Source organism: Amblyomma maculatum, chromosome 11, assembly GCF_055883805.1.
Source record: "Amblyomma maculatum isolate TAMU_Amacu chromosome 11, ASM5588380v1, whole genome shotgun sequence".
Taxonomy (NCBI): Eukaryota; Metazoa; Arthropoda; class Arachnida; order Ixodida; family Ixodidae; genus Amblyomma; species Amblyomma maculatum.
This window is the reverse complement of record NC_139354.1, coordinates 36,686,615-36,758,703: the sequence shown is the minus strand read 5'-3', so window position 1 is coordinate 36,758,703 and position 72,089 is coordinate 36,686,615. Positions and strand designations below refer to the sequence as shown.

At 44.9% G+C, this 72,089-nt stretch overlaps 2 protein-coding genes and 1 non-coding gene across 3 annotated transcripts; all 3 read right to left on the bottom strand.

Moving 5' to 3' along the window:
• Nucleotides 1-1,254: 1,254 nt before the first annotated feature.
• Nucleotides 1,255-16,974, bottom strand: LOC146173512 (uncharacterized). The gene is made up of 5 exons (XM_084585211.1): nucleotides 16,906-16,974; nucleotides 13,074-13,148; nucleotides 10,267-10,344; nucleotides 3,917-4,204; nucleotides 1,255-3,241 (listed from the first exon to the last, which is right to left on the bottom strand). Exons 1-5 carry the CDS (start codon nucleotides 16,972-16,974, stop codon nucleotides 1,658-1,660), a joined length of 2,094 nt encoding a protein of 697 aa, XP_084441337.1. The 3' UTR covers nucleotides 1,255-1,657.
• Nucleotides 16,975-35,385: 18,411 nt separating this feature from the next.
• LOC146173511 (uncharacterized) lies at nucleotides 35,386-56,890 on the bottom strand. Its single transcript, XM_084585210.1, has 6 exons — nucleotides 56,755-56,890; nucleotides 48,827-49,037; nucleotides 45,538-46,375; nucleotides 42,144-42,411; nucleotides 38,593-38,841; nucleotides 35,386-35,912 (listed from the first exon to the last, which is right to left on the bottom strand). The coding sequence occupies exons 1-6, from the start codon at nucleotides 56,888-56,890 to the stop codon at nucleotides 35,386-35,388; spliced, it is 2,229 nt and encodes a 742-aa protein (XP_084441336.1).
• A 4,169-nt stretch (nucleotides 56,891-61,059) lies between these two features.
• TRNAL-CAG (transfer RNA leucine (anticodon CAG)) lies at nucleotides 61,060-61,143 on the bottom strand. Its single transcript has one exon. It is a non-coding gene; the product is annotated as a tRNA-Leu (tRNA).
• Nucleotides 61,144-72,089: the final 10,946 nt, after the last annotated feature.

Here is a 72,089-nt window from a genome sequence, read left to right as displayed (position 1 = left end):
GCACGCAGAGCAAGAGTACTGTCTTCTACATGGAAAGTTCGTTACAAGAGTGTGAAGCAAGAATCTAAACGTTGAAAAACTGGGTCTGAAATTAGTTGCACTTTACCAATGAACAGCTTGAACAATAATTATCAAGGATGAGTTATTGAAACTTAATCCACATTGCCACTATTTTCAAGCCCAACATCTACAACATCACCGGTTACACAATATATTTTATTACAATTGCTACCTATCTATGAGTCTACACAAACAATATTACTACAGGTAAATAATGTCAGCGAATACATTTGTAAAATGTGTTTCCGGATAATTAGTCTCGTTCGATTTCCTAGCTTCTATACCCTGCCCTTGTCATCTTGTTTTCAAATGTTTTACCTGTACATTCTTTGATTGTAGGAGTACGTGGATATTAAACAGATGCATCAATGATTCCGTATGTATCGCAAAAATTGCTTCACAATGTGTTTCATTTATTTGTCCTTAAAAGACGCGATGACACCAGGTAAGGATTGAGGAAATAGGCTTATGTCAGTAAATACATGAAACATCAAAACAAAAGAGCGCGTAAAATTGGAAGCAAGAAACATTTCCAAATACCCAGTACCTGCAGAGAGTGCGTTGTTGGACGAGTCGGTCAATTATGGTAAATAAAGGCAGGTATTACGCACAAGGAGACACGGAAGAGTTCCCTTCTCGTCCACATCATTTTGTGCGCGGTACCCGCTTTTATTTACCCAGTAGCTGAAAATTGTTGCGTGAAACAAAGATGACATAAATACGCGTATAATCGACACAAAATATAGAGAGAACGCAGTTTTGATACATGACTAAGCCTGCAGAAACCATGACATAAAAACAAAACTTAATACAAATATCAAATACAAAATACAAATACAAATATCAACAACCATAGTTGCAGGTCAAGACCATGCTTTAACAGAATTCTTTTTCTGGCAGCAGCTCTTCGTATTTTTCTACAAATGAATCAACTTTGTATACGTTTTTTTTCTTCTGGCTATTGCTTGCAGCCGCAATACTGTCTTATTCGTATTACAAAAACATTGCGTAACAAATGGAATATATTAATGCAGACAATGATGCTATATCCTTGCAAGTGTGCAAGGAGAATACGCAGGTTTTGATAAAGACTTCATGCAAACAGTCTTGGTTTTCAGTTATCATTACTGTTAGTGACAATGCTTTTTTCGAAACCGAAAGTTCATCTCCAACAGTACGTAAAGTGGAGCATGTAATGCATTTAGTCACTCGTACAAGTTTTAATGTTACACGGATCTCTCATAGAGGCTAAGTTTGCCAAAACAATGATGCGAAAAATGAGCTCAACTTCAACAGGAGAGGTCATGGAGATAAAAAATGTACATTATTCAGATAATGCGTTGGCATGCAATATCAATTACAGTTCTTTATTTATTAAATATTCTTTTGAACGTTCCGAGAAATAATGTGCGCTAGACAATTAAAACAGCAAAAATGCGTGACGCACAATTCTTACGCGATATTTTGCATGGATTGAGCGAGTTTCGTATAAGCCAACGGAGCACTTTCTCTAATACACTTGACAAATGACGATATTCAAAGAGAAAATATGAGTAGCGTTAAAAAGTAGGAGTTTAGCAAAAGCCTTAAATGACGTTCACCTAAAGCACTCTATAATGGGCGACATTCGATGACCGCTGGTGCAGGAGAAAGCCCGGTGGAACTCGGGCAACTTAGCGACGCCAAAGTTGCAGCCCGCGTGTGCCGCGGAGTGGCTCAAGTCGTTGGGGCCTGGTGTCGCATTCACAGATCCGCAGAGGGGCAAGCACGCCCGCCTAAAGAATAGTGCGTCAGTCGCCCGAACACGCCCGGCGTCCTCTTTCCCAGCATTCGCTTCGAAATCTGTCTTGGTGTCTCTAGCGGCCTCTATCGCGTCCATCACGGAGAACGCGTCGTCGAGCTCTTCATCACTCAATCGACTGCCAGATATCTTGTAGCGGTCAGCGAGGCAGTGTGCGATATCCTGGTACGCGCGGACGGTCCTCTCGCTCCATGAATAATGTAGGTCATTTTGGTCAGGGATATTTTCGTACCGGGCGTTGGCCATCCGCGCTACTCTTCGCAAAACCATAGTGGTCACCGTTGCAATATTGATGTAGTCCTCGGTGACTGACGTGTAGTAGATTGGTTCAGTGCCCAAAAATTGCGGAAGCAGAATGTCTTTCCTGCTCTTGTCAACCAACACCACGGTGCCCATGAAGTTCTTGTATTTCTGCATGAATGACTCAGAAGATCTGGGGAAGCAGGCAGGGTGGCTTTCCAGCTGATAAACTTGCACATAGTTCTCGATGAAACTATTAGTCTCCAGTAGTCGCCTACGGCCGAAGCGACTGCACTCGAGTTCCAGCAAGCTCATAGCACTGCTAGGGAAGATGTCGATTGTGAAATTCTCGATCTTGCGGTGGCTTGCTTCCCTGTCCGTGAACCCCATCCAGCTATGAGACTTGAAAACGCGTCGCAGCATGGTCTTAAAACTGGTATAGTTCTTGAACCTCTCTATGACAGGCTTTTTGATGGAAAAGATCATAGACAGTGCGTGCAGCCACATCTCTTTGAATACCATGACCGCGGAGTTCAGACATGAAGTTTGAAGATTTGCATTGGTTCTAGACGCTGTTAGCTTGAAGTCGTAGGACAAGACGTGGGCAACCAAGAGAGCGACCAGGTACACTGACCTCGCAACGGACGTAGCATTAATGAGCGCTGACTCCAAGTCTGCGCAAACCAAGCCGAATTCTGGTGCCTTCACCACAGTGTTACTGCTGCCGCCATGCTCACCGAAGTGTGTAATCCAAATATGTGGAGTGAAGTGGCCACAGGAAAGGTCTTGGATTGTGTTTGGTGTGATGGGCACCCCGTTCGGGACCTTGCGCCCTTTCCACGCGTTGTCGATTTCTATAACTTCATAGATGACTGTGTCGTTTGGTGCACGCTCGCCAATGCTATAAATGACTCGCCGAAGGTACTCTGTCGTCTCCGTAGACGGGTCTTCTTTACCCATTTGTTTATAGAAGCTACGGCCTCTTTCGATGACGAAGTGTATTCCCTCAGAAACTGTCACGTAACGATTAATCTTCAAGAAGTTGTGGAAGTGGTTGACGAAAGACAAGTTGAAGCCCTGCGTGAACAGCTCCAACCAAGAGTTTTCTTCCAACCACTTCTCGAGTGGCACTTCCAGCTCCTGCATTAATAATGTAGTATGAGGACACACCGCTCTACTTCTGTTAAAGACTGCCCATATTCAAAATTTTGTAATTAGATTCACGGTGCAAATAGTCTGCAGAAAAAAAAACGTCAAAATATTTGAACTTGAAATACTAGTATGCTGACCATCTCATGCAGCTGAACCCTATTTCTGGTCACTTCCGACGTGATATTATCACTTACCAGAGTTCAGTGAAAAGTGGTTATTCAGCTCATTGCGCTATAACCAGATTATGTAAACTGTTAACACGATGTTTTTTTTTCATCACCTCCTCCACACTTCAACGACCTCTGTTTCTCTACCTCTAATTGTTTTCTAAACTATTGGCATCAAGGTATAATGGAGGTTACAAAGCAGTGAAATGCTAGCCTATCAGGTTCGCTTATACGTTCATACAATATTGCAGCGCGAAACGGAGAGAGGACGAAACACAAATAGAAAATGCACAAACAATAATCTGCCTCTTGTGCGTAATGGTCTGCTTCGCCTTTTATAGTGCGTGTTCGTTTCTTTGTGTTTAGTATCCTCCCTGCTATTTTCTGTAATCCTACATGACATTTATCAACTAAAGTGCAATTATGCTCTAGACACAGTACATGCATGACGTATGACAACTCCCATATGAGTAATCATAAAACAGCATGTACTCACAGTGACAACTTCGTGCACTGTCTTCTTGATGTCAACCGAATTTTCAAAGAACTTCAGGCAGGATACGTAGTACGCTCGCGCCGTCTCAAGTAAATGGTTGTTTGGGTCGCTTGACTTGACTCCAACCGACAGGAGGTGGTGCCGCTTCTCCACGAACATGCTGGCAGCGTCTAGCATAAAGGTTGAAGGATGGTCATCTCGGCGGAGCCAGTGTCCGCAAACGTGCGAGTAGAAGTCGTCGCATGGGTGCACCGTGTTGTCCGCATAGTCCAGGAGTCGCCGGTTTACCTGTACAGACATTAGCGGAAATAAAACGCTTCTAGAGCTCAATTAACGCGCAGAGATATATCGCATGGGACGGCAAAGACCATAAGACTCGTTACGTTCGCGTACGGTGTTTTCGACGAGCTAGGCGCTTAACGCGAACCATGTGGATGTGACAGTCACTCACGCCCGCATCCCAGCGCATGGAACGTGGCCGTACAGTCACCTTGTGACCTTGGTTAAGCGGCGTGAGCGGATAGAAGGGTCTCGAGGGTTCGAGGGGATTCCAGCCGATACCTAAGTGGATTGATTATTTGAAAGCACGTTTGTTCTAAATTTCTGTGTTTAGAGACGCTGCGGTGAGGGAACGAGTGATGACAGTAGAGTGAGTCAGGATGATGAAGGATGAAGGGGCGTGGTATGAAACCCCTGGGAGAGAGACGCTTGCTTGACCGACCAGCTGGGCCTCAGGACCTGGCGCTATTCTGCAACTTTTGAAGTTAGGTTCTGTATTTAAGCGAGCGTCGCGTTTTAAAAGACGTTTTTTGCTCAGCTTCAAGAAAGGGAGCAGGCAGGCCCAGGCAGAGGAGACGCCGTGATGTATATTGAAATGCAGGATGTGTGTGGAATCGCTATTATTGTTCTTTTTATTCCTCTATCTTCGGTCGACGTTATTAAAACAGCGAACTCAGCGCCGTATCAAGGTGAAAGCAAACCTCCCTGGTTCGAGAGCTGCACCAGGTCACACTGATTTCTCCCTTCAAGACTCTAAAGCATAAATAACACTAGAAAACATGTCTGAATTGCTCTGTAATGTATAGGTATGCAGATGATTACGTAATTTTCATGGGTCCAACATCCTTCTTAAAATTTATGGGACTGATGGTGCAAAGGTATATCACGGCAACAGCTCAGGCTGTATCGTAGCGATGAAACTGTTCTCTGTTACAACTTTCAGAACTGTAAGATGTCAAAGCGAACACACTAGCTGCATCGTCAAGGCTGATAGACTTGCCGGCCCCGATCCGCTAACAGCTTTTTATCGCTAAGCTCCCGGTTGCCTCACATGGTAAGGAAAAAAAAATCCCACAGTATAGTGCCGCCTTGATGTTGTTGTTACGCCATAGCTGTCATTATTTTGTAGACGTTTTATTTAATTATTGCCGTGACTAAGAAAAGTTGGTAGTCATTCATAGTAAACAGCGAAAAACGATCCGTATGTACGATTTTAAATGCCTTCTGTATTGGCCATACGACGCAGACCATTGCATAAGTGACACGTCTGCAACGCCAGATGACAAAGAAACCGAATATTTATGCGGAAGTGATGTTAATTTACCTAACTACGCGACTGTACCACGTCGAGGCGGTTGGCGGTTTTTCATCATCGTTCAGTATAAGGAGTTGCACTTTTGGTTTTATTTTACTTTTGTTGTTTTTCCCAGCAAGGAAGTATAAGATGAACATTTCTGTGCATAAAAATCTAGTTGTCAGTAAAGCTTTGTCATGCGTTTTCTTCTTGTGTCCGGTCGTTTTCAGCTGGTTATTGTCAGTCTCACTTTGAAACCTGCACTTATGAAAGATTATTTTATATATAGCTGCCGACACTAGAGGTGCAAAAGCAAGATATAGGCTTTGAAGATATCAAATTCAATAGGGGAGGCCGTTCAATGTCAAGGCCCAAGCATTATTACAGTAGCAGTTCACTAATCTTGACATTAAAGGGCGAATAAAAATATGTTTTAAATTTCAGCTGCCAACAACAAACGTTCCTAGTCACTATGTCGACATATGTTTGGCAGAAAAATAGAATGAAATTTTGCCCATTAATTTTCGTTACACATTTCAAAGCAACTATGCGAATGACGAAAATAATCGCGTCCCATTGCTGTCTCCGACAAGAATCATGTTGCCATCATAGTTAACTGTTGAGAGAAAGGCGATTGGAAGATATAACAGCAGTTTTTCGTCGGTGTTTCTTGCGCTACAAGATATCTTGTCAATGCTTATTGTAGTATTATATTTTAAAATATATTTAATACTTATTTTAAATATTTTAAACGCCAGCAAGCAGGCTAGAGCTAAGAATTATGGACGCGCTTACCTCTTCACAAGCAGCAGTTGAGCAAGCGTAGTCTGCATGGACCGCATGGAATGTGTGCCACAGGGTGAACACGACCAACGCCCCTGCCACAGAGCACACGGCAGCTACAACCAGCGCCGCCTTCCACCAAAAGGGGCTGCGGCTGGATGCAACTGCGGATTCGGGGCATTTCTGTTGCATGCTAATCTCATCGACATGCTGCAGGCTCGCGCATATTACTCTTCTAAAGACAAAAGAAGGCGGTGGTTCTGTTTTCTTTGTGTTTTTCATTTTTTTCTCGCCGCTGTGTGCTGAGTGCGCAACACGAATCCTCGAGACCTTGCTGACCTGTACTGCTTGAGCACAAGAACCGCTGCCTACACTCGACCGTAGCCGCTTCACAATAGGATGCAAATTAATGAAAAATAAAACGGTAGCCACTGTGGACAATGGTATGCAGCGTATGTGTTGCTCCAATGAACAGTACACTAAATTCATTTTTGATATGTAGCTACATCAGACAAGAGAGAGGCATTAGAATGTTTTAGTTCATATTTTGGCCTCGTGGTTAGTTTTTTATTGAGTCAGACAGAAAACATAAAGTAGTCCAGAAAACAGAGGACTACTTTTTGTAGCGGAAGAATTGTTTGTGGCATTTACTGGAGACGTAAGTTGTATATGACTAAATGGTAACCGTAAGCTGTTACGTTTATGCATGCGGATGAAAAGCCGTCTGCACTTTTTCATCATCATCATCATTAGCAACAGCAGCAGCCAGATTATACCCACTGCAGGGGGAAGGCATCTTTCATATTACTCCGACTAACCCGGTCCTGAGCTAGCTGCATCCGCTTGACTCCTGCCAACTTAGCCTCATTCGCCCACCTAACTTTCTGCCTCCCCCTGTTACGCTTTCCTTCACTTGGAATCTAATTTAATTGTTATACTTCGCGACCATCGGTTATCCTCTCCTCGCGCTACATGACCTGCCAAAGCCCATTTCTCGTTTTCCGCAATAAGGTACGTGATCAATTCGAATTATTTCTCTGATCCACTCTGAGCGCTTCCTACCTCAGACATCCTTCCGGATCTGCGGTTACAACCTATCCTAAGTATACACATTCGCCTACCAGTTGTAGTGTTCCGCTACCTATTCTAAACTGCTGTTCTTTCCGTAGACGGTTGACCTTAGTTGACCTTTGTTTTCTGTATATGAATTGTGTGTCTACCTTTCTGCTTTTCCTGTCTAGGTCATCAATCATTCTTCCTAAATCACCTCGAATCACATAGCAAGGGAATGTCATCAGCTAACTGCAGATTACTGGTGTATTCTGCATCACCACTTATCACTAACTGCTCCCATTATAAGTCCCTGAATAATTCAACTAAACAAGCTGTGAACAGTAATGAGAAGATCGTGTCTTTTTGTCTAACGCCTTTTCTTATGAAAATTTTATTGCTTCTTTTATGCAGAATTATGTGTGTTGTACAGGCAATGTAGATATCATCCAGTACTTTCGGATATGGCTCACCTACGCCCTGATTTCGCAATGTCTTCGTGACTGCTGAAATTTCGACTGAGTCAAATGCTATTTCGTAGTCAATGAATGCCATTTATAGGACTTGGTTATTTTCCGAGCATTTTTATGTCATTTCAATGATGGTACGGATCTGAAGAGACTATAGCATCCTTTCAAAAACCGGCTTCATTATTTGGTCGACAGTAGTTTGAGGTTCCCTGATTTTATTAGCGATTACCTCGATAATACTTTGTACATTACTGATAGTAAGCTAACTGATCTATAATTTTTAAAGTCGTCCTTTGCGTTACCTTTCTTATGAATTCAAATAATATTTGCGTTCTTCCATGATCGCGGTACCGTCGATGTCACCAGGCATTGCGTATACAGGGTGGCCATTTTTTTTTTTAGGATGATATCCACCCGTCCGTCAATAAATCTATAGTTAGCGAGCTGCTTTCCCCTTTTTATAGCTCCCAAAGTTGCTTATCCTCGTCTTTAGTTAGTACTGGAGCGGCTGATTGTTCTTCACAACTGCTAATCTCATTATTCTCTTGACTACTTTGGCTACTGTACAAGTCAGTTTAGAACGTCGGCTAGTACTTTTACTATCTTGTTCATATTAGTGATGACATTGCCCGCGTTGTCCCTTAGCGCATACATCTGATTTTTGCCTATAGATAATTTACTCTTCACCGTCGCTTTAAGGCAGTCACGGTTCTTAAGAGGAAGCTCGTTTTTGTTTTTCATTTTATGCTTTCTTATGTCGGACATTTTGCACCTAGTCATTAACTTTGGTAGCTCTGCCAGTTCTAACCTCTCTGCTGGGTTCGAGACTTTCATGCATTGGCGTCTCTGAATGAAATGTTTCGTCTGCTTGGATTATTTACCGATATTCTCTCTAACTACCCTACTGAATACTTCTGCCGCGCACTCATTGAGGATATCTCTGAAGGTATTGTGCATTGCTTTTGCACTGAGGTCGTCTTCCTTGATTAAGGAAGACGACCTCAGTGCAGCGAGATCCTCAATTATTCTATCTTTCCCCTCACTGCTAATTCGCTGATGAGTCCCGGCAGATGTCGAAGACTAGGCAAGTCAATTTCGCGAGAGCTCGGCTGGTGTCATTGGGAAGGCGAACCCTAGCTGCGATGAGGAAACTGCAAGCCATACTGCTCGCCGTTACTGCTCGTACAGAGACGTTGACACTCATAGAGAATTGGCATGGTCCTCAAACATAACTCACACACTCAGCGATCTGACTGCGATATCTGACGGACCGTGCGCACATGCAGGTGGGCGGGAACGTTCTAGATTGTTGAGATGATTTTGCGGCTGCAAGCTGAAAGACTCTCGGTAGGGCCGAATCGGCGAACCCATGCCAAGAGCACGTTTCCAAGAAATGGGCTGTGGAAGCGGAAACTGCATCCGCTGACGGCGCGGAGGCTAGCAATACAAAGAGGTCTCTACGGGCATCACTGCAATACCCGAAGCCAGCGCACTCGCTGCGACAAAGGGAAAATGTCGCGCACCGGAGGTAATGCAAATAACGGCTCTGTAGCACCCACAGCCAGCGAAATCGTTGAAGTATTGTTTAAAGTCGCGCATGTGAGATCATACATACAGCTGCTATGTCCGAATCGCCTTAGAATGCCTTAGCCTGTGAGATCGCTGAAAGGGGAGGCGTTCTCCGAGCGTAAGACCATGCACACAGCTCGCCGGCAGCGTCGGCTGCCTATGTAGCTCGAGCTGATGACAGAAAAACGGTAGAAGCGTGAGTTCGCTCATAGGCGGTTCTAACGCGATGAGGTCTTCGTAACCGGAGGCACAACATTCCAAATCGGCGAGCTCGCCGGATGTCAACACTGCCGACAGCCAAGCCGAATCTTGCGAGAGGTGTCGTGCAAATAACCCGGCCCGTCTAAATACGCCAGCCCGCGTGATTCCTGTACACGGAGCTCCTCAAAACGCCTGGTGCAAAAAGGGGCGAAGCCTGCTACGCTGATTTACGACCTACAGGGCAGCGGCGCAGCCCTCGGAGAGCAGCGCTCTGTGGTGGCGGACTGGTGGTGGCCAGCGGACTTCGCCCCATCATCCTTCCCGTGACAGCAGTGGCGGGGATTTCTGCAGCACGAGGATGTTACATCATCCATCTTCGCTGTGACAGTGCGCCAAAGGCAGAGCCTACCAGCCCCTGGTCCTGAATCCTGTCCTGCGCCATGGACCTGCTTGAGAGGCCAGCCGTGCGACTCCAAAGGGGAAATGGCGTGCGGGTGAAGGTCGCGATTGAGGGAGGGTTCGGGAAATCAACACCGTAATATGATCTAAAGGCGCTTCTAAGCTCTGAAGAGCTCAACCTCTCTGATGAAGGCAAGGCGTTTGTGGCAGCTACAAAATGGACCTCAGCAGACTCTCCCAACAGATATCGTTTTCTACCAAGCCTCTTAAGCGCTATAAGATTCCGGCTCTGTAAGGTGTCGTACCCCCAACAAGAGGTGTTTCCGCATCACATGCTCGATGATGTTGACTGACGTGCTGTCCTGGAACCAGTACACGGTCTTCTGGGCCAAATGGAGATGCATGAAGATCAGAGGATGATCAACTTGACGCATCCCATGCTGCGACCTCGAATACCAAGGGACATACTATTCGTGATCGGCGGCTGGAGCATTCCCCTTCCCGGAGGGGAGCATTCAACATTTCCCTCTGCCGCACGACGCGGCAAACATCCCCTCTCTCTATCACAGGGAGCTCTCACCCTTCGCCACTTGGCGTCCTTCCCCTGGAGCTGGTGTGGAGATGACGGGGTAAGAAGAAATGGCATAGTACGCTGGGTAGCCCCTCCTCCCCCTCCCATCGCGACGGGCAGCGCAGAGACTACGACGCCACGCCAGATCGCACGGATGCTGCTGCCTGATCCTGCGCCGTCTTGGCCCGAGCTAGAGGCGAGGCGTTTGGCTCTGAGAGCAGACCTCGATCCCCGTTGAACGCACACAGTTACACGCAAGCTTATATCCTCATAGCGCTCCTCCTTGATTTGAGTACGCTGATACTTGTGGAAAGAGGTGCTGTTACTTTCGAAAATGCCTTGCCGTGGTGACAAATGTGACTCAGGGGACCCCGAGTGCTTCGGCGCTCGTTCTGGTGGTGGCACTGAGAGGGGCGAACCATTTGGCACTGCAGGCAGAGAGCGACATGTCAGAGACGATATATTCTTACAGTGTAAGGTGGAAAATGTCAAAACACTTAAGCCACTTGCTACATACATTCCTATTTTTACTTTATAATCTTGGTTGTTTGCTTGTAGGGCTTAACGTCCCAAAGCGACTCAAGCTATGAGAGACGCCGTAGTGGAGGACTCCGGAAGTTGCGACAACCTAGGGTTCTTTAACGTGCACTGACATCACAGTCATGCTCTTCGCCTCCATCGAATAGCGGCCGCCGAGGCCGGGATTCGATCCCGCATAACGGTAGTCGAGCGCCGTAACTACTGCGCTACACCAGAGGATTTTTCTTTCCTATTGTTACAATATTATGAGGCGAATCTACAGTCTTTGCCGAAAGTATACAGCCATGGCGTTCTGTTCTAAGCACAGTAGCGAGGCTCGTAAAGCAACTCTAGCGCTCGAAATCTTGTACTTGAGAAATCTCGCCCTCTTTCTCCTCTAGCTCACATTCATATTCCAGTATTGCTGCCAGCAGCCGCGTTACAGTGCTTAGAAGTGAACCTCTTGGGCCGTATACTTCTGACAAAGACTGTACATATATGCTTTAAAGGGGCAAGAATTACACTGCATTAATTCCATGCTGCCATGGGCTGTTCATTCTTTCTCATTATAGGCGATCAGCTTGTCGGACTTGATTTCTCAGCACTATCGTAAAGACAATGCAAAAATTTCCCCTTTTTGGCACCATGTATAACGTTAAACTGATAGATAACATTTTCTTGTTTGAATATTACGGTTGACATGCAGAACAATGCATATCAAATTCAGTTAAAGTATGGCAGCTGGAGGTGTACCGGCCTATTTAAAGGCGAGAACTTAAAGTGTCAATCAGCGGAAAATCCAGCATTGCCACATCGGCGTCCTGCTTTCTGTCGCGAAAATCCCGAGTAGACGACATGGTGATGACGCCAAAGCCACATTACATGGAACGGTACTTTCCAACACCGGAGATGGTTCGTGAAACGAAAGGGATTCAAACATAATATATGGTCAAAAAAAAAATAAAAAGTACTGCAGAATCTGCATTGGAGTAATGCGAAAGCACGGATGCTGCTATTGGTTGCTTCTGGTTGCTTCTAGGTGCTTTTATTTACATCTATTTACTTTTCATTGCTTCTATTTGCTCCTAATTGCTTCTTTGGTACATTCATAATGCGCGTAAGTCTCTTCCTATGCCCTTTTTATCTCTACTTCCGGTTGCGTGACGTCACATTCTTGACGTCATTTTCGCCTTTACTTGTACATTTTTTTCTAATGAATTACATAATTATCGTATTCACCTAAGAACACATTACGTCACCTTCTATTGATTGACACCACTCATTAACCTCTATCACTTCTCAATTACTCACAACTGCTGCGGACATGATTTTGCGGACATGCTCTGCGGACGCGGTCTGCGGACACAAATCTGTGAGCATAGCGAAGTAATGCCTTCGCATTAATAAACGTGCCTGCATGTTTCACAGTATTACGTTTCCTGCTCCTCTCCCTCGATTGCCTCTAACCCTCACACCCGCCGCTCTTCAGCCCACTCCCTTGTTGCAATGAAAGTGAACATTCCTGCCAACCAAATTCACTTTGATCTTGGCTATTTAAACATAGGTTTCGGCTGGCCACTCTAATTGGAACTTATGCAATATATGATTCCCATACCTCACATAGGAAGCATTTAGTATAACTGCAACAACAGGCTGAAGCATGTACTGTACCTCTTGGCTGGTAACAGACATAGGTAATCGCATGGCGCGTGAAGGGTATGGAAATTTTAACAAACAGCGCTTTTATTAACCAGTTCGAGGTATTGATCGGGCTGCCAGGCTGTTGGAAATATCTTTTAGGGCAGACTTCCACCCGACTCATTTGTTACCTCCAAATACTATTATTCAGAACACTGCCTGTGCATCTTGGGAGTTATCCTGACTGGTCAACACATGTTCAACGACACAATCGCAGTGTCTAGGATATTTTATTCTACAGCCGCACTCAAGAGATACTGCACAGTTGCTAAGGCTAAGTTCATGAAAGGTTCATGCTTCTGAAAATTTGTGACAGCAGCTTACCATCGATATGTTGGCCGGCTTGTCCGTCACAAGACTCGTGGCAAACTTCCCTTGCCTGCCCGGTGTCTTCGATCTCTGCAGTAGAAGCGTACAAAAAGTAATAGAGTGAATTTATGCACGATATGTTGCGGGGCTAGTTGGTAGTTATCAAGCATTGTGAAAAGTTGAAAGCTGAGCGCTGTTGTGTGTGTATGTCTCGTCCTTTTGTCCTCGTCTGCCAGTGCTGCGACGCCATAATGTAATAGCGAATGTTTGAGTACTTTCTCGCGCTAACAATTTACCGAATACGACAGTGTAAGGCACACTTTATATCGCTGGCCAATGTTTGACATGAAGAGCGAAGTTTCATGAACTGAGTAGCCGCTTTCCAAGACTCCTCTGTTTTGGCTAATGCGAATCAAGATATATTGCGACGGTCCACTGTCTGTTGCCTGTTACCGAAAGATTCACGCGGCGTCAGGAAATAATTTAGAAAACCATTTCAGCCAAGGCAATGACAGCCAACGTATTTAAATAAGGATATTAATTTTGTAGTGACTACCACCCTACAGAAGGTCCGGAATTCGTTCCGAAAAAGCATAAAGGCGCTCCTTGAACTGCAAATACCAAGCTTTCATTCAGTTATCCAGCTGAGTAATGAAAACGACTCATTCTTTTCTAGGCATCTTTGACACCTGGTATCATTTCCTTTCAAAGCTCATTATCATACACCAGAAACACGCTTTATAAATTTCAATTCTTAGGTTCCTGTGGTCCTAAGAATCCTGTGGTCGCATCCATGTATGACACTAGCTTCGACGCGCAGATGACCGCTTTTTTGCTCACGGAGCTTGCTACATAATGCATTCAAATATGTAAGATGTCTGTCAGATACTCTAAAAGCTTAAAAAGAAAAACCTTTCCTCTGCATCTGTTTCCAGGGTTACATAAGAACACTCTGATTGGTATGGATGCTGTTAAACGTGGGCGAGAGGTAGGCTAGAGATAGTGACAAATGACTGGCAGCCAATAATGACTAAGTGACCTCCGCCCACGAAATGTTTCTTGGCATAAATCCATTAAAATCCCAGTCTAAGAGTATCGGCGTGGAGTTTCGGCATGGGAGTTGTGAGCGAAAACTCCCGGGTTTGGACCTGGCGGGTGGTAGAAGGTGGCATACAGCGATGCACTGATTGGCCATCGGATTACGTGACGTCACGAGACCATATGAAATCATCGAGATGGCGGGAACTGCGAACTCAGGCGTCACCTTTGAGCGGATAGGGTTAGATCAGAACTCAACCTTCCAGGACCTTTTGATGAGGAGTTATCACACCCTGTCTGAACGCCAAGTATCTATCTTCGAACGGCGTGGGTAAAGAAATACATTATATAATTATGGTGGGTGGCCTTTCACCTAACATTGTATCTTGGTAATCTATGCTGGTGGGCATATTTGGCTAAAGTGAATCAATAATTAAGATAAGCCAATAGCAAAGCGCATATACGCGATTTAGCGACTCTGCCAAAGCAAGCGGCAAGCGGCTGAGATTACGCCTGCGGCAATATTTAAGCTGTTATTGGTTTACGTAGTCAGAATTCTGAAGGAAACCGGGAGCGACCCACGGTTTAGATGGTGAGAAAGTGAAAACATTTTAGAATCTACTCGTAGCAGCACCGGACGGCGACATGGGAATAGACAGTGGCGGCAAGTGTAAGGACAGTGCTGGTCCTCTTACCATCAGGCCTTGCTGTGCTCTTTTTAATGGAACTCGGCAGCCTGTTTCCATTTCGGAGAAGGCGTACGGGCGTTGTCTGAGTCGAGGCACGGTTCATGATAGTGTCGTGTAAAGACCTGTAAACAGGCGAAACCTTCTTCTTCTATCAGGGCACAGGGATGGTTGGTCACATCAAATATTTATTGATGATGACTGTAACTGCGGAAATGACGCAGGCAACAAAACATTTAGACGGGTGGTATCTTAAATTCGAAATGGTGAAATGAGCAACGGCGAAGGTATTCGCAATAAATATTGTGACAGTGATGAAGAAAAGGAAACAATTACATCAAGGAGCTAGAATACTGGTTTCACGTGTGGCCAATCCCCCCTCCCTCCCCCCCCCCCCCCCCCCCCATGTGGGTATGTGCCATTATCTTAGGGCACAACAACAATAACAATTATGGCCGAGAGTTTTTGTCAGACACACGTAGGCATCTACCGACATGCTATCTTTTAGTGTGTGCATGCGCGAAAATGCGCTAATTACTAGAAGCTAGAATAGGGAGGGGTGAAGAGCGCAGCGCGGTTCGCATAGGCCGTTTTAAAGCCGCCTGGGGAGAACCGACAGGGGGCGCGCGCACTTATGTAACAATCTGAAAACAAGGCTGTGCGGCGCCTTTCGGAACGATCACAGGCAGTATTGATTTCTGCGTCGTGTAACCCCAATTTTAGCTCTGCTTGACTGATGCGCACTCGTGGTAAAAGAGCAGTCGCATAAGTTTCTTCTTCAGCTTTCTTAAGGCAAAAAACCATTACCTGTGTAGCAGCGCCCTTTCTGGACGATGATAGTGGTGGAAAAAGAAGTGACATGGGCCGTGGGCGTTCAGGCTCCGAGGTAGGTGCACGCAAGCAGAAAAAAAAAATTAGAAGGGTTCAACGCTGCTGAACCGAACATGGAGCGAAAGCATTACCTGCGGGTGACTGGACGTTCTTCTTCTTCCTCTTCATCTTCATCGTCTTCGGCTTCGTCTTCTTAATCTTCCTCTTCTACTATCATTCTTGATTTCGGCTACCGACTACACGATGGGCCGAAAGCTGGCGTAGCATTCCTTTCGCAATAAAAGTAGCACCTTTGGTTCAGCCCAGATTTGACTAGTCCGGGCCCTGTTTCCAGATGGCGCTCTACCGCTGGTGACCTCTGGACGCGTGATCATTCGGTTCTTGCTGAAACGATTTAAAGCCATGGAGAAGCACCAGAACCCGCTCTCTACACAGAACGCGGAACAAAGCTCTCTGCTTATTCCGATGCCTCAGGACCCGCTAGAGCACTGCACAGACCATTAATATCTGCCCAGGCCCGCCTGCCTTTTACGGTGCCACAGAGCCAGACCCGGTTTCTCCGATACAAACCCGGGACCGGCTCGAGCCTGAGGAAACTGTGACCTAACCGGCCCGTCCCGGCCCGCCAAGTAGGCGGGCCCGGCATATAGGCCCCCAAAAACTCATGAGCAAGCAGTTGACTAATGAAGATGTTATTGTTAATTCTTATTTTCATGAAAAGAGGTTCACGTTTTTAAAACCGTTGCGCTAAACTCTAATTCCTAGTTCTGGTTGGGTTGGTTATTGTTTCTGCGGCCGCAGAAACCATAGTGGCTTGGATCCCACGGTCCTGCCTGCCTTTGGCGTTGAACGCAGAGCCAGGCCCTGCTTCTCCGATAAAATCCGAGATCGTCTAATGCGACGTTATCTAGATTGTTCTGAGCAGCCTTTAAATTGAGCGTTGATGAGTCCGACGGGCATTCTTTGTTCGACGATCGACGAGCACGTTTGTTGCTATCGCCGCCGCCGAGTTGCTTAGTTCTTTTGCGGGCGCAAGTCAGCCCAATAAAGTTTCTTCAGTGCAATCACAGACTCTTCATTTGTGTCATCGACCCTGGTCACCACCACGTGACAATATATAAGCCAGTGGCTCCACCACGAGCACTCTTCACTGCCTCCATGCTCTCCGGCAGTGATTGATAAAGCCCGCCATCGGCTATATGTCTGCCTGCAGAAGCTGCCACTCCTTTTGAATTGCGACCCAGAGCAGGACCGAAGTGGTGGAACTGAAGCATACACCTGGAAAACATTACCTTCATCATGCCCCAAACATTTTCGGCGGTGTTGAGATCGCGGCTGTGGCTTGCCCACTGCACATGCATGTTGTCCAAGAAGGATTGCGCCCCTCGAAGGCGCTCACCAAGCATGCAAAAGTCTCGTGACCACCCCATTTAGAGAATGTAAGCATTTCATAGAGAGTTTTGAAACCCATTCGCGGGGAGATTACCACAAGAGGGTGACTCTTGACGCGCAGAGTTCCTCGACTTGATGAGCGGCAAAGTGGAGTGCATCCACTTGCAGCTAAACAAGCACCCGAAGGACTTGCTTGAGGGCAGCAAGAAAAACACTGCGCGCGATTGTCGAGACTGTCCTATTGTGTGAAAGAAAAGACCTCACTCTCAGGGGTGACAAAGAAAGTCGCCTTACTCTTAAAGAACCAACGAAAAACGACGGTAACGTTAGGGCGTTTCTACGCAACCGATCAAATGCAGGGGACACCGTGTTGGCTGAACACATTCAAACTATAAACAACGCTCTGTACTCAAGTCCACTTATCCAAAATGAGATCATTGCATTTACTAGGAAAGTAACCTTGGACAAAATAGTCTAAGATGTGAACAAGTATTAGCAGAGGACACACCGGATATTTCTCCAACAGAACAATTTTCCTTGTGCGTGCGATACGTTGACCCCAGCACTTCGTCTATTCAAGTGTATTTCTTGCCCTTTGTAGCTGTGGGAGTTGTCAGTGCCGCTTAGCTCACACGCTGAAAAGTGAGCTTGTGAATCTTATCCTGCAGCCGGCGTACACGCGAGGCCAAGATTAACGACTGTGCGGCAGTGATGGGTGTGTCATTCGATGGCGCACAGGAGATCATTCGCAAGGAGTTCCCAAATGAGCTGTACATGCACTGTTCATCGCATTCCCTCAAGCTCTGCCTAAGCGACGCTTCGAAGATTAGGCATTCAACCTGCCTTCGGAATGATCAGGTAAGTTTGTGCTTTCTTCAGGGGATCGCCAAAAAGAACTGCGGTCCTGAAGAGGCATCTTGAAAGCGCCTCGAAATCCTTTTGCTACTTACAACCTTATTGTGAAACAAGATGGGTGGAACGCCACAAGGTGGTCTCAATGTTTAGTAAGCCGTTCCCCTAAATAGTCGCTGTACCAGCAGAGCTCATGGAAGCCTCCCGCGACGCAACAAGCGCTTCTACCGCGTCTGCTTTCCACCATTGAGTATGCTATTTAACTTCCTGATATGTCTAAAAGTGTCTCACACTTTCTTAAGCTTCACGCATCACTTGTCAGAGTATTTCCAGAGCATGTCTATTGACATGAACGTCGCGTTAGACTAGGCAGATCTCGTGATGAGGCTGAAATAAATGGCTAACTCTGAGGAAGAGTTTCACAAAATATTCTGTGTGTGAAAACACAGTGGATAATTTTGGCGCAAAGTCTGAAATGCAGCGAGAGGTTTGGATTCAAAATCATGGGGCTGATTACTCTTCCTCTTCGAATGAGGAATGATATATATAGGTGAGCGACGGTTCCTAACATGGACGATCTCATAGCTTCTCTGGAACGCCGCTTTGAAAAGCACAGGGAAACTTCACGTAGCTTGCAAGTTTGTTCTGCTAGGACATGCCTCTGAAGAGAAGTTTGAGTCCGTGCAGCCGGCTTTTGAATTTTACATTCAGGACATACATATATTATGTTGAGTAGTAGATAGGGACATATATTATGTTGAGTATTGAGGACATACAGGCGAGGCATATCACTGCGCCAAGGAGAGAGTGGCAGATGTGGAAAGAAAAATGGGAAGGAAGAGGAATAGAGCAAACACCGCGTTTCGCCACTGATGCTTTAATGAACAGCGACAAGATGCTATTTCTGGACGTTCAATTACTTCTCAAGATTTTTGCAACGCTGCCAGTGACTAAACTCGCTGCAGAACGCAGTTTTTCCAAGTTGAAGAGAGTTAAAACATACCATCGGAACCGAATAGGTTAGGAACGCCTTATCGGGTTGGCCTTGATGTCAATTCATTGGGCGCCATTAGCATCGACGGAATTATTTAAGAATGTATGGCGAAATGAAGTCTAATTAGGATTACGAAGTGACAGAAATTATATTGTAATCCAAACCAAACGTACAATTAGCTAAGAAAAGCACCGTCACATATAGCGCTTTCTTGTGATTTCCCTCGGCCCCCTTTTCAATGGAGGCGAAAAGCAAGGCGCCCGTGTGCTGTGCGATGTCAGTGCAGGGTAAAGAACCCAGGTGCTCGAAATTTCCAGCGTCCTCCACTACAGCGTCTCTCATAGCCTTAGTCGCTTTGGGACGTTAAACTCCACACAACAAAACAATAAACCAAGGAACCACTCACATAAATATGTAGTAGTGCTTATTGTAGCAGCGTATATACCGATAACATGTTCCTTATGTCTGACGAATATTTCCTGTTATATGTGTAATGTTCTGTATTTATTCGTTTTTTACATTGTAGCCAGCGTGTTTTCTCGGAGCGTATATGCTTTGTACCAGCTAGCTGCCTCTGTGTAACTGGGATCGGTATTAAAGAAAGTGCATGCAATGCTGTACTGAAAGGAGCTGTTCCTTGTTTTTGTTTTCCTCTATTTCGGGGTTACTGAAGCCAGTTAAAACAGTTTTGTACGATTATGTTTGAAATAGAATCCGAATATCTGTTTCTTAATTGACGTTTTCTTATTTTACTGAGCGTTTTTTTCATCCCACTGTACATATGACCACGTTGTATTAAACGACTGCCGAGTATGAAACTCCACCCCTGTGAGTCAATATAACGAGGGGCATACCTCCTATGCACACCGGAAAAAAACTTCTCACATTTACACTATCTACGATCAACCCCCCCCCCCCTCCCTCTCCACTCTAATAAAAACAAAATTGTCCTTGCCCCCCCCCCCCCCCCCCCCCGGCGAAAAAAATCCTGGCTACGTGCCTGATGACTCCCGTCGTGACCTTATTTTCGAAGTGGTAACGTCATCACCACTGAGGCCTGCGTGGGAGCCTAAGTTGGCATGGTAATCTCAGTTGGATGTGCAATAGGTTGCTCGACAGCGCTCTCTGCTTCAGAGTTTGTTTCACCGTGGTGAACAATTTTACGTCCGCGTTTTTGCGGCTTCGTAATCGTAGCATTTATTTCCTGCATTTGATGAGTGAGCCAATTTTCGACAGGCTGAAGGACACTACCCGTGATGGTCGGCACTAGCCACTGCTTCAGATCCTAGATAGCCGCCTAGACCGCAAGTTTTACCTATTGTGAATACTCTGTTCCGCATCAGGATCACGTTGGATATGGTGGTAATCACCTTACGCTCCTCATGTGTACACCACACTCCTGCAAGCCATTTTAAAGCTCAGGCACATTAGGTTTAATACCGTTGCATTTAACACCGTATAAATCTGAGCTGAAATTCACAAAATTTTGATGAATATCCAACAGTTCCTCGTGAAGAAAATTAAAGGTAGCCAACGCATGTTCGTATAGGCATCTGCTGCAATAGCAACAAAACGCGATCTTATGCAGAAAGCCAATACGTGAACACTTACGTTTACATATTGCCTTACGTTTACCTAACCGTTTGCATTGTTTACGGTACGTTACCAAGGTTTGCGTTTTCGAAGGACCTTGTATGAATGGCTACAGATAGTTCGACCATCTGTTCTGTTTAACGCACACTGACATTGCGTATTACATATGCGCCTTGGATTTCTCCCCTATCGAAAATCAGCTTTCGCATCGTTATTTCTTCCTGGGTTCTTTGTTTCATCTGTTGAGTGCCCTAAACACTTGACGATCGTGGCGGAGCTGTTCATCATACCATATTGAAAAGCTGCAATGCGCTGTGTATGCTGAAGTAGAAGGCCAAGAAGACATCAGAAATGCACACATCCAAAGTTTGTTTATTGCTTCGAAAGCAACAATACAATGTGTCACGTGTTATCAATGTGAAATGAATAATGCGTGCTATGAGCTAAAAGCGTTCAGATGAAAATTTGCAATTACTACTAATTTATGAAGGCAATTCAATGACCTTGCCCCACTGTGAGGGAGAAGTTATGAATAAATGTGCTGTAAAATGTCGCTGTATGATCCTTGAATGATGCAGTTGTAATGCCCACTTCGTTTCCTGTGGTTGCCTCGATTAAAATAATGTTTTGTGCTCCAGTATATATTTTTCATCCAGTAGCAGCAACCATAACAGTTATTGATAACAGCAAATTGAAGATGATTCATCATTCAACAAAACTCTCAGAGTCAACAACCCTATGAACTCTTAACACGTCTTGACGGGAAGGCCATTATCAGGGTCTGCGAGTTGTATTTTACGGTTGTGGTTATTCATATGACGATGAATTGTCCACACCAACTGCTTTGCACCTTGCTCCTGTTTTCTGAAACGTGATGACCTCGGAGAGTCAAAACACTTCAGAGTGCAATGCTCCGATGTGGTTCGAACAGCTTCTTTAGGCGCATTCTGAAATACATATCTGGAAATATAGGCGGGCAGAGTACATAGACGTGGCTGTGGCAGTCGGGTCTCGATTGGCTCGTAGTGTATTCCTTGATGGCCCACGTTCGAAGAGCCAGGGAATGAGAAATCTGATTTCATGCTTGTTTGCTTCAAGAGGAGAAACAATTAGGTTTCAATAAGCCTCTGTCCCCTCTATTGTCAGCTATGTGCCTGGCCTGACATCCCTCCAAAAAGTCAAGTTTTTCCGGACGTTTGAGTAACTTCACAGAATCTCGACGGGATGAATTTCTAAGAACGCTTGCAGAGCTCGAATTGCGGTTTCGACAGAAGCATTAAGCACGAAACCTGTGTGCAAGGTAATGGGTTGCATTTCGGCAGTGTCGAATATGAAGTAAGAGCAAATACAAGGGTTTGAGTAGAATACAATGCCTGATTGAGTGCTAGAGATGGTATAGTCACCTGCGAGTGAACTTTTGAGAAAGCCAGTATGAGATCCAATTTTCATGTCAATAAACGAGTGAGTCAGTGCTTGATGTAGTGCCTCGTTTGCCTCTTCGGTTGCCCCTCTCAAAGTATAATGGATGTTAAAACTGCACAGGTAAATTTAAACCTTCGAAAAGACATATTTTTGACTATGAGGGGAACGGGTAGAAAAAGCTTTAGTCGAATCGGTGTATCTCTAAGCATCATGCTGAGGAGAATTTCTCACATGGAAGTATTTTTATCTAGATATCTTGAGATTACAATGTTTGGCGGTTCCTTCAGTTTACAATAGGACCGTACAAATAATAGGGGCCGTACAAATATGGACCTGATTCCAGTGCGGTCGTTATATCTTCAAGGTTGTCGGAAGGCCATGAGCTAAACGGATTCCTACAACCGCCTTTGTGTTCCTTTTGATCGTCTTCGCTGCGCTGAATCGATCTTTTGAATCGATATCTGTGTTCGCCAGCGCTGTGCAGTGCACCTCGCTTATACATCCGCATCGTTGGCCGGCCTGATTGCTCAGGAAACGTGCTGGCGCTTTCAGTGAAAGTGCTTCGGATTGTTCCGTAACATGTCAGACCTTCTGGAGAAGTCGGATGACGGACGTTGTCAGTAGAGGTGGGTCGTTTGCACTCCCCACTATTTGGCACTCTTATTGGACGGGAGAAACGCTTGTGCATGTAGGTCGCACTTCTCTGTGTGTGAGTACGTAGGTCAGGTGCCACGTCACAGAGCGACACCTTATTAGGTGGAGTCGTATTTGGGGGATTCGCAGTATCGGGTGCAGTAGATGGGCAAGGGCAGTCTGCTTCTGCACATAGGCGAGTCGTGCTTTCATGTTTCGGAGCAGCAGGTTCAGGCCTTATCTTGGTGGTCATGGAACGAGCAAAGTGACGCGTTAGCACATCAATGTCTAGGCCTTCCTGGACATTCGCCACGTTGGAAGGAAGTTGATTTTGTTGAGCGCTTCGTCCTGCATTTTCGGTCCTCAGCCATCGCTTTTTTGGTGGTAGGTTGTCCTCAATGGCATTAGCAGCAGCGTCATTCAGCTTAGGTTCTAGAGGGGCGGCTTCTCCATGTTCAAAGGCAAGCCATGCTTTCTTTGGAGGCAGGCTACGGTCCATAATGAATCGGTTTCGCCTGTGGTTATTTCTCAATAATGCATCACCTGATGGACGAAGAGCAAGACCTTGTAGTTGTCGCCTCCAGCGCTGATGTCCACCTGAGTGAATAACATACCTTTAGAATAAGCTGCAGTGTACATTCGTTAGGCTGTATTATTAGAATGAGAAACTTTTGATTATTGCCAAGAATAAACTTATCCAAACAAAACGTTACAACTATAGGTCACGTCTGACTAAACAAAACGGGTCTCCTTCAGGAAGCCTGTACTACAGAGGTGGTTGGCGAAAAAAACGTTACAAGCTTCAGTACAAGACCCCTTATCGGTGACCATCTTTGAAATGAAGTAATTGAGCAGGCAAACACGGATAACAGAAACAGGGATAGCAGAAACAGATGTGGGTAGTCGTTTTCATTCATGATTTTGTTCTATTTTCTAACGCAATTGCCCCATTTCCAAGATCAATATCCATCAACTAGCTAGCGGCATTTATTTTTTTGTGATGGTAAAGCTGAAACCAAACACATCGCACCTGAAATTGGTTCCGTCGCTCACCAAAACAGCATAAAATGGATTAAAAATGCACCTATCGAATGGCAATCTCTGCTTCTTATTTTCGCCATAATGATTTCACAATTCTATGCTTATTCACATTCGGTAATTTTCTTCCTGCTGCCAGTTATTCTTACAATGGTGCCATCTAGTACTGAGGCGTAATATGATTGCCGTTGTTGCTGCGGTTAAAGTCACTGAAACTCTGCAAGTACCGCAATCAGCGGGTGGTGCGCTGGCAGAATAGATGTGTTGCCAGAAAGCGAAGAAAACGCTTGCACCGCGTAATATTTTCATCTCAACCAACATATTGGTCATTCTCGTAAAGAAAAGAGCAGATGAAAGCACTGATAAATCAAAACCTAAAACTACTTTCAGCGATGATTTAGAAAACTCTTCAAAACGTCAGACGACAGCTACGGAAACGGCAGCTTTTCGGGTCAGTTGTCGCACGCTCGCAACAGGATTTCGAAAAGCAAGAAGCAGGCAGGCTCTCATTCATTCATTCATTCATTCATTCATTCATTCATTCATTCATTCATTCATTCATTCATTCATTCATTCATTCAAATAATGGGGGCAGTGGAAAAGGCGTCGCCTGACACTGCCGTAAGTTCCATCTTCATAAGATCGTAAGTGTGCATTTCGTAAATAGCAGTTCTGATTAATTGGGCACGTAGAAAACGACCACACTAGGCTCGCTCTTACCCCTCGTTTCTTCCCTCCGTGGGAAGTAGTTCAACGATGTCAAGAAAGGACTTTGGAAAGCAGGGCCACCGTTCTCATTACCAGGTCAGGGTACCCCTTCCATTCGATAAAGTTAGGTCACGACGACCACTTGCAAAGAATCACGACGACTTTCACTGACTGATGCTACTCAGCATTTGAGACCACAATGAAAGCAACAAAAAAGGTTTAACAAAGGGAAGGTTTGGCCAAGTTGGTACGCCATATTGTGGGGGATAGGAAACGCGACTTCAAAAAGGACGGAGACGAGATGTGGATAGCATGAGCAGTAGCGAGTAGCTGGGGTTATTGAAAAAGCACCTTTAGCAGCAAAGAGGATTCTGCGCGTCGAGAAAAAAAAAAGGAAAAAGCCAAAATGTTCTCTCGTCAAAGCTGGGAGAGATAACCGCGGATAAATACCAGAAAAACACAATAATACATGCGTCACAGGTCGATTGAAAAACCAAGTCTCTTTATCCAAAAGAACCACGTTTGACTCAATTACACACGTGTAAATCCCAAGTTTGCGGATGTGTGCAGCTTCCAAAATCTTCCGTTCTATTCTTGTTTTTCCCTTTCCGATAACAGTGGCCTTATTAACAAAAGTTTTCAAACAAAGCATTCTCGGAAGTGTTTTAGAAACTTGGCGTCATTGTCAGATTGGCGCATTGTCGCTACGTCAGTGAGTACGCCTCTGCCAGGACTGCTACCCTTGTACATCTTGAAGAGAACCTGTATTCCCAGAAAGGGGGCACTTGCGTCGGTTTGTTTATGGCGCCTATCCTGTGCGAAGTTTTCCCGGCTAGGTCTGACCTCCAGCTTCAGCTAGACGGCACCAATCTCAATGCTAGTAAAATGTTTAGATATGTTGATCATTTTCTAGCCCTTAATATCGACAGCTATGCATGCTGTGACTCAATTTCATAAGATGGACTAGAAGTTTTCAAGCTATGTGCCCAATCTTTAAACTTCACCCTTGAAAAGTAGCAAGGAGGGAGTACTCAATTTTTAGATTTACAACTTTTTTTTTTACTTTGAATGACCATGTGTGGTGGCCATATATGCCGCGTTCAAAGAAGGCTATTTTACCATTTTCTTATTGCCACCCGAAACTAATTAAGGGAGGCATAGTCATGACATACGTGAAGTCAGCCCTTGCGAAGTCTTTTCGGTACAAGGCAGCTGAATATTTTCAGCGCCAAGCGCACAAATTGCAACAGTCAGTGTTCCCAATACCCCTTCTTCAGGCCGTAGCGAAATAGTTGACGCCGAGGCTGAGACAAGGCTCATGGGCAACAGCAGGCAGTTTCTCCTCTCCAAACAATGCCTCGCTTGAAGCTTCCGTGCCTATTAATTGGACTGTATGTTCGCAAAGCTGCCCAGGGGCAGCTTTTTTCTACTGTCCATCCATCTATATAGTTAGATAGGAAATAAACTTTTCATTTGGCTTGATTATCGGAAAAGAAAAAAGTGAGATTTTGGAAGCAATACATGCATGCGCAAACACTGGCTTGACACGTGCGCAAGTGAGCCGTCTGTTTTTTGGTTTTTTGGGGTAGTGAAGCCCGGTTTTCGATCAGCCTGTGACGCATTTATTATCGTGATTTTCAGACCTTTACCTGTGGTTATCTCCATCTGACGAGAGATCATTCTGGCTTATTCCGTTTTTCTGCTTTTAGGGACCCTTTTGCTGCTGCGGGTATTTTTCCAATAAAGCTCCGTTGATAGCTACCGGTCCTCTTGCCCGCTTTTCGTCTCCGTCCTGTTTGAAGTCGCGGTTCCTATCCGCCACAATACAGCATCAAACAAGATAGCGCAAACTGGCAGCGCAGGCGTACATGTTATGGTAAATATTTTTCAAGCGGATACTAATGGACTCACACAGGTACGCATGAGTTGTACAGCTGCCAGTTTATAAAGGCTCCACTACAAAATCACGGTTTTCATTCGTTTTTAATGGTGCATTTATAGAAAATTCTACATGAACTGGATCCAGTTTCATCTCTCTTCGGTCAGCCTGAAAGCTTAATGAATTGGTCGGTAGCAAAGGATACAGTTTACCATTAAGAATGTCAGGAACTGTAACATATTCTCTTAGTAATGTGCAAATGTGTATTACGCTGATCTTTAGGTCTAATTTTTTTTAGAGTATGCACTCAACACGAGGAACAGATATATCGGAGTGCAAGCATAGTTAGGGTTTCAGAGGGCAGTATCACTGATCAACAGGTAAACTTCATTTGACAGTGTCTCAGTAAAGGTAGCTGACAACATCGAGAAAACAATGTGATTTTTATGAAGACCTAATGCACAACTCCAAATGGCAAAACGAGGATAAACTAAAATACTGGCAAGAAAAATTAAAATACTTGCTTCTGCCACGAGCGAAAAGTTCTAACGAAAGTTATCTTACACAGGCGAGCAAGGCAGTACGCGGTTGTCTGCGAACCGCAAACGCTCGTGCTGCCATCAACGTCCCCTGATAGCACTCGCGAACATCTAGCACAGGCCTTTTCTGCATATTTCAATGTCGCATCAACAGTGAGTACGTTGAATTGTTGCTATACAAGCGCATAAACTGATTGACGTAGCCGTTTCTAGAATGATCGTTTCTGCAGTACACTTAAGACCGGTGAAAAACTGGCGCAGTTTTCTCAGAGCCATCAAGATTGCCAGATCGCTCAAGACGAAAAAGCTCCTTCGTCAAGGGATAACTTCTGAGATTACTTGTTAATTCGCGCCTCTGCCCCTACCAATGAATAACTAGTGCACGTGCTCTCAATCAGCTGTCAGCCATAATTCTGCATGCGATACATCCCCGGAACGTTATATGCATGTCTTAGACATGTATTCTTTCAACTAAGAACATCTATTGACGTTCTGTTCGATGAACTACAGAAATCTGCAGTTTTTTCTTTCAGATATTGTTCATAGTATTGATGACAACGTCCATTCGAACGAAAGTTCACAGCGCAACGGCTCCTTTAATAGCCATGGGCTGCCCAATCGAAACAAATACATTAATATGGACATATGTAGGTCTTTAAGACAGCCGGCTACCTGCCACTGCATATCGAATGTCAGACCATATTTCTATCTTTAACATCCAGAAATAAATTCTGCGGAGGATAGGTGACGGATTTCACCCTCTTCAGGCCCCAGTCACGAAGACCTTCATTCCTTTTCGGCACAGATGCGAGCACTTGACAGAATACTAGGAAGAATATAGAAGGGCTGCACTTAACGATGGCTGGTGATTATTTCTTGCGCTTCCACTACAAACGGGAAACAGATTACCTGACAACTGCGGCACCTAATCCTGCTTGCCCTGATTTCCTCGTTGGCGCACCTCGGATGAAGTCGTTCTCAGATGTCAACGCAGACGTTACTACAGCGTGATTGTTGGCACACAGCTGCTGCTGTCAAACGTAGTGAATTCCATGCCACTCATCCCTTTCTGTGTTTTCTTCGGAGAAGCTGTTTCTTTGCATATTCATTCACCAAGTTCTTGGCGTCCGCGCTTCTTTCAGAATAGTGATTAGTCTTCTGGGATTGTTGTACTAGCGGTAGTTGAAATGACTGCTGTCACTTTTTCGAAGCAAGACATTGAGCACGTGCTCTGTGCTCCGGTATCGCACTCTGCTCGACAACGAATTAACAGGTGCATTTCGAGATAGGAATTATGTGCGCTTTCACGTAAATTTTATCAAGTGACAGTATCGAGCTATGATCGCTGCACTGTCGCATTGCGATTATATTTTAAAAGGGCGGAAAACGAAACGACATAAAAAGATGGATAAAGTTGAAGGAATGATTTAATTGCCCTCTGGCCTATCGCGAGTGCTCCTTCCCGCGTCCCAGGGCGCTTAGACTCCCGTGACATATGCATGGTAACTTGCTTAGACAGCTTGAGACGGCGATCCTTCGTGAAGTACTGGACGGGTATGGCGTGACAGTTTTCTTTGCATTCACTGTCGAATCTGGCTTTGAGAACCGAGTTTCGATAACGCTGTGACCATTACAGAACCAAAGAAACTTGTTCCGTGTCGTGTAATGGCATGCGGATGATTTGCCAAGTTCCAGCCGAATCGCTTGAACAGAGCTTCTGTTCCTTCGCATTGATAATGACCTATAGGGTGTTGCTCCGGTCAGAAAGGAGCAAACATTTACGGACATATTTTGTGGCGTCGAAAAGAAGTTTAGAGAAGCCCTCGGATGCTCGTAATCACCAACGTGCCTTCGCACTATTATAGGAGAGCGTCGGAATCTATTTCCTTCAAAATGATAAGTTGCCTCGTTCCCTTGCTGACACGTCCTGCGCTTTATGGCCGCTGGTCAGACTGCGGTCACGAGTGCGCAATCAAGCGTCTGTTGTGTCATTCGTTCTCGTATATTATATTTGGTTAGTATATTTGGTTTTTGTATTACAGAAACCGGACTAAACATTACTATATTATTATATATTTAAGATATTAGAGGCATGCTTATTAAGGACTCGATGATTATGCAAGTGGCAAACTGAAAGTACGCGAATGAATATTCTTAAGGAAAACCGGAGGCGGCAGCCATTAGCGCTATCGCATACTCTTGGTCGTGCTTAGAGGGGAAGTGTACTACCGGAGAAGAGTATAGAAACTATTGGCATATTCTGGTAGATCTTACCACTTGGTGGCAGTACAGAGGGGATAACTCGCGACTCAGTCAGGAATATATACTTTAAATAGAATATAATAGAATAGAATAGATTTATTTTCATGTATTATGAGTACATACATGAGGAGATAGGAGAAAAAGCTGCAATCATGCAGCTTGACTAGGCTTCCACCCCCTATACTTGAGCACAGCATCAGCTACAAATTCACAATGTATCAATGAAGCAAATGATAAATACATGATTGAACTACAATCAAGAAAGGGAAATTTTAGCATGACATCTGTTTGAAACGTCTAAAGTGAATATACTATGTTTTATGACTATGCAATAGAAGGAGGAGGGCAGGCACCAGGACGCCTCTGAATACGTTTAATTCCCGGCTGTCCCCTCCATTCTCAATGTGCCAACATGGCTCTCTGTCTCTATCTACCGCGCCCAGTCCAAAAAACCTCTTCTTCCTCGTCGTTCCGCTTGCAGATTCTTGCCCAATATGCAACATGCTTCCCACCTTGTGATAAAACGTTGCTCGAAGCTGGAACAGTCACCACCATTCACTTCACTTCAATGGCCAACATATAAAATCGTTACTGACAACTCGATCGTGACTCTCGTCAGTCAATGATGGCATGCTATGATGCAGGCAATGATGGCTAAGACCGGTTTCCAACTTCCACAACGGGACACCAACACAGTTAACAATATGCAAACGTAGCGGCATGGTGGCACAGGTTCGAACCACACTGTAGCCCACACAATGAGTCCAAATTCTTTCGAGTATTCTTCTCCTATATTCCCTGCAACAGACTGTGCTGATTCGTCGGCACTGATCGACCACAGTACATCAATCTCTTATCGTTGATCTGTATGATCTACAGTGACAGTCTCAATGTCCACATCATTGATGCTTTCATCCAGTTCCCGCTGGACCTCTGGCTTTAGGCTCACTTCGTAGGACTCCGGCTCACTGTCCCTTTTCTTCTTGGTGGCCTCCGTGTAGTGCTCGATGACGCCAAGATGGAATAGTTGACTGTACAAGGGAAAAGCCACAAAACTTGGCTGACATCTGCTTGCTGGAGACGCGTTCATCTCAACACTGACGCATCTCGCAAGTCTGACACAACACAACAATCTAACACAACACTCTGTTAGACACGCAGGACTAAAAAAATATATAAAAGAAGCAGTGTAGACACCAGGACGCCTCTCACTGCGTGATTAATACCCGACTGTTTCTGGCTATCGATGCCCCACATGGCGATCAGTCTCTCTCACGCGCGCTCCCAGTCTCCAACCTCGTCTTCCTTCTCGTCGTTCTGTTACATATGCCACATATGCCACAGCGTCATACACACATATATTTGTGTTCATACCAACTAAAACAGTCTTTTCTCTTTCAGTAAACTACAGATATCTGTACTGTTTAATCTTGCTTGATTCGCTTCTAAAATGTGTTCGATAGAAATCCCACAACCAAGGACACGACCATACTTCTAGCGGGGCTGCCATCAGCAGAGTTTTTTATAGGCAGACACGATTATTGGGGTCTGCGATAGATGTCACCTATTTTGCTTAGGTTATTTATTCAGTTGATTATTTTTTAAATTAATTTTCGTGCTCTCATTTTTTTCTTTAAAAAGCTGTGCATCTTAGGTAATGACGCGTTCTGCACGCGACTTAGGCGCCGCGGCAGTCGTGTCCTTACAGTTGTGTAGAGTTATTATACTACCTGGACGTCGTCTCCACGAGGTCAGTGTTTTGCCTTTGCGGTCTACTACTGAGAAAACGAGAATACTGTATGTATTTAAGAAAAAAAGAGCTTTAAATGGTTATGCTGCATTTTTTATGGAACGCTCAACCGTTGGACGTTCGTTAAATCTGTGGTGGAAATTTCTAATAAAGCAGGAAAAAAATTGTTGAAAAAATCAGTAGACTGTTCATTTAACTGTCTCCTAGCTCTTTTATTTTAGACGGGCTTGAAGCATACGCCTTATGAATTTATTCGAAAGAATGGCATTTGTATCAGTTCATTAACTGCACCTATCCTCAGTGATGTTTACTTAGCCATGCAGGACAGGGCGTTACACTGGTCCTTTCAGGGGAGATATGTGAATCAGAATTTTAGATTTTTCTGTGATTACTTGTTCTATTAGAACGAGATTAATACACCGTGCCTTCCGAAGCTTCAAAAGTCCTTTGTATGTTTTAAAGCATTATGAACCCTTTAATACATTGTCCCACATGAAATGCCGATCGATGGTTTTACATTTGTTTTAGAATTAGGACTGTATATTAACCACAAACATGAGTGCTGGGCCTTTGAGCCGTTATGCCAGTAAACCTATTCCACCTCTTGATTCAGCGCACTCGAAGCTCTCGAAGTTAACATGAAGTTACCTACAGCATCATCAATTCATGCTTCTACAACGCACTCAAAAAATCCTGTAGCCATAGCTGGAAGATGATTTTTCAAGCCAGACGCTTTTTAAACTTATCCTCAGTGGCTGAGGCCTCGCTGAGAACAAGAGACAAAAAAAAATGGGCCTGTCCCAATAGCATCACACGAAGCCGATTCAGTCTGCCAACACCGTGTTGTCCTAATGTCTGAGTCAATGTCACACTGTGCGGACAGAAACAGTCGGCCGACAGTCGGTGTCGGCGCCTCGTCGCTAGGAAGACTGCTATCGACCGACGGTCGCCGAACTGCTATGTCACACTATCACACTATTCGCACGTTTGAGGCTAATGACTCTGGCATTATCATCATCCTTAAGACTTTATGCTAGATGCCGCCATGTTCGCTACGAAACGGCACCACAATCTCTCGGCTGGCGAGCCAAGTAACTCAAGCGACCCAAATAACTATTTACTTGAGACAGCGCATGCGCACTACCTGTCCTGCCTGAAGTTTTTTTTTTAAATTCGGTCGACCTTAAGAAGGCAATTCGTGAAGTGGTCACTGCGAGTACATATTGTATAATGATTAGTGGTACGCATTATGATGTCTCTAATGGTCTCGTTTAGATGAGGACTGTGATGCTGTATTACACAGCTATACAGGGGGAAGAGTGAACACAAAGACAAGAACATACACCAGCGCTGAAAAACACGAAAGGCGAAACACAGACCAGTATACACAAGAGCGCAGAAGTGTAGAGCCCGCTGAAGACTACCACTTGTGTATCTTCTTTATTTGTTTCGTCCTCTCTCCATTTTGCACTGCAGTCTTATATGTCCTGTAAAAATAGCGTTTAGCTTCTTTGCACTCCCTCTCGAACTTCATGCTAATCGTTTAGGAAACAATTAGATGTAGGGAAACAGAGGTCGTGAATTAGATTAAGAAACAAAAAAGCTGGTTAACACTGTACATAGCTAGCATGTTGAAAGCGCACCGAGCTGAATAACCGTTATTCAGTGAACACTATAGTAGTTCACGTCGGCAGTGACAATATAGTGAGATAGTGAGCCCCGCCGTATGAGTGGTTCAGCATTTCAGGATTTTCAAGTTTTTCTCCGCAGTTTTTGCAGCGTGAATCTAAAGAAAAAAAACCTTGAATGCGATCCGCCTTTATCTGAAGTGATTGCTGTCCCCTCGGTATTTTTGGAGGAACTGAGAATGCCTCTAGGTCAACGATTGAAAAAAGCGCTTGGGTGGAACTCTTCACGCACAGCTTCAACATGTCTTTCGCCAACCACTTCCACAACTTCAAGACTAATCGGTGCGCGACAGCTTCTGAGGCAACATAGTTTGAAATCCGAAAAGGACTTAGCTTCTATAAGCAAATGGGTAAGGAAGATCCTTCTGCGAGGAAACGATGCAATACATTCGGAGTGTCCTTTATAACACAGGCGAGAGTGCATAAAACGACGCAGTGATCTCCGGAATCCTGGAAATATGCGAGAAGTAGAAAGGGCTTAAAGAGCCAGAAGAGGTGCCTAATGCAACAAACACGATCCAAGATCGTTCCTGTGTCCAACTCACTACAGATATTTGGATTACACACTCCGGTGAGCATGGTGTTAGCAGCGACACTGTTGTGAAGGCACCAGAATTCGGCTAGGTTTGCGCAGACTTGGCGTCAGTGTTCATTAATGCTACGTCCATTGCGAGGACAGCGTACCTAGTCGCTCGCCTGGTCGCCCACGTCATGTGTACGACTTCAAGCTAACAGTGAATTAGAACCAGAGCCAACCTTTAAGCTTTCTGTCTGGATTCAGGGTTCACGGTCTTCAAAAAATGTAACTGCGTGCACTGTCTGCAATGTTTTACATCCAAATTCCTATCATAGACTTAAGGCATACACCAATTTTGAGACCATGCTGCGCCCAGTCTTCACGTCTCTTTGCTGGATGGGTACCACAAACAGGGGACCGAGCCAGGGCAAGATCGAGTATTTCCCAGTTGATCTGTTACCAAGCTGGCTTTCAACTCAAGTGCAGCTGGAAAGTAATCCAGCGTGCTTCTCCAGATCTCATGTTCCTTTCATGCAGTAATTGAGCTTGGGCACAAGGGTCTTGCTGACAAGAGCAAAAACGTTATCGTGCTACCACAGGATTGAGGCATAGAACCAATATACGACACGTTATCAGCATCGGAAAGGTAACCCTTGTGGTGTTTCGAAGGATCGGTGCGAAAAGTTCTTCGATCAAAGCGGCAAGAGGGTCTTCAGCGCATACGAGCATATCGCACACTGTCTGACAGCTGCAAGAACCCGGGTAATCGACTGAGTAAAGAGAAGCTTGATGACGCGTTATCTGTGATGGAGGCGACAGATGGTTTGGTTTGTGGGGTTTAACGTCCCAAAGCGACTTAGGCTATGAGAGACGCCGTAGTGGAGGACTCCGGAAATTTCGACCACCTGGGGTTCTTTAACGTGCACTGACATCGCACAGCACACGGGCACCTTGCTTTTCGCCTCCATGGAAAAGCGGCCGCCGAGGCCGCGATTCGATCCCGCGTCCTTGGGAACAGTAGTCGAGCGCCGTAACCACTGCGCCACCCCGGCGGGGTGGAGGCGACAGAGGCCGCTAGAGACTACAAGGCACATTTCGAAGCAAACATTATGCAGAAAGCCGCGCATGCTTGGACGACAAACACATTGTTCTTGAGGCGGGTTTGCTTGCACCTCTGCTTCTCTGTAGGCGCATCGCCAGGTTCCAGCGACTTGAGTCATTTCTCTGTGCACGCTGGCTGCAAACTTGACTTTGCAAAGTACCGGAGTTCCAGCTTGCTTTCTCCGGCACCAGCGGCCATCGAATGTCACCCATTATAGGGCGGTTTAGGTAAACGTCGTTCGTGATGTTTCCAGTCTTTTGTAAACTCCTACTTCTCAGCTCTACTTGTATCATATCGGCCATGATTGTCATTAATTAAGTTTCATTCAAGTGTCATTTATCAAAAAGCTGCTACCGTTAGCTTATACAGATATACAAAAATGCATGACAATGTTACATGAAAATATCGCGTGATGCATGTTTACTATATAAATGTCAGCGCGCAGCGTATGTTACAGCGGTCGACTGCTTATTTCTTAGTTATGTTACAAACTGTTATTGCTTTCCTCCATATTATGTGCATAATGCATTTTCTTCAGCTCTGTGATCGCCTGTGGAGCTTGATTACATAGCACGCAGCGTTTTTGGCAAACTCGCCCTCCTTGAGAGACACGTGTATCAGTTATACTTCTTTGAGTGGTTATATGGACTACATGCTCAAATTGCATGGATTCTCTAAGATGAACTTTCGGTTCCGAAACAACATCGTATATAATGATTCTGTCTTTATTCCCAAATATTTTGCTTGATATCTGTGGGAAAGAATATAAATAATTTTCGTCTTCACTCTTGCAGCACTATCAAAGCTCAAACTGCACAAAAAGATACATTGTGAGCACACAGAAACAGGTATACAAATTTAAGCGGAGACTCAACCACTGTAAATATAATTCCACAAAACATATTTTTGATATGAATGAGCAATTAATCTGTTTGCTGTTCTCATCTGTTCGGTTATGTTGTATATCTCTAGCCTCGTCAATGAAAAACCTTTCATCTGTGATCGGCTTGAGGACCTGAAGGAGACAGACACAGCCATTAAGGATATCAGCTGAGTGCTGTCATGAATTAGGTTCTTTTATTGTTAAGTTAGAGAGATCAAATGTGGTTAAATATCTGCCAGTGGATCCCCTTTTATTATGGACATTGTTTTGTTTTGTAATAAAACAGAAGTGTAGTGGCACCAAACCACACCGGTAAATTATCAAAGCTTGCGGTTCACATTGAACGTATTAGATTACATCCATCGTTGTTGCGTTATATAGATTCTAAGCGAGCGGAAATTGAAGCTAAAATTCTGTTCGTAATTCTAAAGGCAAACTGTAAAACAGTGTATTTCGTCCCTACTCCGGCGTAATTGAACGTGAGAAACTTAGATACGCGTTCTAGATAACTTCAAGAGTACTACGTAAGAGCACTCAATGCCGGCAGGTGCGTCTCGCAGTGGTGTAAACCGTAGCAGTCGCAGGTTCCCGAACGTTCGTCAGGCCTCGCGGGGCACTGGAACACATCAGAAAAGCGACGGTAGTAGCCAGCAAGGTCATTGCAGACCTCAGTGGCATAAGGTTGTCCGCAGTGGGAGAAGCACAGAAGTCGAAAGAACAGCTCCCCAGTAGGGAAAACGCGTTTGGCTGTGGTCTTGACAGCAGCCTTCGTCTTGCGGTGCGATCGCTTTGTGGTGGTCTTCTTCAACTCAGAGGCGCTGTACTTCCTCGACTGCCTCTGCTTCAGGAGCCATGCCAGTTGTGCCGACCAGCGGAATCGCATAATATCTTTGGCGACACCGGTGGCCACAGGTCGCCCCAGCACGGAAGACGCGGAGAGAGCAAAGCACCGATCTATGTGGCTTCGCGCCCACGACGGGAAGTACACTGCGTCGGAGTCCAGAATGGAGCGGAGGACCAGGACGCCCAAGGTTGCGTACGTTGTTGCTGCCGTAGGTAAAACACAATCCAATACATACAAATTAAAGGGAACGTGAAAAATGCCTCCAGTGAAGTTTTCGTTCAGGACTCTATGAAGCTAGATCTTCCTTTTTAGTGCATAAGCACTACATTGTGACGTGTTGCTGTACACAGCAATTATTAACAGCTGTGTACCAAGGCGTTTCCGAAATGGCGGCAAGTCCCGCTTTATGGCGCTCTAGTCGCCGATCGAACCGTTAAAAGCAGGTATTTATTGGGTAAAATTATGTCTTATTTCAGCCGCCAACACAATAGACTCTCAGTTTGGGCCTGTTCGTCAGAATGCATAATAACAAGAGGCAGAGCAAACAGACAAGGACGAACACAAGACAGCAGTACTGTCTTTTTGTTATTATTTTAACACAAAGCTATAGGCGCCAGAAGATTTTAGTCGACATTCTCTGAATTTTTGCCTTCTTATTACCCTCACGTTTTAATGTATTCATTAACGTTACAATACTGGAACGGAAAGCATTGTTTGAATGGCCTAATCACCCAGCACTAAGCGCGAAGCCTTCGACTAACAATACTCCTGGTGTCGGAAAATGGCGTTAGTTTTTTGTGTGTAATTTCTCTCGGGGTTTTTATTTTTTTTTTTTTACTACATACTCAGTTTTATAATTATGTCTGACCGTAAAAAACTGAAAAAACGTGGGGACTTTCACGCGCGAAATATATTTTGTGTCATACCCAAAGTACACTGTCACAGACAAATGTTTTGGCAATTCGAATTCGCGGAAAATATTACTGCGCCAGGGTCCATCACAGTTAGTGAACAAACTTCACTGAGGCATGAGGAGATATAGTCCTGGACGAATGTTATTTATCTACCAAGCATGGCAATGATGTAAGGGATATTTTTTTTTAAATAATATTTGAGAAATTTATTTGCTGTATCTGCCGGCATTGGACGTCTCGGCAGAGCTACAATATCTCGATTAGAGGCCGTTGTGCTCATCGTATTTCCTATTGGGAGTAGTTCACACCAAACCCATGACCAAGACCTCGAGAAGTAAATTTGCTGCGACATCTTACCCCATACGAGCTGAAAAGTAGTTCGCCATGCGAACGGAATATTGGCTCCATGCACTCCTCAAGACGCGCAAAGGTCGGCGCAGCCTTCAGCGCTACTGATGGCTACTTTTGCGTCCATAGTGTTAAAGCGGTCCAAGGAATATTGTGGAAAAAAAATTTAAAGGCATTTTTCTTATTTCACGTCGCAATCGCGCCGCTATCCAGTTTCGGCTGCTGGGTGTCTTCCACGTGCACGTACGCGGTGTTTTAAAAATACCACTCCTTCGAAATGACGTTTCATAATTTCTCAATTTGTTTTAGGGTGCACTGGGCCTTTCTTCGTGAAGGGCTGACATTGTACTCGCACTCTGCAATTATAAAAATGCGTTTCAGACTTCTGTTTACATGCAGTCCTATGGGGCGCATTACCACTCTGGATACTGTAGGTGCCGCTAGTGGCGCGCACGTCGCCCTGCACAGAGCCTATAGAGTGAGGCCATAGAAAGACTTTCCCACAGCACGGAAATACGAGATTGATGGAGGCCAGTAGTGTCAAGGGGAAATTGGCTCAATGGAAAAAAAAGTTCGTAGTTTAGAGGTAAATTAATATGTAATAATTCCATTCCTAATAAGTAACTTTAATGATTTTTATTACTTATTTATTTTCAAAATGCTTATAACTACAAGCATGACCTCTTGAATATAATTTGCACTGAGAAGCATGCGGTTTTATGCCATCCCGCGGCTACGTTCGAACATTACCCGAGATTTAGAGCATTATTGTAATTCGCTTATAGGGATCGCGCTATTCAAAGTCTCAGCACCACTGCACGCTCAACTGCACAAGGATTAATGACAGTGCACTGCACCTGACGTCAAGAAAGGTAAAAGAAAGCGATACCATTTTGTTGTAGGCTTATAGAACCTGGTAATGGTAGATACGACGGTTGATAAAAAATGGGGAAAGTACACGTTGCAGTACACAATTCTAGTTAAGCAGTAAATCTCGCATATAGCTAATTAGTAGCTCAAGACTCATGCATTATTTAGGCATAAATCTATTTCTTGCGCCTGATTAGTATATCTTATATATCGATTTCCTTACTTGTATGCTCTTATTTCTGTAAGCTGCTGCACTCTTCCGACTCAATAAAGCACGAAATTACCGCGTTTAGATGCAAACGGGACACGCGAATAGCATTCACCCACTTAGTGTAACGTATTCCGGGTACGTGATTAGCCTTTGAGGCGTATGCTGGAGTCCTTATGACGAAGATTATAGTCCGAATATCAATAAGGTACGGTGCACCGTCACTCTAATTGCTCTGATACTTGTGCCCTCTAGTGGTCTCCATTATATGCCCAAAACATTACCCGTCAGCTTTGAAATTTTTGCCCGTCTTGTGTACGACTAACACTATGAATACAACCTAGTGCTTCTATGGTTGCAATTCCTAAAGATAACCAAAGGTTTTCACAGCCCTCGTATTCACTGATTACGCATTGGAGGGATCCTGGAGGACCTACTCTTGATGGGAAAATTATATGTCAGAGGCTTGCATTATCTCCGTGAACCTAGCGTTGTCTAACCGACACGTATATCCGCAAAAATTGGCATTAAAACTGCACTCACTTATCTCGTGATCCTTGTCTGCGGATAGGTCCGCAAAGGCGCCAATGCCAGACACGTACGCCGAGCTGATCAGGAAGCGTCCGTCGTCACGGTAGCCCAGGTGTCCCCTCAGCTGATCTTGCCAGTGCTCTGAGGGCGCTGGACGCTGGCCAACCTTGGCGGCGACAACTGCGGCTACGTTGGACAGGAACGATTGGCCCATATCCGCAGGGAGTGGTTCCGTGGGTAGGCTGTCGTTCCCTGACTCGTCTGCATGAGTGAATCGAAGGGCTGACATTTGTCTATTCAGCCTTATCATGATCATCAGCATCATCACCTGCCTGAATATAGCCCTAATTCAGTACATCCATGGCGCTGCACCAGTATCTCAGAGCCCACTTCCTTTTTTCTTGTCTTTAGAGCATTTCCATGTCAAAATGTTAGATTTAGGATATCAAATACGAAGTCAATGCGGGATTAGCATGTCATGCTCTTTTGGATGGATAGACGGATTGATGGATGGGTGGATGGATGGAATTTAGCACCGTACCATTTGAAACGGGGTGATGGCAGTTGTGACCATGCTCAGTTTATTCTTTGCTCCCAAAATATCTTTAAGGTTGTTGCAAATAGGTACCCTATTCCGTAATTTGAATTACTAGATATAATTTTACGTCACCTTTCTGATTTTCGGCTGGCGATTGTCCAATCGCCTTTTGCTAACTGCCACCACAGATTCATTCATCCGGCCACTGGTATTACTAAATGCTAGGGCCCCAGGGAGAGTGACTCTGCTTGAATCGACGTCCGGATGGATACCACGACATTCGAGTACAAGAGCTTCAATTGTTTCCGCATATGTCATCTACTTGGTTAAATTTCATTTTGTAGCTGCGTGTTCAAGGACACCCTGATCGGACTTCAAAAATAAGGACACTGCCCATCGAGTTACGAAAAAAAGATTCCTTCTTGATCTGCTTTCTACAATTTCTATTGAGTCGTACACTTTGCTTCTTTACCGTAGATATTATCCAATTTTTACCTTCTGTGCATTTTATATGTTCTTTAACGCTCTTTACTTCTCTGTCCTGCGTGCGCAACATTTACGGGCTAGTTTCCTAGTTATTTTCCTCTACTTTGAGTCAACGCATTTTATGTCTATGTATACGAATACTTTAGCAGCCCCCCTGTTAGTCTCCACTTTCCTCAGGCGTTTCTCATATAAGCCACCCGCATTTCGAAAGATGTGCAACCCATATCTTCCTGCACCGCATGTTTGTGGATTTTTTTTTTTTTTTTTTTTGTAATGGGCAACTAGTGCTATTCGTCCAACTGCTTTAATTTATTTCAAATCGGGATATATAACTGTTGGCGCCATCACACCATCGCCATACTGGACAACGCACAATCAGTGTTTGGATGGCGTCACAATTTTGACACGGTATCACCGCGAGTATTTTTTCCAGCACATTTTTCTCAAATCTACAGTTTTCAGCGAGGGCGACGACGTTTCGACAAAATGAGCAGTATGCGCTGTTTCCTAATTTCACGGTGGATCTTCCTTATCACATATTGTTAATATATAAAAAAATTTCCTTCACTGAGACCACCTATTTTCTATTTTTTTACAATCTATCAGTAGAATGTATGGACAATTAAAATGATCTTCAGGACTTTGAGTCGCCAGCGCCACGAGTCATGTTATCTCAGCTTGTCTCAACCCTACACATTACAGATATGTTCCTACATCTGCTTAGCATGGCTAAACTTTGATCACTCTTTTCATTTGTGCACTCTCGCTGTAAAGAAAACAATAAGACGCGGAAGGAATTGTAACCGAGCACTAACCAAGAATTGTGAAGCTAGTTTCTGTCCCTGAAGTCAGATGCTTCAAAAATTCTACCTTTCTCATCACCCCGCTGTTTTTTGCACATTCTTACTGCTGGACCACTATCGGCCTATACGCAAGAGAGACATTCGCTGGCAAATTCCCCGCAATTCATACCACCCGCATTTTAGCGGCACCACGACCTTATTATGCGAAATACTGGCCCGTGCAACCCCGTGACTTTTGGGCCGTTCTGTGAGTTTTCTGCTGGCACATGAGAGTTTCGTTCCAAATATGTTAGGAACGCTGTTTCCAAATCAATACATCTGTTTTCAGAAAGAAGTTTATTTGGTCTATAGCCCATTCTATTACTGGACCCAGTCCGCACGACAAGTGAATGATAAAGTTTGAATTGTGTCTACATGGTGAACATTACGATAACACAAATGTCTTGCAATTATGTTGTGCACTCTGTCACTTGGTACGAATGATATGCGGCCGCAAAGACAGCCAACCAGTGTTCCTTTTCACCTGTACGCATGTGTTAAAGAATATATTATATATATATATGTACATGTAGTGACAGACACAAGCATGTACGCTAATCTTTTAAACCGAAACGACGGTATTACGAGGTTCCCTCGTTTTCTACCGAATCAGCAAAAGAAAAAAATCGGTGGCCTAAATTTAAAAAATTAAAAAAAAATTGTTCTTTTTTTGCCATTCTCTCGTGCTATAACCTTCATCATTGATGAGATTGGTCTTGAATTCTCTGCTACGCCCATAGCATACTGACCCAATCGATTCCCGCACATCAAGGGGTTAGTGAGAGAAACTGACGCACACTAAGTTCCACAGGCGCCAAACTAGGTTCGGGTGCTCACCGCTCAATCGATTTTAGCGCACCCAGCGGTTCATGCGAAAACCTGGCAGGCATTTCTTCGCTCGTTTCATTGGCGCCAAAATTTGGTTGCTTTAGCTTTACCATGGTTTGTATGTGGCTGGAAATTAGCATAATGCCAATTTTTCTTCCCTACGAAGAATATCGTCTCTCCGCAATTGATTGGTATAAGTTGAAGCAAAAAAAAAAGGGGGGGACCTATAATGTCGCCAGATATGGGTTCGTAATTTTACCAAGAGCCTTTATATGCGTTTCGCTTTTCCTGTTTTCCGGAATATATTGTCATTGATCTGTAAGTAATTACAGATTTAGCATACCGTGATCCGCGATCCGCCACCGTGACCCTCTACCGCTCGTGGGCGGGGCGCACAAGCTGATTAGTTCCGATGCGGCAGGTCAATGTGCCGACATCAAGTATGTGGCGCCATCTATCGGCATCAAAGTGGTCTGGGCATGCACAATAGAACGCGCGGTGGCGGATCACGGTAGCGGATCGTGGATCACGGTGTGCTAAATCTCTCTATTAATCAAAGAAAATTATCGTCAAGCAAGCAGTCTATTTTGAGTCAATTTCGAAGAATCGGCACAGAAATGGTAGGCACAACATATTCCTACAGCATAACTGTTTGTTTCAGTGCGACTCATGCTTGTCCATCAGCTCACTTTAGAAAGGTTCGTATTTCTAAGAGCCCAGTTCCCAAGCGGCACAAAATAGCGGTCCAGTATCGGTACTATTTTGCCAAGACACTGACCCTATGTTGATTCAGACACTTCCGGTGCCGTACCAATATTAAGCCAATCGTTTGGTCTGCCTGGGTTAGAAAATGTGCTCTATACGCTCACCATACATGACCAACTGTGCCCTGCTTAGTCGGCGCGTGTCTATGAGGAGGCCACCGTTGACCCTGCTGTCGTTTCTAATCGCGGATGCTATGTCCTGGAACAGTTTTCTCGCTTCGTCCACTTGCGTCCGGTGCTGCAAAGTTCGTGCCACCCAGAGCGGGTAGAATCGATCGAAGTGCATGGCTGTCACTTGGAGGCACGGGGGCACCGTCGACGCACCGTGCGCCTCTTCCTCAACCATCCCCAGTGTTGGCGCGTACTTCATCACCTGAGATGGAGATATGAATCTGTTTAAAATGGAGCGCAATGGACTATATGGTGGTTCTTGTTTCATATATGTTCGTAGCTTCGGTGCATAAAGAATTGGATTATGATAAAGAATGCACGGAGTGTTCATAAATGAAAACAAAAGGCTTGCCGATCTAATTAAATCATGGAGTATGAGTTGATGCAGTTCCTGTGTGCGAATAGTACATGATGACAGATTGTACGGCGATAGCGTCGACCTGTAGGTTGCATGCCTTCCTGGCAATCCAAGGACCCTAGGTTTAATTTCCACCCCCTCCTTCTTTCACTTTTAATCTAAACTCCTGTCGGTCGGTAACAAACGCACACCTGAGAAATCTGATGTTTATCCGAGCATTTTGGAGTGGTCCTCAAATTTACTGCTACATCGGGAATTTTCGCTCCTGACTAACGATGCCGAGGTGAGACACCAAACTTCATTCGACATGTGACACTTAACGCTGTCACGTTATAGATGGTTGCATGAATTACTTACTCTTTGTCGAAATTATGTGACCTGACTTTTCCTTAACTTCGCCCTTAAGCCTCTTAGCTCACATCGCTGAGGAGGAAAACACCGACATAATGTACCTACCCTACTTTCACATGGTGGGGACAGAAAAAGTCTATAGGAACATGGATATATTTGCGTAACAAATTCAAAAATATTGATTGGTCAATCTCATGCATCGATGAAGAAAACAAGCCAAGTGGCGCTAATAAATTATCACTTCTTGACCTTTTTATTCAGGTAAAACACTTACAATGAGCGTATAACACAACGCCTTTCCAACTCCTATTACACTTATAGCACGTAGCCAGCTCTTTAAAGTGAGCAATATATGTCAAGACAAAATAGGCCTCTTTTACCTCATTGGCAAGGCAATCACTTCACTTTTTCCCTTCTAACCGACACGGCTTTCAAATATCTCGAATATCTCGTGCAACTCGCAGTTCGCTCTCTTTATTGACTACTTAAGATATGGCATTTTTAATAACCCCGCCTTCCTTGGTTTTGTAAAACCTTTCGGCAAATTTGACAAATTTATCCATAACCGTCTTTTATAAAACACGTTTGCCTGAACCTTCAAAAATAAATGTTTAATTTGTTTGGCAGCTTAATTTCCAACCGACAGCAGCTTGTTCTTACAAATAAAATTTGATAGCATTCCTTAGTTGTATATCTAGGGTACGTCAGTGGCCCTCCTGGGACCCTGATTTTCCTGACGTACATCACAGATTTACTATAGCGAAATTTTGCTATGAAGTTCGCATGTTCGCAGACTATTGGTTCGCATAGCTCCCTGTAATTAACAGCAGCGACCTCTTGATACTTGACCCTAATATCCAAACCACCATGGTGGTGCAGGGGTTAGGGCGCTCGACTTCTGTGCCTAAGGATGCGGGATCGAATCCCGGCCGCGGCGGCCGCTATTCGATGGAGGCGAAAAGCAAGGCGCCTATGAGCTGTACGATGTCAGTGCACGTTAAAGAAAAAGAACCAGTGCTCGAAATTTCTAGAGTGCTCCCCTATGGCTTAGCGTATAGCCAGAATCGCTTTGGGACCCCATAAAACCAAAGCAAACCAAGCCTAATAGCCAGCATGAGCCTCTGGCTATGGATCCTTGAGCATTGTGCGTATTGTATGTTTGTAAATGGATTTTTGTTTGAATAAAAAAAAAGTAAACATTTCTTCCATATTTTTATTGACGTCATTCGCAATCATCTTTAAATTATTTGATAAGCGATTCGGAAGTAACGACAGTGACTGCATGTATAAATTTGAAAATCCATTGAGCACGTGATTTGGTCACTCAGGTTATTGAAGAAGCTCCCTGCGTACTTTGTTAGTTGCAGTGAACTCTCTCCCTTATTACTTAGAAAGTCTTTCTTGGCTCATGGTCCTAATCCCGTGTGCGCGAAATCTGTGGGCAATATCCGTTCGCAAGGTTCCGCGAGATGTGTTCTCGTCTAGCGTTCCTGCCATTTGCAATCCCACACTTGAACGCACGGCAAGAAACGCCACGCGACAATAGCGACAGTGTACTGTCCAAACAAACACTTGCCAGAGAATCTGCGACAGATACATCACCTTTTCTTCCCTGTAAACAATTATATATACCAGTGCAACAAACGCGCGCCAATGACAGGAACTTTCCACTGTGCGGCATGGACTCAGTCTTGCTAGCAAAAAAGCAACAAAGGGCGCGCGATATACCGTATGCAGCAGCAACGCTCATTCTTTCGCTTTTCGCCAGTGCAGATTCTGCAGTTCTCTCTGAACTTTTTAACATATACACATGTATGGGGGCCTTATCCAAAGTTACTTTTCAACATATGCGCAGCAGTACAGAATCTTCGCAGTAAGATAGTTTTTATCCGCTTATCATTACGATGTGCCCGAAATAAAATTCAGGGCTATCCTTGTCCCTTCATCTCAACGCCAGAAAATTTTCAGGCTGCTTTTCATACGCTCCACAATTGTGCACTACTTATTCTCTATTACACCGCACATACTATGGAAAGGCTGTCTTCTCTTACTCTCCCCAGACATGTGCGCATTTATGCCATTTTTATTTATACTGGAGAAGACTGAAATTACCTGAAAAACGCCATTGTTCATAAACTTCTGCCACCAACCATCAGATTACCCTACTTCTGAATGTTGTACCCCTCATGCATACCGCCTCAGTACGGCCTTTGAAGTGTTTATGGATAAATAAACGGTTTGCCAGCGAATGCCGTGCGTTTTAGTTCTCGAGAGGTGGAAAGTCTCTATGAGTTCGCGTTGAAGTGCCTATTAAGCTACTGTGCCGAAGATAAAAAAATAGTACGTAATTGCGTAACGATATGCATATATTTAAAAACAATACAATGCAAGCACAAGACGGGCACAGCCTGTACCTAAAAACACACAGTGCTCCCTGACAGTCGTCAAAAGCTACTTAACATAAGGACATCATTTTGTCAATGGTTGCAAAATGGACGACACTGTGATCTGTTTCTCAGAAGTGCCCTTCGTAATGTGATCCCCAGCCATGCAAGATTATATTCAGCATGTCCTAAATTCCCTGATCACACATTTTCGCAAAGTTGATTCATCTATTACCTGTGAAAGCAGGATGAAAAGAGTGTAGACGCTGGCGCAAGGAAGTGGCTGCGTCCTCAATGCGTCGATTATGTTCCGAATCACACTCGCTCCCCTAATCTCCACAGCTTTCCACTTCTCCGCACTCTTGAGCCTCGCTGCAAGACCGCGCTCCAGTGCTTCCGCCCATTTCACATAGGGAGAGATTTCTCCTAGGTCACCCAGATCCCCGACCACCTTCCAAGTCCGGTCATTAGGTTTAACTCTGATGTTCTCCACGACTGCGTCAATCTCGAATATTGTCGAAAAGTTGACCTGGGCAGATGAGAGCGTAGCGCCAATGTCTTCGAACAAGTCAACCCCAATTATCCTCGCCCTTCTGGAATCAAGCGAGCAGGCCGACACCAGTGTATCGCCCACATCGATGCGGAGCTCTGCGCCGATGAAGAACTGGATCCGAAGGAACGATGCCAACCCGCTCTTCAGAGTAGTGGTCACTGCGAGCTCCAGAAAAGCGCCGAAGCCTCGAACATCGACCCAATCACGGACGTCGATTCCCAGAGTGCGAAGCAGAGAAGTGGCGCTGCCTTTTTTAGCGTAGCCAGCGGCCATAATAGAGCAGCTGGTGTAGAACAGTGCCATCTGGTCTTCAAGGCTTCTAGGGGTTCCGCTGGAGTCACCGAAATATTGTGCCGCCCTGCTGACGAGCTCGTGCGCCACATGATGGTTGAAGACTCGCATGTGTTCCTGGAGGTACGTCCCCCTGTCAGGGTCTCTGGCTCTCCACCAGCCACACACGTGTTCGTGGAAGTCGATGCAGGGGTTCACTCTAGGGTTCATTGCGTCCAGCGGGTATCTGCATAGCGAGAATCGAAAAGATGTCAAAACACAAAGTTATCTTTTCAGGTGTAGATATTTAAAAAAGCATTGCAAGAAGACCTCCGGTAGGGCTGGCATGGCGAGCTGTGTGGAGGAGGTGTGCTGTTTCCGTACTGTTTACAGCGGACATATGCCTCTCTATCGGATCCAGTGTTGTCCGCACCGTGGCGCAGCACATAACTAGAAACACATTCAAGCGTCTGCTGGAACGTGCGGACAAAGTTCAGGTTTTGCTGGTTGTGAGGTGGTAGCAATGAATTAATAGGTTCGTTCTATTTTTGCAGTGAGCGGAACTCAAATATCTTTCTGTAGAGACATCCCGTTAATAGTGTAGCCAAGGTTAGCTACCATGAGTTGTTCGTGGGACTTACCTGATTACCCTGGCTCTTTCATTTTCACGCTTGACCGCAGGTTAAGAACACATGGTATGCTAGCATACGTTGACATTAGCATAAAACTGAAAAACGAACAACACAGTGCCATTCAGCAAAATCAAGATGGACCGCTGCCTCGAGAGCTATAAGAACCGAAATCAATAAATTCATAATATCTCATTATACATTTTGTCGTAAACTTAGCCTTCGGCACCTATTTTGAATATAGACTGTGCCACTGTGATCATTTTCACTGCAACCTAGCTGAGACATTTCGCCCTTATCTGCCGGGTTCTGAAAACAATATAAAATATATGACATTTTTTTCTTGACCGCAATACGCTACTGGGATGAACCCATAAGCAGCAAATACTTCACCAAAGAACAGTGGCAGGTTCTGTTGTCAACCCTCCGCATGGATGATGAATGCAATCTAGTCGGCCGGATCCAGGGCATGTCGTGGGTTCGCAGCTTTCTGGACGGAGGAAGCTACCCACCTATATGTCGTAGACTTCTTTCTTCCTTCAAATAAACATTTACTTTCCTCTCTGACCCATTTTTCACTTCAGCTTGTTCATTTCTGGAGGGAAAGGACACAGACACGCACACCCCAACGACTGACACGATGCAAAAATACTTGCTTCGTGCCACCTAGTGCATGCATTTTCTTTGCTTGAAAATGGCACAGCATACGCATGTTTAATTTAAACAGGGATAAGGTTTTAACACAGAGGAAGAAGATGGCTACACAGTATGAAGAAGAACTATACGAAGGTTTAGAAGGAGCTTCAGTTTGCTATCCGAGCCAACGTTCCTAAAAGTGGACTCATATTCGCCTAGGAAACGTTACTCTCATTCATTGCTGTTATCTTAAATATTTGTACACTGCTCTCGCTTAACCTTATCAAGTATTTTAGGCCGTGTAAGGCTGAGCACGTTACACTGGCTGTTACATAAATTATTATGAGCAATATAACGATAAGTGAGAATCCTGCCCCCAAACAGCACACTGTTGAATTCAAAGCGAACTAAAGTGCGTGCTGTGAACGCGTTCGTGCTACATTTGTGCGCCTGATGGTGAAAAAGGCAGCGAGGAACAGTGAGAAAAATTGTTGGGCTTTAATCAAGGCTTGAAACTAGTGATGTGAGCGAAAGTTGTGAGTTGTAGAGATAGCCTCTCAAACACCGCCCTTGCAATCCGCGAATTTTTTTTGTATATATTTTTCTTTAACAACAATATCATTCGAATTTGCTCTTAACTTAGGTTTTGGAGAAAGGCGCCCTATATTGTTTGGTGGAAAACATGGAATGGTGGACGTTAGTGCATGTGGTGGTGTCAGTGCACGTTAGAGAACGCCAGGTGGTCGAAATTCCCGGAGGCCTCCACTACGGCGTCTCTCATAGCCTTAGTTGCTTTGGGACGTTAAACCTCACAAACCAAACCAAACCAACTAATTCTGGTAAACGTCACACCTCCTTTTTGGCAGTCAAGCGGACTGTTTTTGACGAAACAACGGAGGGAAGTAGTAGAGTGATCGGTTTAAAATATTTTCTTTTGCATTTCACTAATATAATGACATTATATTAACCAATCTACACTAGTGAGGGCAGCAACGGAGGATCGCAGTCGCGTAGCCACAAACCACGACGTAATGATCGTAGACCAATGCGATTCTTCAGAGGGTCTCTTCGGAAACACATTCGCCGCAGTGTTTTATAGCTGCTTCGAAAAACCACTTCAGTTTAAATGTTGCCACACTATTTAAGGGCAACTGCAAAAGGGGGCAGGGTAAAAATACAACACATAAAAGAATTTCGTGTTTCACACATCGCACAATCAACATAAAATACAAATACAAAAATACCACAGTAAACCTAAACATAAGAAAAAAATTAAATTCCATACAAGACATCTGAAACTCATAATGAGAGAATGCTGCCATAAGCTCCGGCACCTAGATTGCTTCCAGCGTGATTGTTTTCAGTGAATAAATCTAACACATCATTTGAACAGCAGCAAATTGTAGGATAAAACACAAGAGATGTGAGTCGCTCACAAAGTCGCGTTCTGGCATCCTCCTGGACTGGTGCTGTCTATGCAGGAGTCGAAGAAATCGACAGAAGCTACGAGAGCTGCAGCATTCTTCTTGGGGCCGCTTCGCATCTGAATTGAGATCAACTGTACAACGATGATCGGTCCCACGATAACCAGGATGAGGCAGCAGACAGCATCGGCCGGTACACCGCAGAGATCCGTTAGTTTGTGGGCTGAGTGCGGAGGTAATGTGAATCTGGTCATTAGCTGCCTACTCAAGACGAAAAAAACTGTTAGGTTACTATTATTCTTTCTCTTCGTCGTTGAACGCCCAAAATTTCCGCGACAATTTAGGCTGTTTGATTCAAGCGATTAATATCTGAGGTCCTAAAAACAACCGAATAATTTAGAAGAACCTTTTCAATCCTCAGATTCTAGAAAGAAAATGCGCAGTAACTTATCACAAGCAACTTAATACATGAACATCTCATCGAACTCTCATGCTTTTTTTTCTTCTAGATATAAGCATCTTCACAAAGTAAATTTATCTACCAGCCATCAAGGGATGCCGCTAACTTGTCGACCGATTATCATCGAGGAAACCATTGCGAACAGGGTCGATAACAAATATATCTGAGGCATCATCACCTTCAGGACCGCTTAGGCTGTCCTGGGCACTAAATTAGTGCAGAACGGACATCCAATATATTTGAGGAAATTTTCCATGGAAACCTAAAATAAACGTAATCGTGCCTGGCACGCACAACGAAATACGACACTGTTAGAGGGTGAAGGGTGGCTGTTCCTGGCCCTACGGGGTTAGGACTGGTAGGTCAACGCAGCAATCCTTCAGAATCCTACAACCCTGGGAGTCGGTGCCAGGTTGTATAACTACGTCCGAGACTTCCTCAGCCAGCGCACAGCCACTTACCTTTGGCGACCACTGCCTTCCGGAGATCATGCTAGGTGCACGAGGTACGCGCCAGGGCGCCGTCCTCTCCCCTATACTATTCAACATAGCACTTCTTCACCTACCCGAAAAATTAGCACAAATCTCCGACATTCATTTCAGCATCTACGCCGACGACATCACTGTCTGGGCTAACCGTGGCAGTGATGCCGAAATAGAGGAACACCTACAATCGGCACTAAACACCATCGACACCTATGTAAGGAAACGTGGCCTAACTTGTTCCTCTTCAAAATCAGAACTCTTTCTCTACCGCCCCAAGCAATACAATTCAGGCAGTCCGCTTATTTCCCTCAAGCTTGACACCCATTCGATCCCACTAGTATCCAAAATCCGTGTACTCGGTCTAGTTCTTCACTCCCATGGTGCACACGAAGAAGTCATAAAGACTCTCCATACACAATGTCAACAGACCACCCGACTGATTCGCCGCATAGCCAACCACCGGGCAGGCTTACGCGAGCGAAACACAATTCACCTCACGCAGGCTTACGTTATAAGCCGCGCCACATATGCCCTCCCATACCTCCCCCTCAAACACAAGGAGAGAGACCGGGTGAACACGCTCCTACGAAGTTGCACGAAAACGGCTCTACGACTTCCCCCCAGCACATCTAATGCCCGACCCTTAAACTCGGTGTGCACAACACTTTCGAGGAACTTAGAGAGGCTACATTACCGGCACAAATATCCCGCCTATCCAACTCGGCGGCTGGCCGCACTTTATTAACCCACTTAAACCTTAACCCAGTTACACACCCCATTGACGGTGTCCCCCTTTCTCCTAACCTCCGCGTTAACCTCATCATACCTTCCATCCCTAAAAACATGCACCCTGAGCGAGACCAGGGCCGCAGAATAGCCAGGGTTCACGCCCTTCACAGACAATATAGCGACGACCAAGAGGTGGTATACGTGGACACAGCGGAATATACGTCAGGCCCCCGTATGGTCCTGGCTGTAGCAGACAATCAAGCAAAGCTGCTTACTTCCAGCTCCATAATCACTAATTCCACCACAGAGGCAGAGGAGGCAGCCATTGCACTTGCTCTCATCTCTACATCTGCCACAAATATTACCTCCGACTCCAAGTCTGCGATTCTAAATTATGCCAACGGCTGTATATCCCGCACCGCTGCTCGCATATTACTCTTCTGCCAGCCCCGGCACCCCATAACCCTCATCTGGACGCCAGCACATGCTGGCCTCCCTGACAACGAGGAGGTTAATTCCCTAGCCCGAGGTCTTACTTTCCGGGTTAGAGGAATGGAGCCCCCTCTACAGGCCGAGGAGCGCCTGCTCTCCTTTCGCGATATTATCTCGTACTACCGGGATAAACGAAGGGAATATACACCCCCAGCACCCTCTCTCACCATAGCGCAGGCCGTACACTGGCGAAGCTTCCAGACTCGGACTCCATACCCTACGCTACTACATGTCAGATACCCAGACCAGTTTCCCTCATCATGCAGATTCTGTGGCAAACCAGGACACTTCCTACACATCCTTCTTACATGCCCCACCTTTCCTCATCCCCCATCACCGAACTTAGCAAAGTCCTACTGGGATTTTCTCATGAAGAGCGCCTCAAGTCAAGACCAATAGAAGATCATTTCCAGTGCTATGAGGAAGATTGCTCTTCAAGGACTTTCTTTTTCCTTATGAGGGTGTCTCCCATGTAGTAAGGGAGCACCCAAGTGCCATGCAGGGGGCTTCGCCCCCAATATTTGTTCCAAATGGCAGCAAAATGTTTCTACCACCACCACCGCTTGCGTTGACGGCTAGCCTGCCACCAAATGTTTATCTGTTGTAGTCCGTCATTGCACCCGCCACCACTTAGGTGGTGAAAGACGGCTGTTGCGGCGCGCGTCTTTCTCTCCCTCTTCTTTTTCTTTCTGCTCTACTTTCTCTCTTCTGTCCGCACGAGGTAGCGGAGGTGGCTCAGCTACAGAGCCAGTAGAAGGCCCGTGTATTTTCTTTTCCTCCCTCCTACAGCCACAACAACCCGACACTGTTAACTCTAGCGATCAAAAGTGTAATATCTTATATGATTGAAGGCGAAACCAAAACAAATCACAAGAATTTTTCGCACATTAACTACCAGACAGAGAAGCTAATTTAACGCCTTGCATAAAGTTCGGAGCCTGCAGCATTTCACTTCGAGAACCGAAAACAGAAAGGATAATGAACGGAATTAGAAACGAGGAATTCCTTTGATGATCAGAAAATCTCCACGTACGATACGCCGCTTCGAGGTTCAGTTTAGTATATATTGTTTTCCATAGCTCCTAGCTAAGTTTCGGTGTTATGCTGAATACTGCGGAGCTCCTGTGGATGGAATTTTTCTGGCAGCTCACTCATGTCATCAGTGCTACATTGAATAATTATTGTGAAAGCAACCAGCGTACAGCGTTTTTCTAAACATTTAGATGTGTTAATACCATCGCTTCGTAAGCATCTGAAATCTACACTGTTACTAAACCCTGTCAGGCTAATCTATGTTCCTGAGTTGAACTGCGACGTGAAATACAAAGGGTATTGCTTCAGAGCGCGGCTCTGAAAAGAGCTCCCACGAAGGCCCTTGCACACTTTTACACCACCGTCTGTCTTCGTAAGTGCATGGGGCTTCCGCTGCAATGCACATGAGCTTACGCCTGCATCCATTAGGAGGACATTCTATGAAGCCTGTGTATGGTAACGCTACCCTTTATAATGGGTGCTCATGCGGTTCCAAATTTCGGTTCTAGTTCTTTTATGGTAGTGGCGATGGTTTCCCTGGTAGCGGCGAATGGGACACCGTCACAAATTTCTCGTATTCATTAAATAACATGTTGCGAGATTTACGGAGAATTCTTGCCCAGCCTTCATCGAGAGACGTAGCCTGCCCCAGGCTTACGGGTAGTGCAGCATGAATTGTTAAGTACCTGAAAATCAAGTGTCCGCTACAATTAAGTGCTCGATTATTTCGTGCTTGGATTGAACATAGCTTATTTCTTCATTTTCCGTCTGTCGCACTATGCGTCCGCGTCTACCTATCAAGTCAGTGTGGAAGGAGGGACCTTCTACATTCCAGTTAGGGACCGTCATCATCTGTCTATATCCACTGCAAGGTGAAGTCATTTCACTATCCCTCCAGCTTACTCCTTCCAGTGCAAACTGCGCTCACCGTATCTTGTTCTAATTCTTCCTAATCTTCTTCTTCCTAATTATATCCACAGACCTGACTTTTATACCTGTACCTACTACGCCTCTCCTCTTCTAATCCTATAAGTTACCCTCATCGATTAGCTGTTATCTTTTTGCCTGTGCATTACGTGTCCTGCCATACCCGTTTGTTTTTCTTGCTATTAGAATATCATAAGCTCGTCTTAACGCGCCACTTTTAAAGGCCGTGTTTTTTTCTTTCGGAAAATTAGGATTTTGCGGTGTAGGCCCTGTAAGCGAAAAATAGCAGGCATGGCTATCTCTGGCGGCAGCTAGCAAGCTACAAGTCTGAGCAATCATTCATGATATATCGACACCTCATGATGTCAAAAAGATGGGAGTAGCTGTCGATTTGAAGTCGGAGTATTGGATGCATGGTCGCGAAGTCAAGCACACTACTTCTAGACAATGCAGACATGTTTATGAGAATTGGTTAGAGGAGGGGGGGGGGGGGGGGGGGGACTCATACCTATCACTGTAGTCAGCTAACTGCTTAACGTCAGAGCTTATAGGGCTGTAATGCTGTATGCTGTAATCGAATGTATGAGTTATCAGGCGCGAAAGTTGAAATATTGGCGAATACGCAGCAAAACCTACCGCAGCAGGACGCAGGCGGAAGCCATTAATGCTATCGCGGCATTCAATTAAAGGCGAAGCTTAAGTGTCCAAAATATTTTTTCTTCCCCTGGCCAACTCTATTCAATTGTTACACCGACTATTTCATTACACTACCATTCTGCGTTAACCACTGCCCCGCCCGCCGCGGTGGTGCAGTGGTAAGACGCCCGACTACTGTGCCGGAGTACCCGGATTCATTCCCGGCCACCGGCGGCTGCGTTTCAATGGAGCGAACTGAAGTGGCGTCCGTGGGCTGTGCGATGTCAGTGCTGTTGTTGTGGCTGTAGGAAGAAGGAAAAGAAACTGCACGGGCCTGCTACTGGCTTTGTAGCTGAGCCACCTCCGCTGACTCGTGCTGACAGAAGAGATTTAAAACTGATTTATTTATATGAAGGGAAAGGCGCGGTAACTGTCTCACTTGATTTCTGTGGACACCGCAACCGCGCCGCAAGGGAAGGGAGGAAGGTGGGAGCGAAAGTGGAAAGAGAGAAAGAGGAGCCGTAATGGAGGGCTACGAAGTAATTTCGACCACCTGGGAATCTTTAACGTGCGCTGACATCGCACAGCACACGGCCGCCTCTTCATTTCGCCTCCATCGAAACGCAGCCGCCGAGGTCGGACAGAAGAGAAAATATAGAATAAAGAAAAGGAAGAGGGAGAGAAAGACGCGCGCCGCAACAACAGCCGTCGTCCACCACCGAAGCGGTGGCGGTTGCAACGACGGCCTACAAGAGAAAAATTCGATGGCAGGCTAGCCACAGCCGCAAGCGGCGGTGACCTATCTGTCCCAGCCCCAACAGGGGAGTACTAGTGCACGTTGAAAATCCCCAGGTGGTCGAAATTACTCCGGAGACCTCTACTACGGCCGACTACCAACACCTTCTCGACTTTTACAAGGCCTGTTCACATCCTCCTCTCCCCAGCCCTCTACGTCACGCTAGTTGTCCTTTTCTCCCAACACCGTTGGCGTTTGGACGGTACACCATCGCTCCTGTTTTCTCTTCGTTCTCTTTCACTCCCACCTTCCTTCCTTCCCTTAAGGCATGGTCAGGTGTCCACACAACAAGTGTGACAGACACTGCGCGTTTCCTTTCCTGTGAACCAATTATTTATATTATTAACCACTATTTATGCCCAGCCCTTTCCGTTAGCCTCCAAGTTGCTGCCGAGTAAAATACAGCTGCCATGGGCTCTCTTCTGCGAGATAATAACCAACTCCTGTTTAGAAGCAGAGAATGCCTCCAAAATCAACACTATTTTCTTTCCTATTCCTTTGGCCATCTTACTCTCCTAGTTCAGTCCTGCTCTCATTTCCGCCTATAACAGATGTAATATCCTAGAACCTCCCCCCCCCCCCCCTCCCTCGCAGTCACTTCCCGTGGTAAACTGCTGCTCGATTCTGAGTTTGTTTGGTAATACTACTTTACTTTTCTGTATATTTTTTTAACTCTTGTCTCCTCGGCTTTTCTTGATTGCTTCCAATTCACCACCTAAGTTGCTCAGCGTGGCAACATGATCAGGAAACATGCATTAACAAGGTATAATTATATGTGTCCTCAAGGCTAAAATCGAAATATTTGAGCATTTTTTCAACACTCGGGGATCAGCACTACAAAGATTACGACTTCTTCTGTGACAATCTTCAATAACTGTTTTTGATGGGTTCCTTAGTGGAGAATTCCGACCGCTGTAGACGCTATATATGAACGCATACAATTAATAACTCTTCTATTCATGTGTTTATGTCACAATCCTTTTGATCTAAACATTTGAAAACTGCATGTTCATGACTCATTTTGCGTTGCAGAAGTGTTCCGATCATGACCTGGATAGTTGAAGTGCAGCTAGAAAGCGTTGTTTTCTTCTGACAGGGTGAAAGTGGAATGTTCGATATCACACTGAATTACCGCTTCAACTTGCCTACCTGGAAAGCGACCTAAGGTTAAACGATTATTTGTAAAATACCCTGTTCAAGCAACCTTGTAGTCAATGCAAATGCAGTTCTGCTGAAAGGACTTCAACGCCTTACACTTTTTTTCTAAAGTTTCAGAACATTCTTGTTCTTCAGTCGGATTTCCTCATTTGGAACATGTGTCAGGCACTGAAACTGCAGTGTTTTACAGTATTCGATAATTACGAAAGTCATATTTTCATGCACAAAACTTCTGAACGACGTATATGCAATAACAGAAAATATATAAGAATATAATATAATCCACCCCACGGCCCTCTGCGTCTACAACAGGTCAAGCTGTGGCCATCTGGTAGGAAGTTGTACTGACTTGCACAAGCGTATAAACGAACTCGCTTAGTTTGAGACCCGAAACTGCGATGTTCTCCTTATTTCATGAGAAATCAACAGTCCTACCTGCCGTGGCGCGATGGTTGAGTGGCTCCCATGTTTGAATGGTGAGATGAAGGTCGCAGATGCAAATGCCAGTCACGGTGGCCGCAGTTTCTTGTCCAGCTTTCCCCAACATTATTCAATTTAAGGGATTTGTTGGCCGTCAATAGACAGAATCTTCTTGTCCAAATGGGGATACTTTGAACGTTTATCTTTGAGACGAATGAGGATCCCCGAAAGATTGTACGCTAACATGGTGATCATTATTGACCAGCTAGTTTTTGTTTACAGCTAAACTTAACCAGATTTTTGCGTTCGCACAACATATATTCCTTAGCATTAAAAAATCCACGGAAAGAACCCAACATCACGGATTTCCCCTGGGAGATTTAGTGTACGGCACGACGCGGCACGTGGTGGAACTCAGGGAAACCTAGTATCATTCATACAGACCTAGGATACGTAGGGAAAGGATTAATGAAACTGTGTACACCGTTCCGTGCCATCGGTGCTCCTCAGTGCCCTTTAAGAAATGCCAGACGGACAATAATTAAACCAGAAACACCACCATAGCCCCTCTCATAAGCGAAGTGACACTACTCGGCGTGCAACCCTACGTAACCTTCACATTTCTTTCTTAGAACTTTAAAGCCGTGCTACATTGCGCAGCACTGTCCTCACTCCTGCAGCAAGTTTACCACAACGCCAGTAACACTAGTAAAGGCAGCTCCATAATGGTGGTAATAATTTGGAAAACGCGACTAAATTGTACTCATATATCCATTTCTAACACTAAATAGGCATTTAGGCTTACGTGTCGGTGCAGCACTGGCGGTGTCCTGCTCTCGTCCCTTGCGCTCGCTCTGTGCCGGGCTGCCATCCTGAGCAGCCACCGCATTGACGGCTGTCGACTCGACAGAGCGCGACGCTGGTCGAAAAGAGCTACACATCACCGGAGATGCCCCGCGATGCGCGTTTAGTTGACAGCCAGGCGTCAATACTGCGACCAGGCAATGATATCAATGACGGTGCGCCTCGCTAAAACGTTAAATAATACAATATGTGAGGCGGTACACTGTCTTCATAGGGAGGTGGAATGAATAAGCAGAGTGATTTCTCTTCTAGTAATCAGAACAGGTAAAACAATCTTGAGTTTAACACTCGATGTTTACAGACCATAAATTATATGCAAGCGTAAACAAAGACGAAGTAATGTATTAAATGAAGCGGCCATGCACGCACATAAAAGAGGCGATTGGAGTACTTCGGATACCTTGGAAAGAGAGAGAGAATGGGATTTAAGAAAAGGATACAGTCCACGAATCTGGAATCACCGCCTGGCTATGGCCAATCCCGCTGTTATTATGTTTCATTTTTATGAGGGCAATAACAATATAAAAACTGGTGGAGACGTCGACAGGTGGTGGAAACCCTGTCCTCCGGCTCCACGATGGGAAATGGAGAGAAGGAAAGTAACAAATATTTAGAGGAAATGATATCAAAGTACCATGAAATTATTTGTGGTGGTCCAAGTTATTTAGGAGACTTCCAACAAACTTGGCGATAATCCGACGTCTCACGCAATATGGTGCACATGTCCTACATGTACAGCAGCAGTCTCTGTATACGCACCGGCACACAGTTGCAGAGAAGAACTTTACACTTTCATTTCAGGCACACATGCGTAAACACGTGCACCAAGCACTGCGCCAAAAAATACCAACGCACATGTCCGCACACACCTGCCACCACTGTACATATACGGGCACAGTTTCAGAGAGGAGCTATACATTTCCTCATGCAGACACAAGCGCGTAAACGCGCACACCACCGCACCATAACATATTCAAAATACGCATTTACATGTTCCAGCAGAAGCTCGTATGCATGCAATGCACAGCAGAGCAGACGCAAATACGAACTAACGTTTGACGAGAGCCTTCAACGCAAATCATTTATCACAGTTTCACCCTGGTGCCTAGAGTCGATTTCTAAGAAAGTCGCGTTTTAGATACGGTGGCTTGAAACGAAAAGTAGCCGATCTCACATGGCAGAGGCACTTGTCGACATTCTGCTTACTATTCGGAAACATGCATAATCTCCATTTTACGAGACTGGCAGTGCTCCTTACAAAGCCACTTGTCGAATGAACGCCGTCAGTAAACCACCTCACGCGCCTCCTTAGTGTATGTTCACGCGGCTATGCTTTGTTTGTTACGGATTTCGGGACCACGTATCGTAGATTGTGACCGCCTTAACGAGAATGGTCTCTTATTATAGCAACCCAGGTCTCAGATGTTTCGGCAAACCAAGCCCCTCACCCCCCCCCCCCCCTGCTTTATGTACTCCGCGATTGATGGTGCTGTGCAGGAAGTTGTCACATGCAGTCTATGCACTTACAGACAGAAAGGTTGCATTAGTGATGCTAATGGGCTTCCTGGCGTGCACATACGAACCACACATTCTGAGTTTGGAGCAAGACGAACAAACCCTCTCGACCAAGGCAGTGAAGACAAGACTGCTGATGGAAGAAAAAAGAAAGCTGCGTCGTGACGAAGATCGGTTAAGCGACCAAAAGAGTCAGACAAGGGCCCTGATCATTAAAGCTCCATTAAAGACTCAGATCAAGCAACCAAATGAGAAGGTGCATCATCAACTTACTGTCAATAAGGACAAGAAGGTTCGTCAGTGCACTTACAGTATGAAAACGAAGGTGCGATGCTTTGCTTGTGGCAAAATTGGTCATGTTGCCAGATTGTGACCACTTTCAAGACGAAGGGGATGACCACAAAAAACTCATCGCAGGCAAAGATTTCAACACATTGGTTTTATGTGCTAAAAATGTGATAACAGCGCTTCCTTATGTGTGATATCTTGATAGCGGTGCTACTGATCACATGACCTTGCACAAAGCAAAGGTCACTAACTTCAAGCCATTCGAGGCAGGAGTAGAGACTGCAAACAAAGAATCCATGAGTGTCATGGGGAAGGAAGAGTTCAGATTTAACTATCTGAAGAGTACGATGGGTCGGTCATCACTCTAGAATGTGTCCATCATGGGCCCAACTTGAACGGCAATCTACAGTCAGTCGGAAGAATATAAGAGCGAGGATTTCACTTGGCATTCGCCGGGGGCAACGCCGAAGTTACAAAGAACACCGGTGAGCTAATTCTCACTTCAATTCGAGAATGAAGACTGTACTCTGTCAAAAAAGAAATAATGTCGACGAAGATGGTAAAAACAAACTACGTAGCTTTGTGGCACAGACAACTAGACCACCTTCACCAGGATGCTGTTCGACGCCTCTGCGGAGCTTGTAAAAACCCTCTGAAATACAAATGTGGCACGTGTTGTCTGGGAAAGCTAAGGCGAAGCAGTTTCCCAAAGGGCGAGGCAACATTAGCTAAGATTCCACGGGAGCTGGTGCATTCAGGTGTGGTTTTAAAGATCACACCAATGACCAAAGAGGCCTCCAGTTACTATGTAACCTTCACAGATTACTCAAGATATGCTGTCGTGTACCCCATGAAGGCCAAAAGCGAAGTGCTTCAGACAAGTACAAACGCACGGAGGAAAATCTGCACAACACAAGGGTGAAAACTGCGCGATGACCATGGAGGAGAGTACACAAGCAGAGTTCAACGAGTACCTGGACAAGCAAGACATAAGGCACCAGCTGGCCATTCCTGGCACACCTGAACAGAATGAAATTGCAGACAGAATGAACCAAATATTGCTTGACATGACAAGCTGCCTTTTCATCGAATCAGGTGTCAACAAAAGGATCTGGGCTGATGCCGTTGTCACTGCAAGTCACGTCAGAAACAAATTCCCGCCGAAGGCGGTTGAAGAAGTCACCAGAAGTTCTGCGGACATGGGGAGAAGTGAAAGTGGACCACCTAAGAACGTTTGGGGGCAAAGCATAAAGTGTGCAAAGCAGACGGTGCAAGGAGAACAAGTTAGACCCGAAAAAAGAAGAGTGCATATTGGTCGGCTACCAAGAAGGAGTGAAGGTGTACAAGCTTTGGAGCCAGAAGGAATATCGCTTCTTTGCAAGTCGGGACGTTACCTCTGAAGATTTCCTCCAATCCAAGCTAACCCAAGTTGCAAGAAGCAAAACTGAAAAACATGCGACACTTATTGCACAATCACGTTACAAGATGAACATAGCTTGAGCGAGTCACATGATGTTGGTTATCAAACATTATGGTATCGCAGCGCTGGCAGACAAAGACAAAGGACTAGGGACACACACAACTGCGCACAGCGCAGTTGTGCAGTTGTGTGTGTCCCTAGTCTTTTGTCTTTGCCAGCGCTGCGATACCATAATGTTTGATAACCACCACCACTAGCCCAGCAGTATACCCCACATGATGTTGGTAGTTCAGATGGCAATGATACTGATTGCAACTATACTGACAATGTTGGCAAAATCAATACTAAAAAACATTTTACTTCATCCCTGAAGACGTGCGCCGTGTCGCATTCCATAATAACATGTTGTAAGATGTTTTTTAGTATTGATTTCGACGTCACGTGGCCAGGCCTCTTGTAGCCTGCGTGCCAGGAGCGGGGAGTAGGGGGCCTCCTAAATCGGTGGAAATTAAAGTTTTAATCAATCAATCAACCTCTTGTATTTCGACGCGCCTTGTGACAGTCCAGTGCAATGTGACAGTGTTTGCAGTGCATGCCTTTTGGCGTGCGCTTGTCGACGTCCACTCGTCGACGTCCTCGTCAGATTTCACACCTAAGGTGCGCGACAAGCGATAATGCTGCCAATTTCCCACTGCAGGTGTTGCTTGGCCGGCGCCACTCTCTTGAGCCATATTCGATGGTATGGGCGGGAGACCAGCGAGACGGCGGGCTGGTTGAAAACCACAGGGATCCGTGTTGACCCAACCCGCACCTCCACCACAACTGTTACGTTCAGTACGTAAAGGGGTGTTTATTTGTAGTCCAAGAGGTGCGAGACCGCAAGGCACACCAGCAGCTTCTTCTTCCCAGCCTCTTCCTTTTCCTGACGCTCCGATGCACGTGTGGCATCCCATGTGTGGTGAATAACCGGCCATTAGTGCAAATTGAGCATTACATAAAAAAATGTGATTTTCTAAAAATTTATGTCAGAAGTGGGATTCGAACCCACGCCCGGAAGACCGGACTGCGACCTGAACGCAGCTCCTTAGACCGCTCGGCCATCCTGACAGGACTGCCGAATGCTGATTCTAGTGTTGTGTTAACAATGCCAATAAAGAAGCCCGCGTTTTGATATAAAGGTCCTGAAAATGTATTACAATATCATTTCATATTTTTAATATAAAAGTGTTATTTTTTTCTTGATTACTTGATTGATTGTTTGATTGATTGATTGATTGATTGATTGATTGATTGATTGATTGATTGATTGATTGATTGATTGATTGATTGATTGATTGATTGATTGATTGATTGATTGATTGATTGATTGATTGATTGATTGATTGATTGATTGATTGAACGTCCTTTATTGAATACTTTATATTACACATATTGCTCAGTGCACGTAATGGGAAATGTTTTTAGAAAATGCTAATAAATAAGTTATAAACTAAGCAATTGCGAGCGAGCTTTTCCGTGTACAGCAGGTTTTATGGAATTACATGAGACGGCTGAAAATATAATTGTGCTCATAGCACTTAAGAGTAGGAAATATAGTTTATCCTTGTGTACGCTTGTTAACATTTATCTCTCACGTTGTTTGCGCCTACTTGGTGCGGGGAGTCTACTCTATCAGACTCATATACATCCTGTTCGCGTCTACTATTGTGCATCTTAGCCGCTGCCAAGCGATGGGGGCAATGGCTTCGTCAAGTTGTGTCTCAGAGCTTTTTCTGCAGCTCTTCTATGTTTTTGCAGTGCAGAAATATACGAATCTTAATTTGAATTTTAAAAAGCGGGTGCTGTATGCGCTCCCAGGCACCATGAACGCTGCTTCTTAACTGGTGACAGTCACTGATCTTTCGACATAAGCATACACTGGGTAGCCATACGTAGATGGGATTACGATAGTGCCAACTGCTCCAGCCCATCAGTTGCGATGTGCGACTTCTTTTTCAGGTTCCTGTAGTATTTTCATGAAAGTTTGGTTTTGGAATTGTTCACAAAAAGCCAATCACGCCTACATGGGCCGCGCCAGTGATGACTACTACGCCCATATGAAAACAAGTATACTTGCCTAAACCTTGGCCAGCAGTCTGAGGCTCTGCCTAATATTTGTTCCGTTTCCTTTAACATTGCCCAGTAAGTTGCGTTTATCGAGCCTAAATTCCCTGGTGCGCTACCGGTAATGGCACCACTCTCAGATTTCCCAAATCAATCTCCGAAATCTGATTGACGTAATTACGTTAAAAGCCGAATGTCAAAGTAAAACTGAAAAACAAGTGAAAAAAGGCTCGAGCTCACGTAATTTGCATTTTCCCTTTCTTCCTGTCAATCATATCTGTATTTCTTTCCCCTGTCTCTTCGCTACCCCTTCATTTCTGCCGCTCCAGCTCAGGTGCTTCATGAATTGAGATAGCAGATAGCACTGCAAAAATCTTATTCATGCAAAATTATTACTTTGTATTGTTCACAGATTTCTGTCCGCAGACTGCGTCCGCACACCGCGTCCGCAGACCGCGTCTGCAGAACGTGCCCACAAAATCGTCTCCGCAGCAGTTGTGAGTAATTGATAACTGGTAGAGGTTGATGAGTGGTGTCAATCGATAGTGGGGGACATAATTGACTGACTTAATAACTATTTTAGTATTTGATACATTCAAATGTGGCGCGAAGCCTTTCGCTAATGAGACCACTTTCACCTTTACTTTTACATTTTTTGCCTCTAATTAATTACCTAACTCTCTCTTAAGAGTTCCTTGGACTGCCAGAAGATCAAATCAGTCGATATTGTCGACCATAAACCCTGACTGCTCATTGGAGGGTCAAATTCTAAAGTTAAAGCTCAGCTACTTTGGTCATCTGATGAGAAGAGAGGAGTCGCTGGAGAAAGATTTGATGTTGGGAAAGGTTGAGGGTCGCCGGAGAAGGGGTAGGCAGCGAACGCGATGGTTAGATGGCATTCTCGAGGCATTGCAGATGAAGCTATGTGATGTTAAGAAGATAGTGAGAGACCGGAAAGCGTGGCGTGACATGGTCCATAGGGTCACGAAGAGTCGGACACGACTGAACGCCTGAACTGAACTGAATGTATCAGAAAAACTAATTAGGCCAATAAGTTAGGTAATTAATTAGAGGCAAAAAATGTAAAAGTAAAGGTGAAAGTGGTCTCATTAGCGAAAGGCTTCGCGCCACATTTGAATGTATCAAATACTAAAATAGTTAAGTCAGTCAATTAGGGTGACATCAATATGCATCATATACTGAATAGTTAATTAAATCAGCCAATTAAGGTGACGTCAAGGATGTGACGTCACGCAACCTGAAGTCGAGCCAAGAAAGGGCATATAAAGGGATTGGCGCGCAAATTGAAACTACCAGACTAAAACAGTTAAGTCGGTCAGTTAAGGTTGTTGTTGTTGTTGAAAAACCTTTATTTCCACCGAGAAGAAGCTCCGTTTCGGACTCCCCGGCACGCAGGCCTGATGGAGCCTTACTCAGGAGCCTCGCGAACTAAGTTCTGGTGAAGATACATTGTTGCTTCACGGCCTCAGCCGCCAGGCGGATGGCTTGCTGCTGCTGAGCGGGGTCCTCGCTTCGCAGCAGGGTCTCCCAGGCGTCTCTATCTATATTTTCTTTAGCTCCTGGGCTGTTGTTACATTCCCAAATAATATGATCTAGAGTGCCCCATCTCCCACATGTTATGCAATGTAGATCCTTTTCATCTTTTGAAATTGTTGCATATACCCAAAAGGGACTAATATGATTGCCCCCTTGTAGCCTCCTCCATGCAATTGCCTCCCCGTTTTCGAGGGAACGGTCTGGCGGCGGATAGACCCTTCTGCTTAGTTTATAGTGCTCTGTAACCTCTTTATACGAGATTAGGCTATCTTTTACATCCATGCAAGAGGGCTGCTCGGCAGCCGCCCGGTGATAGAGAGCTCGGGCAAACTCATGAGCAGCCTCATTCCCTGCGATGGATTCATGTGCTGGTATCCATATAATTTCCACGTTGCGCACAAGCGGCCTCGATTCGAGGACTCGTTTAGCTTCTTCTGATATTCTCCCCTTCCCAAAATTTCTGACCGCATTTTTGCTATCGCATAGTATGAATTTAGCCTTGGTACCGACACAAGCGAGCGCTACTGCCAATTCCTCCGCCGCGTTGGCGTCTCTCGTGCGGCTTGAAGCCGATACTACAGGTGCTCCTGTTCCGTCGACTACTGCGGATACGGCTGCTCCTTGCCGTCCACATGCAGCATCTACGTAGGCCACTTGTTCTGCTGGTTGTTCTCCCATTCTTTTCTCGTAGGCTCTGGCTCTATGCCCGCGCCTTTCTTTGTTATATTCGGGGTGCATATTTTTTGGCATAGGCGGGACGCGTATCCTGGCTCTTATCTCTTCCGATATATCCACTGTCTTATGAGCAGTGTATCCCGGTTGGATGTCTATCCATTCCAGTATTTTTCTTCCTGTTTCAGATTGGCTAAGTCGCTCAAGCTGAGCTATTCTAACTCCCTCAGCCAGCTCGGCCCATCTGTTGTGGATACCCATTTTCTCAAGACGTTCCGTTGATGTGGATATGGGAAGTCCCAGAGCCCTCTTGGCACATTTCCTCAGTATCCTGTCTAGTTTATCTATGTTCTCTTTGTTCATATTTAAGTATGGCGTTGCATAGCAGATTCTGCTTGTTATGTACGCCTGTGATATTCTTAGGAGGCTTCTCTCTTTTAGGCCTCTCCCTTTTACTGCTATCCTTCTGAATATGCCTTGCACTTGATCCGCATATGTTGCTAATTTCTTTATGGTATTGGTGTTGTTGCCTTTATGATTGATAACCATACCCAGGACCCTCATCTCTTCGACCTGCGGCACCTCTAGGCCCTCTACTACCACTTTGATGTTTATTGGCTTTTTGTCTCTGCTGTTGGTGTTGTACCTAAAGAGCTCCGACTTCTGCGGTGAGCATGTTAGTCCTCTGTCGGCTGCATACTTCACCACGGCGTCTGCAGCTCTCTGCAGGCTCCACTCAATTTCTGCATCACTTCCATTGTTCATCCAGATGTTTATATCGTCAGCATACATACTGAACTTTATTCCAGAGATCTCATTCAGCTTAGCTGGGAGGCCTCTCATTGCTATGTTGAATAGAAATGAAGATAACACGGCACCTTGAGGGGTTCCTTTGCTGCCTAGCCTTATGCTGGGAGACTCTGCGTCCTGAAATTTAATCACCGCCCTTCTGCCCTGAAGAAAGTTCTTAATGTAATTGTATGTTCTTTTGCCTACGTTTACCTCCTCAAGACCTTTTAGTACCGCGTCATGTCTGATATTATCGAAGGCCTTCGTGAGGTCTAGGCCTAGGATCACCTTAGTGTCTAGCCCTTTCTTGTCTATGATATCATGTCTTAGTCTGAGCATTATGTCCTTCGTGCTGAGCTTAGGTCTGAACCCTACCATCTCATGCGGCCATAGGTTTTCATCCTCCATGTATTTTGTTAATCTCGCTTGCACTACGTGTTCCATGAGCTTCCCCACACACGATGTCAGAGAGATTGGTCTTAGGTTTTCTAACTTTGGTTCTTTCCCCGACTTAGGAATGAGAATCACTTCTGCCTTTTTCCATTCGTCCGGTAATTTACTTTCTTTCCATACTTTGTTTATGTATCGTGTGATTGCTTCCACCGATCCTTCATCTAGATTTCTAAGCATGACATTTGATATCTTATCTGGTCCAGAGGACGAGCGAGTTCTTAACCCCGCAATAGCTGCTCTGACTTCTGCTACCGTGATATCTGCATCTAGTTTGCCATTCTCTGGACCCCCATATTACGCTTGTTTAATTTCTGTTGTTTCTCCTATGTATATTTGTTTGAGTCTCTCCATTAGTTGCTTATCCGTCCCATGGAAAGCGTGTCTCGCCTTCACTTGGTTGATGCTAGCTGTCTGTTGTTGTTTTTTTCGGTTCTACTTCCGGTTGCGTGACGTTACATCCTTGAAGTCACCTTAACTGACTTGTTCGGGCACCTCCTAGACCCGAACAAGTCAGTTAAGGTGACTTCAAGGACGTAACGTCACGCAACCGGAAGTAGAACCGAAAAAGGGTATAGGAGGGACTTGGCGCGCAATTTGAAAATACCCATGAATAAAATGGGTAAACAAGAAGTGAATTAATGCGACGTAGAGGATATGAGGTTACGCAACCGGAAGTAGAACCAAAAAGGGCTTAGTAATGGACTGGCGCGCAATTTGAAAGTACCAAAGACTAAAATGGGTAAACAAGAAGTGAATCAATGTTTAGTCAAGGATGTGACGTCACGCAACCGGAAGTAGACAAAAAAGGGCATAGTAAGGGATCGGCGCGCAATGAAACAGTTGCCAAAAAAGAACAACAAACGACCCAAATTCAGAAAAAGCAAAAAGAAAAAGAACATACAAAAAAAGCATTCGTGCTTTCGCATTACTCCAATGCAGATTCTGCACGGCTCTTTAATTTTTTTGCTTGATTCCTAATTAGTTTAATAAATAGCAATTACTCCTATTACTGCTAACCGCTCTAAATAGCCTGCCATATTATTTAAAAACGTTAAAGGGAATCTGAAACGTTTTTCGCAAAACAAATGAGTTATGTGCAGCATTTTTAATTTTTTGTCCGCTGAACAAGGCTATCATACTTAAAGAAGGCAGGAAGGAGCGCAAACGGCAGTTTTCACAAGAAAACGTTATTGACACTGTACATGCAAAAAATGGCTGCCGGAATAAGCGGACCACCCACAACTCCGATAATTCCCATGCACTCAATAAAGTTTTCAGTCAGTCAATCAAATCTTGTGAGAGATCACATTAGCGCGTGCGACTCAGCTCTGCAAGAAGTCGATAAATATAAAGCTAAAACTTAGGGGCTGAAGCAAATAACAAAAAGTTTGCTAAAATTTTCAATGCCGAATTCGAATGTTAAAATTCAGCTGTAATCCTATGCATCTAATTTCTTCCATTTTTGAGCGTTCCCACGGTTTTATTTACATAACATATTGTCACGTGGTGGTGACAAGGTCGATGACACAAATGAAGAGCCTGCGAGTGCACTGAAGAAATCCTTTATTGAGCTGACTTGCGACTGCAAAAGAACTAAGCAACTCGACGGCGGCTTGCAACAATGGTGCTCGTCGATCTTCGAACTAAAAATGCCTGTCGCACACGTCAACGCTCAATTTAAAGGCGGCTCAGAACCACCTCGATAACGTCACAAACTGTTACTAGCACAACCTGGATCATTTTAGAAACATGCGCGAGTGGCCGCAATCTTTGAGACAGATCTCGGCGCAACTTGCGCGACATAGAAACTGATAAAGGAACGTCTCTTGACATCGACCATTAAGAAACAAAGAATACAGAATTAATATGAGTGCCAGAATCAAAGTGACAAGGCCGCACGCCGGCAGCTGCTAAAAAACAACCACTACAGTTTTGAAGGTTTCGCGGCAATATGATTAATTGAACCAAACAATAACTCTCATAGTTGCTCAATAATCAGCAGACTAAATGAGATTATTTTAAAATGTACACAATCCCCAACATATTAAAAGCGGTATGTGACACATTTATGTTGCGTAAGGTACAAATTGTCATTCATTCTACTTAAACCTCCCAGACCTGGAGCTTGGCCAGCAGCTGATGGTTCACTGGGAAAAAAAACCTCATTTGGTTTCGGTCTACGGGGAATATACAGGCAATCCATACTTCATTCTAGCGTAAGAAAATTTAATCGATCGGTAAGGTCCTGAAATTTTAACCTTTACGCTAGAGTGTACGCGGGCAAAATAGTTTAAAGGTGCATTTTTGCCGATGTCCGAAGGTTTTCCTTCGTCTACACGTACTCATAGTAACGCTTTTAGAGGCATGGAAGAAGGTTTATTTTGTGCCTATTGGCATTGTATGTTTTTGAAAATAAAATGTATTTTACATTTAACATTTCTTTAGTTATCTTCGTTTCACGACCTTGGACAATCTGCTGGCATCTGCGGCATTTAAAAAGTAAAAACAATTTTTAAACAACTGAGAACAATGTGGCCATCGGCCATACCATGCAGTATACATCGGTTCTCGCCCGATCACCCAAGCTAAGAAGCATTGGGCTCGGCCAGGTCTTGGGAGGGAGACCACCTGGGAACGCCTAGCACTGATGGCTCTTCTATTGAATCAGCTTGGAAGGGCCACATGTAGCTTCTGCCGCACGAGGAGAACTTACGGTTGTCCGATGGCGGAATGGGCGCAAGATTTCGATCTATGACATCTTTCCAAAGGATTTCACCCCTGAAGCGTCGAACACCAGGGCGAGGGAAAGCTTGTACCCATTGGAAACCGATTGGTACCGGCGGAACCGGGGATCGAACCTGGTACCCCCCGCATGGGAGGCGTATGCTCTACCACAAGGCCACCGCTTCACTTTTATTTCCTTTATTGCCTAATTTATTATCATATTTTACACATGTAGAACATCACACATATATGCACACACACAGAGAGAGTGAATATTACGCGACAAATACACTACATGGGTTAAAACCACGCGATTTGGGCTGCGTGATCCATTACAAATCAGTCATTTGCAGCAACACTTCCATTCTCGGAAGCCACTCAGGCACTTCGTCTTGTGTCTTGAGAACTTCAATAACACTCGCAACGGCTTCGAGGAAATACTGCCGTATTTTCCTCGCATCAACGTCTGCATGCCTGAAAGCCATTTTGGATCACCAGATACTGTGCGGGCCCAATAACATGATCATGTCCTGCGGTAGCCCATCATCATCTTCAATAGGTAAAAATCGAATTCCGAAAGCATCCACGGGTAGGTCTTTGTTAATTGTTCGTAGTAGAATGTCCCAGAAGAAAAAGGCTTCCCAACAGTCTAAGAAAACGTGCTCGATAGTTTCCGGTTTGCGGCATATGAAGCAGTGATTTCCCCAATGTAGAAAAAAAAACCTTTCATTTCTAAATAAGTCTTAACTTCTAGTGTATTGCTATGGAGTTTGAAAAAGAAAGTTTTTGTTCCCCCTGGTACAGCCATATTTTTTACTCGTTTAAGGACTGACTTCGCTTTCACGCAGAAAATACGAAATTTGTAAAAACAAAAACATTTTTTTTTCTCAGGTTCTGGCTTGCTGGGAAAAAATGAGAGACGCTACGCAAGTGGTAGACATTTATATATTCATTACGCTCATGCTGAATTAGTAGAACAATTTTTTTCGATGAATAAAGCTGGGCGATCACTGCACAGTACACGGACGGTAACGTGAACACAGCCGAAAACACGTTCAGCCAACAACGCTGCATTTCGAATCATCATGCTGCATTCGATAAGAAAGCCTGTCCTGTTCGTTTATAACAGAGTTTAATGTTTCTTCCTTCCTCCCTTCTCCTCCGGCGTTGTTCAGAGCCCACAGTACAAGCGCGGCAGATATCGCGCCTTTACTTTACTGTGAACCAATTATTATATATTACTTCCCAACGCATGCTTCAACCTGCACTGGCCGCTTCGAATGCACTGCAGGCGTATGAGAGAGAGAGACAAACATTTATTCGGAGCAGGCGTGAAATATTCAGCCCTAGATGGGCCGCCGCCTCAGTCCAGGAAGCCGTGGACCCGAGCCATTTGCCGAGTCTGGTTGACCAGACAATGCTGATCATCCAGGCTGGGGCTTGACAGCTGAAGGCGTATGAAAAAAATATAAATATATTAGTGGTCATTATGATTTGAGCAGCGCAACGCTTCATGGGTTACATACATTACCGTTGTATTGATATCGGGACCGGCTTTCCACGTTTTTGGAGCAATGAGCAGACCAAAGCAACATCCAAAATATGAGCCACCACTCTAGACACAGCTTGTTTTATGTTCGGTTCTTGAAAAGTAATTCTGCGTAAAAAGTAAGTTGTTGAAGTGGGCCAGCTCGATTGTACGTTCTTCGCAGTCGGGAGCCGGCGCGCCAGAGACGCCAGCACTTGCCAAGCTTGGGTCGCAACGGCAGCTGTTTGCTTCGTAACCGTGGTGAACGCTGCCCATGTATAACAAGCCTCAAATCCTTTAATGCGATATGAAGGCAGCGCAATATCGAATAGGCATTGTCGGGAGAAAATGCAGTACATGAAATAGGTCGCACTTCGCGGTAAGCCACTGCGGCGATAATTAGAAATCCTCTGTAAATCCCGCGTTCATTATCTGTCCGTGTGGTTCATTCGCTGTGCCTTTATGTCTAGAGTTACCATTGCAATTGTGAAATATAAATTACAAAGAGAAATCTTCATAGTTAACTGTGGCACTCATCGCTAATGAAAGCTCGGCTTACGGGAGCCGAGCGCAGTCCTTCAAGTCTTTGTGGCCGTTACTGCTGGGGCCAACAGCTGCCTCCATGCAAAACAGATGTTATGGTTTGCTGGCGCACTCAAACAAAACACAAAATAGCATCACGATGTCATGCAGCTTCCACGAACAGCACGCAGTAGCCTTTGTACACTGCCGCTACCACAGCACCAAAGGCACACGCACAGCCCAAGATGGTGTCGACTGAAATCTGCACGGATTTTCCCTGTTTGGATCATACGGGGCACAACAATAAAATTAAGATGGCGGCGCCCAGGCATTGAAACTAAAATTGTCTCTACATGGCAATGCAAAACAGTATACTAGATAAGAGAGGTATGAAAACACATTTTACAAAAAAAAATTATCAAAGAATCCAAACAAACTGGCCTTTTTTATATGCAAGACGCATATATCAAAGATGTATGGAAATGCGTGCAATTCACGTGCAACGCTTAACATCATAACTTGTTCAACTACATCAAAAGATATGCGCCCAGTTTGCCCCTAAAACAAAAGATAGCACACAAAGGCCAGAAAAAGCTATGTATGCAGCAGCTCATTGAATTCACAATTAAAGTCTCAATCCGAACCAGCAGACGCAACAACAAGGATTTTTCTCCGTCAACAAGACCTGGCGCACAGCATGACTTATAAAACAACTGTTTGTGAAATGGACGCCCTACTGTCTGTCCCCCACCCCTTGAGACAGTCAAGTATAATAGTGAGAGGTGGGCTAGTTGGTGGCTAGTATTGGAATGCGTCATGAAACCACGCAGAAAGACAAAGGGACAGGGAAGAAAGCGGCGGGACAAAGTGCGGAACTTCCGCGCTTTGTTCCGTCGCTTTCTTCTCTCTCCCTTTTCTTTTTGAGCGGTTTCATGATGAATTCCAATAACAGTCAAAGTTGACAGGCCACAATTCACCATGTTTCAGGTACACACTATAAAAGTGAAAACTGTATTTTTATGCCTTCCACAGCATAACAAAATCAACATCTCATTTTACAAGTCTGTTAGTGGCCTCTAGTCCTCTGCCTTTTTGTTTGCAGCTTGCACACTATCGTTCAGGAACCCCACAAACTCGCACAGGCAGCATGCACATGTCTATATAGTGCTCTACCGTAAGGAGTTGCAACAGATGGGCCCTGGCCTCACCGGGTCTGTTCGTTGTCATTCGACACATAGCTTCAGAGGGCATCTGCCCACCGCTGAGATTTTCACCCTCCCAGCTTGCGAGTGAAACATGCCTCCCATCCTCATCAGGAAAAAAAGGGAAGGGCAAGGCTGCAAGGTGCATGGACAGAACAAAAAGAATGCTTGCTTACAGGCCGAACTATTCGTACTGCCACATATCTGGAGATCAATTTCCATTCCCTTCCTTTCCTGGATTTGTCTGCAGTACCATAAAACATTATCAAGTATAGGAAAGCTACAATAAAGGTCTTGGCTGGCTTCAGTACATGCAATTTAACCATAAAACAGATGACGCGCTTATTTGATTTAGCCCACGCGAGTCATGACTCGAAATGAGTGAGTGAGTGCATAAAACAGGGAAAACATGGGCAAACATTTGTACCTCTGTAGTCGCAAAAGAGGCAATCAGTGTAGCTACAGAGGATACATCGCATACAAAGAATCTTTCCATCATCTCT

Bases quoted from the DNA above. Each gene is read 5' to 3' on its own strand.
- LOC146173512 (XM_084585211.1), bottom strand. From the start codon at position 16,974: ATGCATGTGCAGTGGGCAAGCCACAGCCGCGATCTCAACACCGCCGAA. The intron at 13,149-16,905 runs GTAATGTTTTCC...CTTCTACTGCAG, and splicing joins ATGTTTGGGGCATGATGAAG to AGATCGAAGACACCGGGCAG. The intron at 3,242-3,916 runs GTGAGTACATGC...TTATTAATGCAG, and splicing joins CAGTGCACGAAGTTGTCACT to GAGCTGGAAGTGCCACTCGA.
- LOC146173511 (XM_084585210.1), bottom strand. From the start codon at position 56,890: ATGTGTAGCTCTTTTCGACCAGCGTCGCGCTCTGTCGAGTCGACAGCC. The intron at 42,412-45,537 runs GTAATAGATGAA...TCTCCATCTCAG, and splicing joins TTTTCATCCTGCTTTCACAG to GTGATGAAGTACGCGCCAAC. The intron at 38,842-42,143 runs GTGAGCGTATAG...TCACTCATGCAG, and splicing joins GGCACAGTTGGTCATGTATG to ACGAGTCAGGGAACGACAGC.